The sequence below is a fragment of the Helianthus annuus genome, chromosome 5 (assembly GCF_002127325.2).
Source record: "Helianthus annuus cultivar XRQ/B chromosome 5, HanXRQr2.0-SUNRISE, whole genome shotgun sequence".
NCBI classification, from domain to species: domain Eukaryota; kingdom Viridiplantae; phylum Streptophyta; class Magnoliopsida; order Asterales; family Asteraceae; genus Helianthus; species Helianthus annuus.
The window spans coordinates 107,420,735-107,492,823 of NC_035437.2; the positions used below are offsets into that span (position 1 = coordinate 107,420,735).

Here is a 72,089-nt window from a genome sequence, read left to right on the forward strand (position 1 = left end):
CACGGAGGATATCATAGTTCAACTCATTATCAAGCTACCTCGATATGACAACAAATGTCCGTTGTCCGATTTGTCCAATATTTGGGTATAAGATATATATTTATTTTATTGTGATTTTGGTAATATTTCATATTACAATTTTTAGTATTTTGGTGTGATGTATTATTTTCAAGGTTCTTAATTTTTAGTATAACTAATACAAGCAATATACATGTAGCACATAATTTTTGTGACTTCTAAATATATATTTTCCTAAATATATACTTAGCCATTTTTATTATCAAAAATCAACCTCCAATACTTGTAATTTTTATAACAAAAATTATGGCAAATTTTTACATTAAAACCATGATCAAAAATTACTTGTAAACACTTGTTTAAAAATATTTTTCTAAGTGTTGAATTTTTACAAAAATTTTTCCATAGTTTCCCTTGAGAAGGGAGGTTTCCATGCTTATTAGTATATCATTTTCTTTTCAAAATTTCATCATCAATCATCAACAATCAACCTACAACTTACCATGAGCCATTACATACACTTCTACAAGATGGTATGAACTTGAAGCTTTGTAAAATTTTGTAGTATTTTAACATGATGTTTAACATGTTTAACTAACGCTAAAACCATGGCTTTTATTTCTTAAAACTCATTCTTACAAATTTTCATTCTTCACAACTTGTAACTCATTTTTACAAAAATTAATCTTCTTGAATTTTTCATGTTTCACATACTTTACTAGTCCCATTTAATCACCTAAAACATGGTTATTTTCTTTCAAAACCAAATCATGTTAAATCTTGATGTAAACTTTAATTTCTTGAAATTTTTATCTTTGAAATCTTACATTTTTAAGACATACAACTTGTAGGAATCATCATCCTACACAAAATCAAGTTAATCTTCAAGTTCACACTTAACATAAAGGATGCTCAACTTAGATTTTTCAAGATCCATCCTCATTCTTGCTAGATCATGTTTTAAATCATCATCTAGCAAGCTTTATGTGGTGATCTACACCATACATTCAAGAAATCAACAAACAAGTTTTTCACATACACTTAAACAACTTAGATCTTCATGATTTCAAGCTTTATGTTTATGTTCATGTTCTTGTTTTGGTGTGATTAGATTATCTTGTTACTACATACTTTAACTACTCAAATCAAGTGTAAAAACAAGATCAAGAGAGCTTACTACTAGCATAAGGGCTAGGGAAGAACAAGATGCAAGATGAAGAAGAAACTAGGTGGTTAATAGCTCTCCAAGAAGGTCCTTCAAGTCTCCTTGCTTGTAACCTTCCTATGTATGCTTGATACACCTTAGAAACACCTTAGATTGCTTGGAAATGGGCTAGAAAAATTTAGAGGAGAATGCGGTGTTTGGTCGTGAGCTTGGTAAGAGAGGAGAAGATTTTTGTGAGTTTGAATGTTGGTGAAATGTTAAGTGATAAGTCTAAGGTCTCTTGCTTCTTTATCTTCCAACAATCTTTTATCTCATGGTTAATATGTTTAATATCTACTTAACATATCAAATAAAATAATCAAGAAAATAAAGGGGTGTGGGACCCCATCTAACCGTCCATAGGGGGGGGTCTTGGTTAGTTTCCAACTACTAGGTACATGTTAGTTAAGTGTTAAGTGTTCTAGTTAGAGGTTTAAATGTGTTTAGGTGTTTTAAGTTGTAATATGATGTTTAATGTTGATAACTAGCTTCATGATGTTAAAACAATGTTTCTAGTTCAATTTTGGTGGTTTGGGTAGTGTCCGGTTGTTTGTTTGGTTACCGGTTTATTAAGGTGCTAAATTGCGCAATTTAGTGTGCTATGAGGTACCTTTTATGACTGTTTTCATTCCCGACACCTAACAAGTTATTTTGGACAATTACACCTTATTTCTGCATTATATTTTGGTGTTAAAAAGCTGATTTTTGCTGTTTTCTGCAGAATTATGCATTTAGGTTATGTTTCGGACACTTTTTAGTGCTTAAATCGTCACTCGGAAGGCAGTTTTATAGTCCCTACTTTCCTACATAGTATTCTAGTGTAAACTTTGGTTTCGGGACTCATTATGTGTCCTAACAACATGTCTGTCTGAGTACTGAACTCCCGTCAGTACTTCTAGTTTATCTGATTATTGTGCTAGTTTCGTCTTGTGCACTAATTGAACTATTCCGGGTTGCATTTAATAATGATAAGCAACATGCAACATGTAATGTAATTGTATATCTTTGAAATTAAACAGGAAATCATTCATATCATAAGTTCAGTCATGCACAGTCATAAAGTACAAATTATTGTTCATATTGTACAGAAATTACATGAAAAAGTGCCAGTTGTCACACACAATCCTTTATTTAGAAAACTCATTACGCGTTACGTCCTTTATCACTAACCAGGTTAAAATTTTCAGTTAACTCTAGTCATGTGCATTGCCATGAGGGCAATTTGGTCAATTGATTAATATATGTATATTTATAACATATCCTCTTTGTAAGTTCAACCAACACAACCGACAAATCAATTCTAGTCATCCATCTCCTCCACCACCACAGTCCCACCACTACCACCACCCCAACCCTCTGGCAACCACAAGCACAACCACCAACTTCGCAACAACCACCACCATCTTTGCAACCAAAACCGTCATAACTCACCGAAGTTTATCAAAACCCGATCACGATCCAGAAAAATCAATAAGCCTAATAACAACTTAATTCTTACCTGAATGAACCCACAAGTGAATCTTGGCTTGCAAAGCAAATCCCCCAAATCAGCTCCATCTAGGGTTTATACTTCATAGGTTTCAAACTTTGAATCGACTATTGCCCCATATCAGCTCATCTTGCAAACCAAATTCCCCAAAATTAATGCTTCAACTTTGAATCGACTATTTCCAGATCCAGAAAGCAGATACAACTTCATCTCACACGGAATCTTCATCATCTCACATCGTTTTAAGATGCAGAAATCAAATGGAGTTCATCGTTAAAGGTGATTTTATAACAGCTGTGTTCGGATCTACCGGAGACTTTAGCCAACAGATCGGTGGTGGTTGTAACACACATTTAATACATTGCACATTTCAAATCGGAATCTGAATCAGAAACCAACCCAAAGGTCGGATCTACGATTACCAGATCTAAATCAGAAATCAACGCGACGGTCGGATCTACTGCTTCCAGATTTGTGTACAGAAGCAACCAGACAGTGTGGTTGTTGTAGATCCAGACAGTGTGGTGGTCACAGGCAGTGGAGGTCGTTGTAGATCCGTCAATGATGGCAGTGTTATGAGTTTAGAGAGAGATAGTTTAAGGAAAGACACGTGTCGGTGGTTGTAGAGCCGACATGGTGGTCACCGACGATGGTGGTGGTTTTAGTTTAGACAGAGATATTTGATGGAGGAGAGACAACTGGTATATATTTATTTATTTTTAACAAAAAGTTACTATTTTTTTTAATTTCTTTTCTATTTATTTAAGTAAATGGGATAAAATGACCATGATACCCTCATGTGCAGCTCACATGACTAGATTTAACAATAGAATCTAACCTCTGTTAGTGGAAAGGGCGTAGTGTATAATGAGTTTTCCAAATAAAGGACTATGACTGTAATTATTGAAGTTAAAGGCTATCCATTGCAAACAACTAAAAATATAAAGGACGAAAAGTGTAATTTACCCTATATATATATTAAAATAATCATAATAATAGTATAAAATAATAAGAGCAATTTGGTCATTTGACAACAATGAACAGAATAGTAAGAGTGTTAAAATTTTGGATTCAAAAGGTTAGAAAATAAGAATTCTAGTACTTAAAAGTGTTAAATTTTTTTATTTTAGACTAAGTACCACTAAAACTAAAATACAGGGTCTCAAAACTAATTTACTAGTATTATTAGACTTTGTGATTAAAATCGAACGCGCCCAAGGATCCAAATCCCAACGTTTACATTCGAGTGTTTGAGGGTATAAATGGCACCCGGATTCGACCGTTGCATATTTTTTTCATATTCATCAATCAAACCTCTCTGATATCATCTGTAATCGTCTTCAATCTCTACTTTTCTGCTGTATTCTTCTTCCTATTTCTGCTGTTTATCTGTATTCTTCTTCGTATTTACCACACACAACAATCCAGAAACCCCAAAATTCACTAACCTTTGAACAGAACCAATTTATTTATCCCAAAAGTTGAGTACAACAGATATATTACAGCTTTTTTTCATAGAGGCATTTAGTCGAACACTTGGTGTGCATTGTAATGGGTAAACGGAGAGTTTCAGTTTCGGATAATCCGTCGAAAGATCGAGAAGAGTCATGGAAAAAGATCTTTAAAGGGCTCGTTGATATGATTGAAGATCAACAAAGACAACTTGAATCTCTTGTTAAAGAGCGAAAATCCCTTGAAAAAAGGTTCCAATCGCAGCATGATCGATGGGTTTTCGATGTTAAACTCTTGGAAGATCATATTTCACAGGTGAGATATCAATTTTTTATTTTCTTAGTTTTTTTTATCATTATATTTGTGATGATCTTGATGGAATTTCAGTTATTTGTTAGATAAAGTTTTGTGGTTTTTTAGGGTTTTTTCTTAATTGTGAATTGTTGCCGTTTTAGATGACAAGAGACTCCAAAATTAAGGACATGGTTCGGTTTGTGGAGAATGCGAAGGCGAATTTGATCATCTCTATGAAGCAAAAGGAAGCTACTATGAACAAACTTAAATTTGGTTAGTTGTTGTTCTTCACTTTACAAAAGTTAGTAAACTTGTTTCCTATGTATGTAAATCATTGATGTATTTAATCTGTATATCTTTGTATATAGCCTGAGATGATTTGTTGAGTTGGGCCATATTTATAACTGCTCCAGTTTTTTTATTAAACTGGATTGTTACAAATCTTACAGAGCTGGCAATACGTGTCATGCTCTGTTAAACGGATCGGTACGACACGTTTGACGTGACTACCGAACCTTGAAATGCTTGACTTCACGCACATTTCATTTTCTTAAACAGTAACACGATATACGCCCCGCTTGTGGTATGAGCATATAATGTATATATGTGTGGGCCATCGGGGGCAAAAGTGAAAGTGCACCAATTTTAACGTTATTTTACTAATTTCGTGAAAATAATGTTAAAAGCTGAGGACGGTTAATCATGCATCATGTGATGGCGTTGATGGCTGAAAGGCAAAAGGGTACATGCACTAATCAGTCTTTGTCCCGATTGCTGAGTGTTATACGTGCCTTATGTCCAAGGCTTGATGCAAAACTACTATCGAGCCGGGGGTCTCACTGGAAGCAGCCTCTCTATTCTTACGGGGTAGAGGTAAGGGTGTCTCCATCTTACAATCCTCAGACCCTACCTTTGCTTTGCTATTGGTGGGATTTACTGAGTATGATGATGAAACAGTAACACGATAAAATTAAAGTTACCAAAATTTATAATCCATTTTAATTATTTATATTATAAACAATGTTGTTTTGATAAACCGCGTCAAATTGTTGTGTCAGTCTAGTAACCTATTTAACACGAGAAGTTAACCGTGTCATAAACGATTTAATTAGGTTGAACCCGATTTGACCAGTTTACTTGAAAGGTGTGCTTTTTGGGTAGGTTAAATATACAATCTTAAATTTTCTTTTGTGAGGGTGAAATTGTCTAATTTAGTTAAACTTTACATATATTGCAGAAGAAGTAGACGATGAACGAGCTGATCTGAAACTTCTCTTTGACGAGGTCTCTCGGTTTTTAACCGAGCCAAAAGTAAGTTTAATCGAATTCCATTAATAAGTAGTTGACGCCTCTAGTCATTGAAAGTTTACTAACGTTTGATATTCTATTAGCAGCGTGTAACTCGAAGCAGCGGCAAAGATGTTGTTGAGTCATCATTAAAAGCAGAGAGGGATTTTGCATGGAACCAATATATGAAAACCGATAACAAGCTGCAAGAACTCATTAAGAGGACCAAATCTGAAGTTGAAGGTGCGAATGAAAAGTTGCAGAAACTGATATATGATTTGGAGCAATCAGAATCGTTAAACATGGAGAAAGACAGAGAGATTTCATCGTTAAAAGATGATATGGTTGTGCTAGAACTTGATTCGAGAAAAAAAAGTGAAGAAATTTCCCGACTTACTAAAGAGTTGGAGTTGTTAAGAGGCGATTCTGATCGCTCTATTACACCTGTGTTACGTCGTTGTATGGCGGCGGATTCATCAAAAAACAGTCGTTCGAGTGATATGGCTATCGTCAAGAAGGTAAATGAAATGATCCCGTTTTGTGGTTGATTCAGGCTTATGTTTTATTTCTCACGGGTCAAACCTTGTAAAATAAATGAAACGATAACAAATGCGGAAATGGGTCAAATGGGTTGGAGACCTAAAGTGTATTTTTAATGATTAAAACCTCCTAAATCGTTTTATAAATAAAAGTAAATTGTTATTCTAATTTTGTACTTTTATTTGTCTTCATATATATATGGCACATTACTTTCTTTTTCATTTTCAAAGGGGAATGGTTTTGTTGGATTATGTTTATGTCAAACAGGTCAAAAAGTTGACCAAAGGTTATATTTTGACGAAAAGTACGTTACGTGATTTTTTACTTTTTAATTAATAAATAAAAGTAGGAGGCTAAGATCCATCATTTCTTCTTCTTGGTACATAAAACGTACAACTGTGTTATAAACATGAGATATAAGGTAGTTAAACGAGTTGCATTCATGTTTAATAGTTAATACTTGTGTTATTTGCGTCGTCAGAGACGTGTAAAACACCTAATAAATCACTTTATTCAAAAAGGTATATAAGTATCAAAATTATATGATATCTGTAACCACTTGTTCCCGTCCATACAAAAATGACCCGTTACCAAACCCGCCCGGCCCGCCTCTAATATGGATAATATAAAAGCGATATGTATGTTGTAACACTTAACTTTAATATCTGCAGGGAGGAAGAAGTTCCAAGAGAAAATCAACAGAATCCAAACCAATGCTTAGAAAACGGCAAGCTACATAATTTGAGTGATTTTTGTTTTTTTTTTTTGGTGTTGATTTTTCTAGTGTTACTGTGTTAGGAAACGGCAATTAGCCTTTTGTATAGAGTGTGTTTTTTAGAACACCGACTCTTTGACTTTTCACGGTCAACTAGTCACCTTAGCAGTTGTCTAATTTGAGATTAGAATCCTAATCCGTATGTAGTTAATTATCTTAATGACTGTCTGCATATTCATCCATGAATGCAAAATTTATGTAAGAATTGTAATGCATTTTGCCTTTGTATCATTTCCAGTTTGTTCTTGGACTTCTTTGTGTTATAATTCCATTTTCGAGGTGTTCACGTCCGGTTCAGCCGATTTTGTTGAAAATTCGGGCCGGACCGCTATGTGTGGTTTCGGAGAATGACAAACCAAACCCAACTGTCTTGCTGGTTTAATAGTTCGACTTTGGATCTTAAACCAGCCAAACCGGCCAACTTGCTTCGGTTTGGACGGTTAGGTCGGTTTCAACGGTTTATTAACTTTCCCACTTTGCCTAAATTTAAGGGGCGTGTGGGTTTGTGTTGTTAAAACTACTGTTTTGCCTTTGTTATGACATTAAGTTGTTTTGCTGGTATTTGAAATTGTTTATCTTAGTACTTACGAGTCATGTTTTGAAAACCGGACCGTTGAGTAAAAAGTAGAACTGTCTGTGCCGCTAGTTCAGTTACAAACTAATGGACAAGGCACAAATGATCAAGCAGGTTGACCAATTTTGACTTAAAACCTATTTGAAAGTTGATATATTAGAGATGTATAAAGGATATTAGTTACCATGTGGGAATGCTTATTAGTTATTCAAATGATTGCATTATAGTAAGAATCAAAGTACATTAACTCCAAAAACAAACATAAGTATTTCACGTGTACAAATCAAACATAGGGTGGATCAAAACCGAACTCTTGATGAAATTACCAATCACTCCTCCTCTTCTTCATCCTCCTCTTCATGATCCTGACCATCCTCTGCCGTAGCATCTTGGTATTGCTGGTACTCCGCCACCAAATCATTCATGTTACTTTCGGCTTCCGTGAACTCCATCTCATCCATCCCTTCTCCCGTGTACCAATGCAAAAACGCCTTTCGCCTAAACATGGCTGTGAACTGTTCACTCACCCGTTTAAACATTTCTTGAATGGATGTCGAGTTTCCAACAAATGTTGAAGACATTTTAAGCCCGGTTGGTGGGATGTCACAAACGCTTGATTTGACGTTGTTGGGAATCCACTCAACAAAATACGAGGAGTTCTTGTTTTGAACGTTGATCATTTGTTCATCAACCTCTTTTGTACTCATTTTACCTCTGAACATGGCCGATGCTGTAAGGTATCGGCCATGTCTAGGGTCAGCTGCACACATCATGTTCTTAGCATCCCACATTTGCTGAGTCAGCTCTGGGACGCTAAGAGTGGCGTATTGTTGGGACCCACGAGAGGTCAGGGGTGCAAATCCCACCATAAAGAAATGGAGACGTGGGAATGGGATTAGGTTAACCGCTAGCTTACGTAAGTCGGAGTTTAGTTGACCGGGAAACCTCAAGCAACATGTCACACCACTCATGGTTACCGAGATCAAATGATTCAAATCACCAACTGCAATGTAAACCGATCAAATAATTGATTAGTTTCGAACTTTTACATTCAATAGACCATGCTTAACAAAAAAAGGCATTACTATAATGTATACTTACAACTTGGAGTGGTGAGCTTCAAAGTCCTGAAACATATGTCGTAAAGCGCCTCATTATCGAGGACCATACATTCATCGGCATTCTCGACCAGTTGGTGCACTGAGAGCGTTGCGTTATAAGGTTCAACGACTGTATCAGAGACCTTAGGTGAAGGGAAAACCGAGAATGTGAGCATCATCCTATCGGGGAATTCTTCTCGTATCTTTGAAATTAGTAGTGTCCCCATACCTGACCCCGTGCCACCTCCAAGCGAGTGACATACTTGAAAACCTGTCATCATTACAACACAAGGTTAAAACTGACCCGAACCCATTCACAAGTTAACAACATACCTTGCAAAGCATCACAATTCTCGGCTTCTTTCCTGACAACATCAAGAACAGAATCAATCAACTCAGCACCTTCAGTATAATGGCCCTTGGCCCAATTATTCCCAGCACCGGACTGGCCGAAAACAAAGTTATCGGGCCTAAATATCTGGCCATAGGGGCCGGATCGAATACTATCCATAGTACCAGGCTCCAAATCCATAAGGACAGCGCGGGGAACATAACGACCACCGGATGCTTCATTGTAGTACACATTGATCCGTTCGAGTTGCAGATCGGCTGTTGAACCTTTGTATTGTCCGGTGGGATCGATACCATGCTCATCACAGATTACTTCCCAGAACTTTGCACCGATTTGGTTGCCGCATTGGCCTCCTTGAATGTTTAATATTTCTCTCATTGTTTTTGGCTTTTGTGATGAATAACATGTAGTAAAATGGAAGCATGTTATTATGGTATTAAATAAAGGGAGATGAAGAAGGCGTTTGTATAGGAGGAGGTTGATGGTGTGGTTTTTTTCTACAGTTATTGTAACTGCCGGGTTTCCATTTCTGGTGGTTGGTCTAAACAATTTGAAGTTTTAAACTTCGTATTTTTAAATTTTAAATAATTTATAACTGAAAGTTGAGTAAGCAAAAAAAAGAGTTTGAATGACTTTAACGGAACAAATAAAAAACTCGGTTATTGTGAGGGTACTCGGGGCACCCTGATCGGTTTGTTTTGATTTTGCGACAACACCCTCGCATGCGGCTTGGGTAGGGATATCGGCTTATGGGATCGGTACCATATGCCGATTGTGATTTATTGGGAAATTGATAGAATGTGAGGGTGACGATCATTGGCGAAGCTTGAGATTTCCGACTGGGGGGTCGAAAACGTATATATATACCCAAAAAGTTCTATAAAACCAGGAGGTGAAAAACGTGTATACCCAAAAAAATTTATACAAAAACTACATACTCTTCGCTACTAAGCGAAAAGTTCGAGGGTCGGTCGCCCCCTGTTGCCCCCACTATGCTACGCCCATGGTGGCGATGAAGTGGATGTTCCTCGTTGGTTGGTGCCATTGCGACACTTTTATATGGGTGCCCTTACCAATTCGGTTACTTTTCTATGGATTTGATTAAAAATGAGATGACTATCCCTCATTGATTGGTGTCATTATGGTACTTTAGGTATGGTTGTGATCCGTACCATTATGTAAAGTTTCCCAAAATATGTGAGTAAAAATGGCTAAGGGGCTCTTTGTTTCAACTCAATGGGCTCTTAAATGGTTCAAACTATTTCTGCTTGTTTCGCAAGTAGATGTGACAGTTGACTCAATCTGAATGGTCCCAATCTGAATTGGTTAGCTAAGTAGCAATGGAACGGGTACGGGATCGGGATACGGGGACGATACGGGAACGAGGAACGGCAAAACTCAAAATTTCAAGATACGGGTACGGCAATAAAAAATATAAAAAAATAAAAATATATTAAACAAATTCCAAAAATACTACATCTTCCAAAGGTAATTAATTATCAATAATCAAATCATTTTCAAATTCCGGTTCATCTAGTGAGAGATCGGCAATCCATAGAGAATTAGAGATAATGAGACTTGAGAGTTTAGAGATTAGAGAAGCCGAATATGATAGGTCTATTTATTTAATGGCCGGTTGTGGAATTTGAAAGGGTTAAAACCCTAAAATTAAATGGAAACGGGTTGGATACTTCTACCAGATACGTCCCCGACATTGGAAACGTTTAGGAAACGTCCCCGATGAGTACCCGTGGTGTTTCCGTCCCCGACAAGTACCCGATACGGGTACGACCACATAAATGGAGTCCCCGTGCTACATAGTTGGTTAGACATTTGTCCTTGAACAACGGTTAAACATTCTTCTGGCTCTTAATGGTTCTGACCTCCTATTGGTTTAACATTTACCCATTCAGAAGTTGTCAAACAAATGTATAAAACACCAAGACGTTTTTCATATTCAAATCAAGAGATCATGTTTTTGGATAAAAAGAAGAAAAAAAAAATGAGCACTTTAATTTATAATGATATAACTTTTTTTCTTGTAACAACGCAACCAGCAAGGCGTAGAAGCAAATAATGGACCAGGACCATATATCTTAATGTTGGTTTAAATACAAGAAGATCTCAACCAAGATACATGAATTAGGTTTGCCAATCATTGCACCATTCCCGATTATGCTCTAATGTCAACAATGTCATAGAGTGACCGGGGAAGATAAAAGTATTTGGAACTAAAAGGAGAGCCCAATGAACTTGTGGTGGAGTGATAAGGGAGAGATTTGGGTTTTCAAAAGACTCAGGTTCCCCTCATTAGGGTGTACGGGGCGTCTTCGGTGAGGGTGTTCGGTGAAGGCTTTCCCCGATCGGGAACACCGCCGCCATCCCCGCGGGGTCCCGAATCGGGGTTGATTTTGGGTGGTGGTTCACCGATGTAAATTTTGCGTGGATCGAGGAGATGACCGTTGACAACGGTCGACTTTTTAATAAAAAAAAAAATCACTTTTTTTAAACTAATATAAATACCCAACTCATTCTCACCCTTTTTTTATACACAACCCATCTCATTCTCTATATTTTTTTAAACTCTCCAACCACAACCATTTCACTTTTTATTTTTTATACTCTCCAACCAAACCCCCTCCACTTTTTATTTTTTATACACCGAGCAATGGAGAACCGACCCCGCGAGGCCAAGAAAAAAACTAAGGGACGGGTCTCGAAACCGTCTCGAGATGGTTCGAGCGGTGCAAATGCTCAACCACAACCCCCTTTCGGATACACTTCACAACCCCCGTTTTTTTTCCAACAACCTCCACACCCCTCGTTTTACAACACCCAACAACCCAATTTCGGCTATTTTCAAAATTTGCTATCAATGGACGCTCCTCCTCAATCCCCCGCCTTCGACCCATATGCTTATCGTTCTCCACAAGTTCCTTCTACACGAGGAAATGTCGAACGTCCTCTACCTATTGACGAGGACGACGAGGACGATGAGGTAGTGCCCGAAACTCAAAATTTGGGCGACGACGACGAGGAAGATGAATATAATGTGGACGAAGACGCGGGCAACGAAGAAGACGAGGCTCGAGAAAAAAAAGGGAAAACGGTGAGCGAAAAATGGACAAAAGAACAAGAAGAGGCGTTGGCGAAGGCGTGGGTACATTGTTCTACCAACAAAAAAAAGGGCAATCAACAAAGTCGCGAAAGTTTTTGGGGTAAAATTTTAGAGCACTTTAACAAAACTATCGGTGGAAGTAACCGGACCGTTCATCAAGTACGGTCTAAATGGAACCCGATGCATTCGAAAATAAACTTTTTCAACGGCCTATACCAACAAGCGGTAAAAATTATATTTTATTTAACATTGCATATTTTTTATTTTTTTCTAAGTTCATACTTTTTTAACACTTTCTAATTTTTTTTATTTTATAACATGTAGGATCGCACACGAGCAAGTGGATGTCAAGATCTCGACGTGATGAAAGTCGCGTTAAAAGAATTTAAAGAAAGATTTCCAAGCGGTTTTCAACACATCGAGGCGTGGGAGGTTGTTCGAAAACACGAGAAATGGGCCCAAGTACCATTGATGGGCGAGGAAGGTGAAGGTTCGGCACATAAAAGAAAGCCCGTTGACGTAGACTTTTCGATACCGGATATGAACGAAGATCCCTCGCCACAAAGAGCACAACGGCGAGACAAGCGTCAAGCTACATCGTCCGAGGGAAGCTCGGCCGAGTTGGCGGCACAATTCAAAGTGTACACCGCCATGAAAGAAGCGAAGCAAGCGGTAGAATTGGAGGCGATCGAATTGAGGAAAAAAAGAGAGTCGGAGGCTCGCGAGCTCATATCGGCACAACTCGAGACGATGAAAAACTACAATTTCGATCGAGATATGAAAACATTCCTTAAGCCGCACGACGATGTTCCGCCAAGTATGTTGCCGATCATCCTCGCCCGAAAGCGAGAAATCGCTAACAAGTACGGGTGGCCATGCGATTTCTAAAATTTTAGTTTTCTAGTTTTAATGTAATTTTTATTTTCTACTTTGAATGTGTTTTTTTTTTCTAGTTTGAATGTGTTTTTTTTTCTAGTTTGAATGTATTTTTTTTTTTAAATTTAATGAAATGTCTTTTATATAATTTTTAAACATCCATAATTTTACCAAAAAAAAAAAATTAATTTTGAACTCACCTAATAGGGGAGTGCCGCCATCAAAAATCGGTATTAGGGGAGTGTATTAGGGGAGTTGACATGGCACCATGTGATTGGTTGTGTGTAAGAGGGGGGACTCACCTATTAGGTGAGCACCCCTTACACCCTTAGTTTTTGGTGGCACCTAGTGATGATGGAAGACTATAGGTGAGTAGGCGGCGATCGCCTTCGGGCGAGTGTTCACGGACTTCTGCCCTAGGTGAGGGTTTTCCCCGCTTCGGAGACAAGTGTATCCCGATGTGGTGAATTTCGCCAGTAACCCATTTGAAGGATTCCTTAGTCGTTAAAAAAAAGAGAGGAAAATGGAAAAACGATGACAAAAAGAGAATGAGAATGGAACTTTTTTGCTCTTTAATTACCATGTATATGCCATTCAAAACAAGATTTACTACTCCTTGGGGTGTTGTTAACGGGGTGTTAAGAGATCGAATAATTATTTTTTTCTTTTGTTAAACCAAAAATCACCATAAAATAAGGTTTGGTGGAGTTAATGGGATTAAAGGTGTAGGTGGGTCTATAACTACCCTCATGAACGGACTTTAATGGTGGGAAAGGCCGCGGTGGGCTGCTTAGATGGAACTAGGGGTGTTCAGAATTCGGTTCGGATCGAAAAATTCGAAATTCGACTAATCCGAATTCGATTATCAAGGTTCAAATTCGAGTTGATTCGTATTCAAGTCTAGTAATCGAATACGAATTTATGATTTTCAATTCAATTCGATTAGAAATTTGAATTCAATTTATGATTTTGGATAGTTCAATTCACTATGCGAACATATATCCAAAATTTCGAATACGGGTTTAGAAATTGAAATGGATATCTGATAATCTAAGAAAGAATGATTTAATGCATTTTATTAATTTATAAAGATATTTTAGACACCCCGAATATCTGAATTTTTAAAAAGTCTATCTGAAATTTGTAATTAATATTTATCATTTAATAATTTTTTAAAAAGTATTTTGTGTTATGAATGTATCCATTATGTGGTGACTATCCACATCTATAACTCTTATCCCTTTAGTGCATCCATTATGTAGTGACTATCCACCTCTATAACTCATATCTCTTTATGTACTATTGTACTAATGTAAGGGCCTATATATAATGGCATTTGTATATGATGTTAAAATCAATAAGAAATCCATCTCCCATTCTCCAATTCTTTTCTATACATTGCTAATAGGTTCTAGTTATTACATAACACGTCATCAGCACGAATTGCTTTTGAAGTTGGACGCCATATTGTATCAACGTTGGCGAAAGAGATTTTTGCTTCATCAAGTGAGTCCTTGTTTTCTTGTCCATCAAAACCTCAGGATTAACTTTTGTAGGAGGTGGCTCATGCTTATTAGTCAGGTAAATTTCATTTTGAATATGAACTTAACCAGCAAGTAATAGCGACTGGTTTTATTACTTCACTAAACAAGCACTGTGTTCATACGTGACTGCTACATGATTTTAGTATGTTATATTATGATTATTATATAAATTCAGATCTGAATACATATACATGTTGTATATGTTATTGAATTGAATATAACTGGAACTCCCCATGAGTATCCTAAAGCATTTGAGTGCTTAAGAGGTCAATTGAAACATCTTATGGATGTAATTATTGTGCACCAATACTCCAATAAACATATATAGAAAATGTGTACCTGGTTATTATGGCATCTCAATGTACAAGTGTACAAACATGGTACAATATGGATTTTGGAGATAAAAGCAAGTGTTCTTGATATTTTTGCATATGATATAGATATCTATGTGTTAAAAGGACAAATTTATTTAGCAAAACTTCTAAAGAGTGAAATCACATGCATATTTGGATAAGATGGAAAGAATTCCCTCATGGATTGATAATGCTAGAAGCATTAATGATGTCTAAACCACAAGAATGTATTATATGAAGTTGACAAAATACGTATGGACTAATATAGTTGGGTCGAGTATTGTATAACTCGAGATATTCGCATAAAGAGGGATATAAGTTTGATTAAATTAGCCATGTTCTATGAGCATTCTACTTTTAAAAGTTCACTATAATCGCAATTTACAGTAATGATGTCTAGGCATCATTGAGAGAAATTGTCGAGTTTTTAAAGGGAGAATTTTTTGAATGACCTTGGCACGGTTTAATTATTACTCGAACTGCAGTTCGAGTATATATGTAATTATATTTTACTAATCCCTCAAGTACGTCTAGAAGATGATGTTTGGATATTTTAGTATGGACATAGTTGAACCTTAAAGTATGTTAAAGGTTGTTAAGTCATTTGTTATAAGAAATGCCTATTATCATCTCTTACCAAAGTAGAGATTCTCATTCTAGAAGGACCATCGTTAAATGCATAAGTGCGTTAATATGTTTTGCTAGCTATGCATGGTTATAATCTTTCACTTGAGCTTATTGTCATGATATAACCTTTGTCATGCGAAGAGACATTGGAATAAGTTCAAAGAAATATTTCAGGTATAAACGACATTTGGTTATATTTTACTAACCCATCAAAACAAGTTTGGTTAGTCTTGTAGATGCAGGAATGTAACGAAACAAAGTCGTGGATATGATAATTTTTAGAAGGAGGCACCTAAAGTCTCGTTAGAAGATTATACAACATTGCTCAACATAAAGGATTGCATATTAAGGGATCAAGAGACAAATCATTCGCTACAAAAGCTTTATTCGACTTTCAAGGATGATGGACACACGTCACTTAAAGGATACATATTAAAATGAGGGGGAGGCTTATTCAAGTTGCATTTTTTTTACCTTAACTAAGTTTTGTCCCATTGGGTTTTCTTAGTAAAGGTTTTTAATGAGGCAACATATCTGATCCAAAAGTATCAGGGGGAGAAAATGTGTGCTGCACTCTTTTTCCCTTAGCTGAGGTTTTGTCCTACTGGGTTTTCCTAGCAAGGTTTTTAACGAGGCAGCATCACCAAGCGTATTAAAGAATAGTATATCATGTGGATAGTCAAGGGGGAGTGTTATGAATGTATCCATTATGTGGTGACTATCCACATCTATAACTCCTATCCCTTTAGTGCATCCATTATGTAGTGACTATCCACCTCTATAACTCCTATCTCTTTATTTAATATTGTACTAATGTAAGGACCTATATATAATGGCATTTGTATATGATGTTGAAATCAATAAGAAATCCATCTCCCATTCTCCCATTCTTTTCTATACATTGCTAATAGGTTCTAGTTATTACATAACATTTTGGATATTTCAGATATCCGAAATATCCAATTTTTTAGAAGCCAACCTAAATCTGAATATTTTGGATTTTCGAGATTGGAATTTCAGATAGTTCGGGTTCCATTTTGGATTCATTTTTTTTTCAAACCTCGTAGCTTGAAAATAGTTCTTTGTCAGTTTCAATATCTTAACAAGAATATATATTTTTAAATATATAATGATAAAACAAGTGTGATCGTCTTAATACAAAAGAATCACTACAAAAAGGATTTACACAAATATTATATGAAGCCTTGATGGATTTGATGCTCTTTTTCATCGCACATTGTATAAACCGTGACATAATTTTGTACTATGTGAACACCATCAGTCCACAACAGTGACATATGTTTTATTGTTAGCGACTTCATTTTGTTCTCCCTAACAGTCAATACAAAATTCATATTTTGCTTCATTTTCGTGAATTGCAAAGTGTTGGGCTCCTCGCTCACATGAAACTTTAAGGGGTCGCCTATATATGCAACATACGTTGAACTAGCTTGACCAACATTCGTCATGATTCTAAGGAAAGGCACCACAAATGCAACCCCCACTTATACTTGAACTACCATTGAAGGGTAATTATTCTAAGAAAATTTCATAAGGCAATTAGCATTTGTGGTGATCACATTTTCTAGGGTTCGAGGTATGTTGAGGTATGGTGCTGATGTCGGGGTTATGTCTCAAATTTAGGTTGCGCCTGAATTTATGAAATTTATCTGAAATTTTAGACACAAATTCGGATAGTGAAAAGGGTATTCGAAAATCTAAAAATATATTTATAACGTAATAGTTTTCAATAATTTCATAAAAGAAATATATTAACATATCTGAATTATCCGAAATATCCAATTTTTTAAACACTTATCCGAAAATCTAAAAATATATGCAATATGCTTTGAATTGCTTAACCAACATTCGTGACAACTCTAAGAAAAGACACCACAAATGCAACCCCCACTTCTACTCTAATTGCCATAGATGGGTAATTGATTTCTTTAGGAGACAAATTCATAAGACAATTAGCAGATCACAATTCCTAGGGTTCGAGGTATGTTGAGGTATGGCATCGATGTGAAGGTTATGTCTTATATTAATGTTTGTAAAGTATATCCAAATTATCCAATACATATTCGGATATCCAAAAATAAAAAATAATATTTATTTTTATAAACTTTAAATTTAAAAAAGTCAAATATTTGAATTATCCGAAATATTTGATTTTTTTTTTGTAAAATGTATATCCTAAATTCCAAAATTTCTAAAAAATAGTTAAAGGTTAATAATTTTTAAAAAAACTTCGTATAATTCGGAGGTAGAGGATCCTGTAAAAAGTGCTCAAAGTGTGAGAAGTGTATTATAACACTATATATAATACTATATAACACCATATAAACACCGTATAACAATATGTAACACCATATAATACCATATAACACTATGTAACACTATATATCATTATATAACAAATATAACACTATAGGTTGTCTGATAGCATGTCTATGATAGATGTATAGTGTTATATTTGTTATATAATGTTATATAGTGTTACATAGTGTTATATGGTGTTACATATTGTTATACGGTGTTTATATGGTGTTATATAGTATTATATATAGTGTTATAATACACTTCTCACACTTCTCACACTTTAGGCCCTTTTTACACTATCCTTACCCATAATTCGGATATCCGAATTTTTGGATATTTTGAGTTAGAAATTTTGGATAATTCGGGTTTGGCTTCAAATTCGAATCTTTGTCACACCCCATTGTTGGTGTAAACAATGCCTAAACACTTATTAGCTTTTCCATTGGGTTTTGGGTTTAAGTTCATGTGCAAAATGATAAAAAGATAATAGAAAAAGGAAAATGAATATAAGGGTGTTAAAGACTAAGGGGTTGTTTGGTAGCCTCTGAATGGTCATTAAGAGGCTACTTCTTAATAGAACCATTAAGAATTTTACCAATGAGAAGGTAGAAGAATGTGACATGTGATGATTTACCATTCAGAGGTTACCTCTTAACCATTCAGACTTGAGGTTATCTCTTATTCATTCAGAGGTTTTAAACCATTAAGAGGTAGCATCTGAATGGTCATTAACGGGCTACCAAACAGCCCCTAAGTTTTTGTTAACTTAAAATTTGCTTATGAAATTCTTTGTTAGTTTCAATATTTTAAGAAGAATGTATACTTTTTCTAATATGTAACGAAAAAAATATGGTTTTCTTAATACGAAGGAACCAATATCAAAACGATTAACACGAATATTATGTGAAGTCTTGATGGATTTGATGTTGTTTATCCATTGAACATTGTATAAACCACGATAGACTACGTACTATGTGAACATGTTAGTCCACAAATAGTGAAATATGTGTTACTATTAAGGGCTTCATTTTGTTCCCCTTAACACTTAACGTAAAATTTACCAATAGATTCATGTTAGTAAACTTCAAAGTGTTTGACTCCACACTGACATGCAACTTTGACGACTTGCCTATATATGCAACATACTTTCAATTACTTGGCCATCATTCGTTACAACTCTAAGAAAGACACTGCAGATGCAACCTTGACTTCTATTTTAATTTCCATAGATGGGTAATTGATTTCTTTAGGAGACAACTTCATAAGGCAATTAACATTTATGGGATCACACTTCCGAGGGTTTGAGGTATGTTGAGGTACGACACCGATGTGAAGGTTATGTCTTATATTAATGTTTGTAAAGTATATCCAAATTATTGGATACAGATTTGGATATCCAAAAATCAAAAAAAAATATTTGTTTTTTATAAACTTTAGATTTAAAAAAGTCGAATATCTGGATTATCCGAAATATTTGATTTTTTTCTTTGTATAATGTATATCCGAAATTCCAAAATTTCTAAAAAATATTTAAAGTTTAATATATTTTTTAAAAACCACGGATAATTTAGATATCCGATTTTTGGATATTTCGGGTTAGAAATTTCAGATAATTCAGGTTAGGTTTCAGATATGGATGTTTTTGCACACACCATTTTTTGGTGTAAACAATGCATAAACATATATTTAAGTTTTCATAAGATTTTGGGTTTAAGTTCATGTGCAAAATGATAGAAAGAAATATAACAAAAAAAAATATGAAAATGAATATAAGGGTTTCAAGAATAAGTTTTTTTTGGTTAACTTAACATTTACTTGATTAGAATTCTTTGTTAGTTTCAATATCTTAACAAGAATACATATTTTTCAAATATATACTACTAAAAAAACAGTTGTGATGGTCAAAATACAAAAGAATCAGTATCAAAAGGATTAACATAAATATTATGTGAAGCCTTGATGGATTTGATGCTCTTTCTCCATTGGATATTGTATAAACCACAATAGAATTTCGTACTATGTGAAGCTATTAGTCCACAACAGTGACATGGGTGTTATTGTTAAGGGTTTCATTATGTTCCCCCTAACATGCAACTTTGAGGGGTTGCCTATATATATAACATACTTTGAATTACTTTATATAGGGTATGGATATGGTAAAAAGTGTTTAAAATGTGAGAAGGGTAAGAAGTGTTTTAAACCATTGGATATTTGATCTAATGGTTGAGATCAATAGGGTATAAAAATGTAAATTGTGTTTTAATTAGAAGGACCTTATGTAAAATTGAAGGGCAATAGTGTCTTTTCGGATGTTTCAAATATGGTAATCGTATCCTACGCAACCAAAACCCCCATTATTCTCCTAAAAACTAGCGACTTCCCTTTAAAAGTTGATTATCCGATTTCCTTGACTATTGTAAGACACTATACAGTTTCATTAACAATAATCTGTTGATTTAAATCAGTTAATAATCATAAAACACTATGAACCAGAAAATTAAGATGTCTGTACAAAATATAACACTATTGATTGGGGATAAAACACTATGAAAGGAAATTAAGATGTCTGTACATAATATAACACTATTGATTGGGGATAAAACACTATACATATAAATATAAAAAAAATAACATTGTTAATGATAAAACACTAAAACAAAAACTTACCCTAAACAATTCAATGTATAAAACACTATTGATTGGGGATAAAACACTATGAAAGGAAATTAAGATGTCTGTAAAGAATATAACACTATTGATTGGAGATAAAACACTATGAAAGGAAATTAAGATGTCTGTACAGTATATAACACTATTGATTGGGGATAAAACACTATACATATAATACTGTTAATGATAAAACACTAAAACAATTATAATCGATGAAGAATTGATGAAGAATGATGCGTACATGAAGTTAATTGATAAAACACTAAAATTCGAAAGAATCCCTAAAATATCTCATCGCCAGTTTTTTTGGCAGTTATCTTGGAATCAATTAATTGATAAGAATGGAAAATTACTAATACGCCCTTTTAAATTAATTAAGATAAAGTACACTTGTCATTCCCAAATTATTTCTCACACTTCTCACAAAAGTTGAACTTTGTACAGAATCCTCTACCTTACTTTACCAACATCTGTCATAACTCTAAGAAAGACACTATATATGCAACCCCACTTCTACTTGAATTGCCACTTATGGGTATTTGATATCTATAGGAGACAATTTCATAAGGCAATTAGCATTTGTGAGATCACATTTCTAGGATTCAAGGTATGTTGAGGTATGACGCTGAGTGAAGGTTATGTCTTTTATTAATGTTTGTAAAGTATATCCAAATTATCAAACGCAGATTCAGATATCCAAAAATAAAAAATAATGTTCATTTTTTATAACTTTTAATTTAGAAAGTCGAATATCTGAATTATCTGAAATATTTGATTTTTTTTTTTTGTAAAATGCATTTTCGAAATTCAAAAATTTATAAATAATATTTAAATTTTAAAAATTTTAAAAAATACGAATAATTTGGATATTCGAATTTCTGGATTTTTCGGGTTGGAAATTTCAGATAACTTGGGTTCGGTTTCAAATATGGATCTTTTTGCACACACCATTGTTTGGTGGAAACAATGCATAAACATTTATTTTAGTTTTTCCATAAGATTTTGGGTTTAAGTTCAGTTCATGTGTAAAAATACAATGGTTTCAAGACTAAGTTTTTTTTTTGTTAATTTAATATTTTCTTGATTAAAACTCTTTGTTAGTTTCAATATATTTCTTTTTAAATATGTATTGAAAAAAAAAAAATAATTATGATTGTCAAAATATAAAAGAACCAGTCTCAAAAGGATCAACACAAATATTACCTGAAGCTTTGATGGATTTGATTCTCTCTCTATTAGACATTGTATACACCATGATAGAACTCTACACTATGTGAACAGTATAGGTCACAAGAGTCACTTAGGTTCTATTATTAAGGGCTTCATTTTTCCCCTAACAGTTAACCTCAATTTTTTTCTTTTCTTTTTTTTTTTTGAGTAAATTGCTATTTTAGTCTATGAGTTTTGTCTAAATTTACCATTTTAGTCCAAATATTTTTTTTGTCTCTAGGTCCCTGACTTTTCCCTTTTGTTGCCATTTTGATCACATACACTAACTCTATCCAAAAACTTCATCTTTAACCAGGGGTATTTTAGGGATTTTCATTTTAAATGTTTTCAATTGCCATTTTGATCCAATTCCAAAAAATCAAAAAAATTCCAAAAAATTCTAAAAAATAATAAAAATTCTAAAAAATCAAAAAAATTCCAAAAAATTCTAAAAAATAATAAAAATTCTAAACAATAATAAAAATTCTAAAAAATCATAAAAATTCTAAAAAAAATACAAAAAATCCGTTTCGGCGCGAACCGTTTCGAACCCGAACCGTTTCGAGCTGAACCGTTTCGACGTGAACCGTTTCGACCCGTACCGTTTCGTCCCGAACCGTTTCGAGCTGAGCCGTATCGACGCGAACCGTTTCGACCCGTACCGTTTCGACCCGTACCGTTTCGACCCGAACCGTTTCGAGCCGAACCGTTTCGACGCGAACCGTTTCGAGCTGAACCGTTTCGACGCGAACCGTTTCGAGCCGAACCGTTTCGAGCCGAACCGTTTCGAACTGAACCGTTTCGAGCCGAACCGTTTCGAGCCGAACCGTTTCGAACCGAACCGTTTCTAGCTTAACCGTTTCGACCCGTACCGTTTCGAACCGAACCGTTTCGAGCTGAACCATTTCGACCCGTTCCGTTTCGAGCTGAACCGTTTCGACCCGTACCGTTTCGAGGCACGATTCGCGTCGAAACGATTCAGCTCGAAAAGGTTCGGGTCGAAACGGTACGGGTCGAAACGGTTCGCGTCGAAACGGTTCGGCTCGAAACGGTACGAGTCGAAACGGTTCGTGTCGAAACGGTTCAGCTCGAAACGGTTCGGGTCGAAACGGTACGGGTCGAAACGGTTCGCGTCGAAACGGTTCAGCTCGAAACGGTTCGGGTTCGAAACGGTTCGCGCCGAAACGGATTTTTTGGATTTTTTAGAATTCTTATGATTTTTTAGAATTTTTTGGAATTTTTTTTGATTTTTTGGAATTGGATCAAAATGGCAATTGAAAACATTTAAAATGAAAATCTCAAAAATACCCCTGGTTAAAGATGGAGTTAGTGTATGTGATCAAAATGGCAACAAAATAGAAAAGTCAGGGACGCAGAGGCAAAAAAAAACTATTTAGACTAAAATGACAAATTTAGACAAAACTCAAGGACTAAAATGACAATTTACTTTTTTTTTTTTTTGGATTGTAGAGTGTTGGGCTCCAGACTAACATGCAACTTTGAGGGGTCACATATATATGCAACATACGTTGATTCGCTCGACAAACATTTGTCACAGTTATAGGAAAAGACATTAATCCTAACTTCTAACTGTCATGAAAGGTTAATTGATATCCTTAGGAGACAACTTCATAGGAAAATTAGCATGTGGGCAGTGGCGGATCTTGCCCGTTGAACCTGTCAGGGCCAAAAGACACGGACACTAAAATTAGCACTACGGCCGAAAAACTTGCCAGGGCCGAACATAGTATATATACAAAATTTCGATCGAAATGCGGAAAATTAGCACTACGGCCGAAAAACTTGCCAGGGCCGTGGCCCTGCCACGGCTCCACTAAGATCCGCCCATGCATGTGGGGATCCCACTCCCTAGGGCCGGAGGTTTATTAAGATATGGTGTTGATGTACGGGTTACGTCCTAAACTTATGTTTGTTGAGTCAAAATTTGTATAGTTCTTGTTAGCTCGTTGAGTTAGTGAGTGTGTGTATATATGTGTGTTTATGTATATGTAAAATTGGCTTAAGTATGTAGAACAAGTGAAATATACATGTGTGTTACAACAGTTTGGTTTTGAATAAATTTATATTGTTGTTTAATAAATTTATATCAAAACGTAATATTCAACATTTTTATAAAATATTGTATTTATAAGGAAACAATTTTTTTACGTTGATCATAACCATGAAAAGTGTGAAAACAAAGTTGGGAATATAACATATACATTTTAAATCGACCGACCTACTCTAGTTTGAAACATATTTGATGGATTTCAATGGTTTGTTACCACCTCTAGTGACATTTTTTTATGTTATTTCTCGATGGCTTTCTAGGTTTCCAACCCTTATTAGGGTTTCTCTATAAGGTAGAAAAAAGAACGTAAACAATCATGGACTAGCAAGTAAAACAATTCTCTAACGATAAATCACTCTACGAGTACATCCATGATCCACAAGAGTCTTCTAAAAAAATGATGTTACGTAATTGATAGATTGTGTGCCTCTCATCCTTCCGATACCACATTAGCATCCGTGAGGTGAAGGAGTTTCGCCAAGGAGTTATGTTGGTATTTGATACAAAATGTAAAAGTTATAAACAACGTTTATTTTACTAGTATTAAAATCATCTTCTATTGAATTTTTAGTGTTCTCTAACGTATCACGATTTGTATAATGATGGATCATTCACTTTTTTTCCTATCCCAATATAGTTGACAATTTGTCCTCAAGGTACATGTTCTTGGTCTTGGTCTGATGGTAGGGTACATGGTGTGGTGGTAAGGTGTCTCATCTTTATCCAAAAAGTTGAGAGTTCAAAACCTGCAATGTGCATTATGTATTTAACGCTGTGTTCCCGAGTTTACTAATGGAAAAAAGTGAAAAACATTTGTGTTTTAAAGTTCCATTAACGGAAGGAAGCGGAAATAAGTGGAAGGAAAATCTTTCTTCATACCTTGCTTTCCAAAATGGAAGGAAGTGAAAAGAAGGGGAACGATGAAAAATACCTATTATTAAAAACCCAAAGAGAGTATAACTGTAAAATTATACCTTTCTTTTATTTTCATTTCAATTTAAAAAACACATAAAATCTTTACTTTCTTTCGAACCCGAGAACACAAAATGAAATTATATTCAACATAGCATAAAAGTAAGTTTGTCGTTATTACAAGTTCAACAAAAATGACACAAAATGGGCCTGGTTATGGGCTTCATGTCTTCCATTGGGCTTTAGTACCAACACACCACAGTGAGCATAATCCTGTGTTATTCTCCACTTTCACCACCGGCAAAATGGCTCAGCTGCTCAGGCCGTTAATCCTCTCGCCGGCGTCTAAACATCCTTTCCGGCAATGCATAAACCATGTTTTCCACTCAAAACCGACGCATATTCTCACTGGAAGTTTCACTCACCGTCAAATCATTACAACAACAAGTTCAACAACTCTTCTTCACCGGAGAAATCTTCATGTATCCCGAGCTCGCGGTCTCCGTCCGGCTGACGCTCCGCTGACGTCAGATCTCAGTCAGAGTGATAGCGAATCGGATTCATCAGACGGAGAACGGAAGAGCCGGAACGAGAAGAAACGAGAAGCTCGTCGCGCTTTTCGTTGGGGCATGGAGCTTGCTGAGTTTAATGATATCCAGATTAAACGTATCCTCAGGTGAAATTAAACATAAATGTATAACAATTCAATCGTCAATTTTGAATTTGGTTAGCTTACAAATTAGCTGCAAACTAACCTAACGTTAAGTGAATAATTCGTGAAGTGTTCGGTGGGAAGTTAGTCTTTGTTCGTTCTATGTTAGATAGTTCATATGTTATAAATACTAGTGTATTTACCTTTTAACAACTTAGAGTTCACAACCTCCGCACATCGCAGCCTAAAGGTTTCTATTAATAAACGCTTGTTTATGTTCATGAACATTTGTTTGCGTTCGTTTGTGTTTGTTACTGAAAATCAACAAACGAACAACATGTCATATCCTTAACGAACGAACACAAACATAAAATATTGTTCACTAAGTGTTCATGAACAGTTGGTGAACACATTTATTTTCTTAAGAACGAACGCAAACAATTCATACGGTTCGTTTGCAGCCCTACTTATAAACTTTGCTTTGATTGTGATTTTTGTTTGTATACACTGTTGAATTCGTTGTGACTTTTTTCACTAACTGTGAATATATGTGGTTGAATAATAGAGTTGTTGAGCTTGAAGAAGAGGTGTTTAGTGCTCTCATGTTGGTGAAGGTGAGGCTCAGTGATAGAATTGTATAACAGTTGATTTATGGTTTGTCATAATCATAAATTGTGTTTTAACTTTGCTACAGAGATTAGGTCGTGATGTCCGGGAAGGAAAGCGAAGGCAGTTCAGTTATATAGGTATGGAATATTGGAATTTGAGTTGTTAATAAATCCCTTTTATGTCATCTTTAGGTAGTATAAACGCATTGCGATAAGGCTTTACGGAGTGGTTCACGAGAAAGAAACGATGTGGCATTAATAAATTCAAGTTGTTAATAAATCCTTTTGAATTTGGAGTCTTTTAAATAAATAAAAATGATGTGGTATTCAATGGTTTTTGGTCCACTCTCTCAAATTTGGGGAATTTTTGGAGAGTTGGGGAAAATTTGATGTGGCACTTAGGTGGCATCTGATGTAGCATTTGTTTTTTGTATAGGAAGATTATTACGTGATGTGGAACCTGAATTAATGGATGGACTGATAAGAGCAACAAAAGATGGGGATCAGCAGACGTTTCAGCAATTATCTAGTTCAGCTAATCCGGATCTTGGAGACACCAGTGAAGAGGAAGAAGAAATTGATTATGAGGATGAAGACGAGGTATGCTTAATAAATCCTTCTTTGGCAGCAGGTCTTATTCAAAATGATTTTTTTTGTGTTTGTTATTTGTTTATTTATTATCTTATAAAACTCTGTTTACTTACAACTTTACATTTTGTATCAGGGGTTTGGTGATCACCGTGATATAGCAACCAAATGGTTTGATGGTTTGGTTAACAAAGATGTAGATATCACTAATGAGATTTACTCTCTTAGTACTGTAGACTTTGACCGCCAAGTAAGTTCTTTTCCATTTTTCTCATTTGCATATTACATGACTTATGTTACCCTTTGTCAGAAATCTGTTGGTGTATCGAAACATCAGTGATCGGTGTGAATGTTTAGTTCCATATCATTCTGAGTGATAGAATTATATGGTGTTCTAATTGTTTGTCAAAAATTGTTTAGAAGGATGTATAATTACTCTTTAGATTTGCCCCTTTTGTGTGTTGACTAATTGACTATTAGAAAGGGAAGCTCTGTATTAAGAACACACAAACCCTGAGTTTTTTAAGATCGGCTAATTTTGACCCGTTTATAGGTAAGTGAGTCAATAGGGTTTTTTTGACATTTTTCTGGTGTTATGTAAAGCAGTAGAAAACGCATTCTACTTCGATCTTTTAATTTGATGACATTAGAAAAAGAACAGTTTAGAGTGATCTTTACAGTTTATTAACTTGCATTCTAGGATCTACACTAATAACTGTTCAGGTTCTTTCTTTTGTCATTTATCACTACGAAAAGATAAACTTAATATATAAAGTTATAATGTTTGGAGATTGGAATTTCAAGTCATTTAGTTCAATATTTTCTTAATAACTATTCAAACGGGTCAAATATTAGTCTCCATTTTGAACCGTACTTGAAAATTATCCGTTTTAAACTGTACTTAAGTGTTACCCACTTTGACCCGTTTCTTATCTCACACCACATTCCTTTTCAGGAGTTACGTAAACTTGTCCGAACTTTTTGCTCACTGCAAGTCCGTAATGCCACATCAGCAGAAAACGAAGGAGAACCAGATAAAAAACTATTAAAAGCCAAAAAGCTATTAACCCGTTTTCTGGTCGCCGTTGCTAAGCAGCTACCTACTGAAGAACACTACATACTTTAGTCTTCATATTCCCAAACATATAAAACAACTATATAGGACATGTGACGGGTTTACAGTGGCTTCCGAGTCAAAGAAAGCCAACTTGGTATGAATTCTTATTCCAATTTTCGTAAATTGATTAAACATATAGGTGGCAAGATGGATGGGTTTAACAGGTCAAAACAGATTTGGGTTAAAGCGGGTTATTTTCTAATATGGGTTGGGTCAGGTTGATCTGTAAACAGTTTTGTTGTTCATTATCTTATAGATAAGTAATGTGTTAATACTTATCTTATGAAAAAATCTTATTACAAATTATATGTACTAAAATTAGACTTTGGGCAACTTTCAACATTCCAAATCAAATTGGCATCTCTGATTATAAGAAGACTAATTGCAGTTAACGGTATGTTGATATTTTCATGCTGTAGGTTCACCCACAGTTCGGTTTTTTATGCTGTTAAGATATAAACTGTCGGAAGACCTCGAAAGTTTTCGAGTGGTGTTTGTATATTTTTGTACTGCAATTTGTTAGATGTTTTAGATTATGGTAATTTATATTTTATACATATATAATTACTTAGCTCATATGGGTTCCACTCTAAAACCAATCAGAAAAGAGGGAGTAACCCATAGAATAGACTTGGGCATTTATGATGTGGGATTGGGTGTTTGCAATTTTGCATCCAACATCGTACCCTCAAACTATATGTCCAGTGGGCCTCCCCTCCAACAATAATTCATTTTGAACCAACCGCCTTCTGTAAGCGTGACTAGCTGTCAGATCTCAAGTGACCCGAATCAAGAAGACTTGATGGATCAACCTTCTGTCATTGAACTGGGAACTCGGGTTGCACATGTGACACCCACCGTCAAAACATCTATGAGACCACTCTATACTTTATAGGCCCGAATGTCCAATTACCATATATACACATTTTTCTTTTTAAATCTTATGATGTATCTATGAGGCTATGTGGTATGGGGTTCGTCCTCCTTGCGTCGAGGTCCGGCGCCGGCCTCAACACCATGCCGGGTGGACCGTCCCCGTCCTCAGCGTCCTCTCCTGGACGTTTGAGACGGGCATGTGAAGACAAAAATGCACGCTTTCCCAGACGAAAAGTTACCGTTTAAAAAATAATAATAATAATAATTTCCAATTTAAATTGGTGGGGCAGGATCATCTAGGACCATCCTCCATACCCTCTACTTTTGTGGGATGAACCATCCTTGGGAGGACTATGACGTGGTGCCTACGTGGCGGATCATCATCCCTTGGAGGACCATCACCATACCCTCTAGCCTGAGTGAGTTTGCGAGTGCATACACTGATATGTACACACTTTTACTTCTTTTTCTGATGTGGTAGTATAGAACCAAATCGGAGATAGTTTATGGTTTGGTCTGTGCCCCAAACCTGCCCTCTAATGGATCTTTCGAGCTCAGAAAAATGACATCAAGAAGTCTAATTTCTAAAACAAGAAGTAATTACACGACATCAAGAAGTTCAACTTCATAGTTTCTTAGTTTTATGTCTTTTGGTTCATTCGTATAACTACAACGGATCATTACTCGTTATAATCTTCTAGACAAATATATACAAACGTGATTTAAAACAAGTGGAGATCAACTTCTAGAGTTAAGTGAGACTAATCTCAAGTTATTTACAGCCTATATCAAAGCATGCTTCAAAACATGTAAACATAATTCTAGGGGATGCAAAAATAGCCCTCAAAAACTAATCTTCTTCCAAAATAAGAAGCACCCGAAGTGAACGAATACAAAATATAATGATGATTATTATTATTATTATTCAGAACGGCTAGATGAATCGCCCATCTGTTTGACTCTCAGTGTCAGGTATATGAGTATAATCGTTCCCAAACTTGACCTGGAAACAAGTAAACAGAAACACGAGCACATTGATGTTAAAAAGACAAGGTATAGGTGACTGTTTTCTTAATCGGTCGATATGAGTCATGTCTTGTCTCAAACGGGTTAAATAGGTCATGAACTTACAATACTGAGAACATAAGAGCAACTTTTCTTGAATTAAAAGAGGCAGTACGCTTGTACTTTCTTATTCTTGGAGCCTCGGCAACTTTCTCACCTGCAAATTTATTTGTCCAATAACAGCAAGTGCTTTGTCAATACACATACACATGTGAATTGCTGACACGATACGAAAACATGACACTAATGACTAACCTAACATGGACTTCATGGGTTTGGGCTTAGTCTAAATGGGTCTGGATTAGTTTCAAGGTCGACCTACGGACATGTTTAGCTGAAGGGGCTGTGCTCGGGTTACTTGCAGGTTCATGGGTTGACCCGTTTAACCCATTTAATTTTGTACTTATTTTTTTTAGAGTAAATTACAAAAATCGTCCTTTATGTATGTCACTTATTGCAAACCGTGTCCTTTGTCTTCAATAATTACAGGAAACGTACTCGATGTTTGCAAACCCTTGCATGTTATGTCCTTTAGCCCTAACTCAGTTAATTGTTTGTGGTTAAATCTGACCAAATGGACCCTACATGAGGGTATTTTGGTCATTTTACTCTCATGTGAGGTCCATTTGTTCATATTTAACCACAAAAATACCCTCATGTGGGATCCATTTGGTCATATTTAACCACAAAAATTAACTTCGTTATGGCTAAAGGACATAACTTGCAAGAGTTTGCAAACATCGAGTACGTTTTTTGTAATTATTGAAGACAAAGGACACAGTTTGCAACAAATGACATACATAAAGGACGATTTTTGTAATTTACTCTTTTTTTTATTTGTTTTGTATCATGACACAAACCAGTTTGGTTTTAATGCCAACTTAAAAAAAAAATACAAAAAGAGAACAGAAAATCAAGTTTTATAGTTTAAATGTAATTACTTTATATACATTTGCACTTTTTGTTGTAAATTTGTACTTATACATTATTAATATGAAAAAAATAAATTAAATTTTTGGGTTGAATGGCTTGTGTTCGTGTCATGTTCGAGTTCATCTGTTTGACGTGAATTATTGAGTTCCGGTTTGTGTTGGGTTCGGCCCATTTAACACTCTTGCATACACATATACAAACACACGCACGTACACATACACATACGTATGTGTATAGCATAGAATCTGGTCAAGTACCTCGAGTAGAGAACTTGGGTAAGATGAGGCTGTGATTCATCAAAAACTGCATATATTTTCCTCCCATTTCACAGCTAGTCTGTTTCTGCAAAATGGTTGAAAGCCCAAATTGAATAAAATACAAACAAAAATGCCTTAAAAACTTTATTATTAACTCACCATCTGCCCTCCTTCATTCTTTAGGCTACCAACAGTTTCTTCATTGATTCCAGGCGTTCCCGACTTCCCCTTCTCAATATCCACATCTTTTTCACTGCATTTAGAATAACCAGCTGCACTTTCCACCATCTTGTTGATGCAACTTTGACTATTCATTTGCTCATCCATTGAAAGTTGACTTTCAAGGGCCACATAAACTTCCACTGATTTAGAAAGAGCTACAGGCAGTTCACAATGAGGTACATCGTTGTCGTCTTCATCAACCAAATCGACAGCTCTAAAAGAATCACAACCCTGCAAAAATTTAACTTCATTGTTACTATTTATCATGCATTCACACCCCAGCTTAAGTAGGACGGGAGGGGGCGGCCGACCCCCCGAACTTTTCATTCAGTAGTGGAGAGTGTGTAATTTTCGTATAGAAATTTTTGAGTATATACGTTTTCGACCCCCCGTCGGAAATCTCAAGCTTCGCCACTGCACCTAGATCAATTAATATACAACTCCAACTTAAAACATGCATAATTTTGTAATTTATACACGGAAATATTACAGTTTATATTCGTGAACCATCGTAACGTCTAACAAACATGACCCACTTTTTATAGAATTTTCATATTTTTACAAAAATGTGTACTCAGAATTAAAAAAATATATATATATATATATAGTAACAAGTAAATTTGAAGAAAATATGAGAAATGGTGGAAATAAAGTGTTACCCGATTCTTGTTGTTGGCATATCTCATGACTGTATGAAAAATAATGAAGATGATATTTGTGATTTTTAATGTAAAGTATATTCTGATTTGATAAAGGAAGAGACATAATGTCACATTCAAATACAGAACGGTTCCAGCTGACCTAATATGGAACTACCTTCCCCGTCACAATCATAATTATTACTGTTTATTCACGTACCCTCCCCAATGGGACCCACACTCATTTTTTAACATCCGGTCTCTCATACCACCAATATTAATATTTAGCTTTCCTCACGAGGTCCTTTTAAGATTTTCCGCCTTACCCACAAGGAGCTCACAAAATTTTCACCTTACTATGTTTAACTGTGAAGTTCTTCCTTTATTTTGTCCACTAACAAGTACCAATAATATTGATTAATATTGTTCGCTTTGCGACAACTTCGTACCACCAATATTAATATTTTTTGATTTGACCACTAGGAGCTCATTGGTACTAAATCTATCTAAGCCCGCTTAACTATGGAGTTCTCATCTTATCCACTAACATTAGTTAGTTCAAAACGCGTTGGTGATATTTGAGGCGAGTCGGTCCACGTGGGCCTAAAAATCTAAAATACATTGAATCCAACCCCAAATTATCAAAATCATTAACCAAAACAATACTAAGACCACCCGTAGTTGGGGGTTTTGGGCTTTTTTTCCCAAAAAAAAACGCCCCAAAACGCCTTCCAACCGCCCCCTAGGCGTTATTTTCAAAAAAATTATGTTTGGCGTTCTTTTTTCACGCCGTGTTCAATTTGATTTGGCAATGACTAGTTGGATGGTTTTTATTTGCCCAATAATATTTTTTGGATGGTTTTTTTTAATTTAATTGTTTAACACCTCTTTTAACATAATACTCCACAATACATACATCCCCACTACACCCATTTAAAAAAAAAACGGCTCATAATGCCCCATTACTGACTGGACTACCACATGGTGCAAAACGTCAAAGGGTTGGAGCATTATTTGTGTCTTCCACTACATATGTTATAATTACTAAATCAAAATGACAAAAAGTATTGAGGCGCAATTTTCAACACAAAATTTAGAAGAAAAAAAAAACTGAAGATGAAATTGAGAAGATAAAACTATCGAGTCGCATTTTTGAATGACATGCAGTTTGAGAATCCGATTAACAAGTGGAAACTTTGATATAAAGTTGAAGAAATTGTTTTTTTTAACGGCCATCAATCCCAACCACTCTCGGGCACCCACTAGACCAAACGGAGTATTCCAAGAGTAACCCGAGTCCACCGGGGAAAACCCGGTAATTCACCCGCCTGTAGGCACTACGGTGAAATTACCGGTAAAACCCGTTTGGTTCAAGGATCGAACCCAGATTTGCCTGCCAACCAGTGGCTCTGCACCAAGAGAAATGCAAGCCTTCCACCATTGATAAAAATTAAAGAAATTGTAAAGTGAAAATGCAGAGTACCTGTTGTGTAGAGTTAAGGGCCGCCATGGGAGGAGAGAGAAGGTAGTGGCTAGAGAAGAGTGTGAAGAAGAAAATGAAAGATTCGAAGGCGGAGAAGATGATGATGTGTTTGTTGTGGAGTGTGCATTTTCATGAGAGAGAGAAACCGTCTCGTGGGGTGACAGTAACGCTTACACACATGTGTAATATATGCATTTACACTTTCAAACTCCAAGAACGCTTTTAATCTTTTATTATTTATTTATTATATTTATATTATGATTATTAAAACCTATATAAATTAACAAACTTTTTTTTCATAAGACTTGTAATTTGTGCTTTGGGTGTTTTTAAAAAAAAAACTTGGTTTTTTTGTTTTAACCTAAAGGTTTGTTCATTTTCCAATTTTAACCCTACATAATTTGTTTTTTTAACTTTAATCTAAAACTTTTTATTATTTGCAATTTAACTTCACAACTTTTATCACTTATACTTTTCATCTTTCGCAAATTTTCGTTTTACGTATAGTTCTAAAATTTTCGAGTTAATACGACGCAACGTGCATGTGTGGTTCAACGTTTTTACTTCTATTTTTCCATGTTTGACAGGTTCATCGCAATACGCATATTATAGGTCGAGTCAGTGTTGGTTGTCGATGACGGTTGTGTGACATTAGTACTATTTGACACCGTTTTACGCCCCGCCGCAACGCGGGGTGTGCTTTGGGGATTTTTCAAAGAAAAAATTGTTATGCATATGGTTGTCGTAACGTTGGCTTTGGGGGTTTTCCAAAAAAAAATACTTTTGGATGCTCTTAATTTGTACAATTTAAAGGACCAAAGTTGAAAGTAAAAAAAAATAGTTTTTGGTTAAAAGTAAAAAAAAGTTATGAGGATAGATTGTAATATAAAAAGTTTTGGGTTAAAAGTAAAAAACAAATAGTTTTTGGTTAAAAGTAATTTATGAAATACTTTTGGGTGAAACTATTTGGAGGGAAAAATCAAATAGGAAGTTAATTTTCTCTAGGAAGGATAGGAAGCCATAGGATTATGACATGTGACAAATTTTAAAATAAAGCGAAAGGGTATTTTAGTCAATCCAACTCCTTCTTCTTCCTTTTCAAAACCTAGTCAATCCAACTCCTTCTTCTTCCTTTTTTCAAAACCCAGTAAATTCAAAAACCCACCATTTTCAAAACCAACCATCTTCAACTATTTCTTCACTTTCTATCTCAATAATCACTACATTATAGTGCGATTTTCATCACCAATCAATGATTCCGAACCCGATCAACGTGTTCTTCAGCTTTTTTTGAAGAAAACCCAGTTTCATTTCATAAAAAAATCTCGTTTTTCCGGTGATTTTGGAGATAATCACTCGATTCGTTTGATTCGAGCGTTGTTAAGTGTTTCTATCATTCAAATTTTGTCAATTGACGAAGAAATCGGCTTCGATCCATGTAAGAAATTCTTTAATTTCATTTTCATGATCTGGGTTTTTGATTTAGTCATTGCGTTTTACGATCTTTGCGGGGGTCCGGGGGCGGCAGCCCCCGGTAGCGGGGTCCCAGGGGTGGCAGCCCCTGGCGGGGTCCAAGGGGCAGAGCCCCTGGCTGGGGTTGAGCTTCCAGGTCAGCTCGGAAATTGCTGTACTAAAAACGCATCAGAAAAATTAATTTTCCATAAATTGGCTCATTTAGGTAAAACACATTTTTTAGGTGTTTTCAGTCCATTGCGTTTTAGAATGAGTCATTTTTAAGTGTTTTCTGGCCATTGCGTTTTACATATAAGACATTTCTTTGTGTTTTTGGTGCATTGCGTTTTAGGTAAAACACTTTTTTATGTGTTTTCAGTCCATTGCGTTTTAGAAAACAGACATTTTAAGTGTATTCTGGCCATTGCGTTTTACAAATAAGTCATTTCTTTTTGTTTTTGGTGCATTGCGTTTTAGGTAAAACACATTTTTATGTGTTTTCTGGCCATTGCGTTTTACAAATAAGACATTTCTGTGTGTTTTCTGGCCATTGCGTTTTACAAATAAGTCATTTCTTTGTGTTTTTGGTGCGTTGCGTTTTAGAAAAATGTCATTTTTAGGTTTTTTTTTTCATTGCGTTTTACGTAACTGGTGGTTTTTCTATTGCGTTTTACGCAACTGGGTTTTAAATTTTTTTTAAAAAATATAGCAATAGTATACTCGTTTTAAAGATAAAAAAACGCTTGTTTTTTTGGTGCAATTTTTATAAAAAAATAATGTCGTATGAAAGAGTTATTAACGTTTAAAAAATGGGGGGGGGGGGAATTGGAGGAGAGAGAAACTGTTGGCTTGGATTGACTAGAATGCCCTTGAACAAACTCACGCGCCTCTTTTCTTCCTTTCAATTTCCTTGATTTAATCTTAGCCCTTGATTAACTTAATGGATGGTCAAGATCACTTCCTATCCTTCCTAGCAAAATAAACTTCCTATTGTATCTCCACCCACTATTTGGATGCTCTTAATTTGTACAATTTAATCATTGTATGTTTGTAATCTACACTAGGCCTTTAAAATATAGTTCAAATTGTACGCTTGCAATTCTTGCCATTTAATTTAGTGAGATTTAGAGAACTATGTGCACCGAGGCTCAGTTTAGAAGATCGTCATCAAGGGCTACTAAAATGTTTTTTGATTGTCATCGAAAACAACTGATAGCTCTGTTATGTGTGGGAATCTAGCTACGTTTGTTTGTAATCCCAAACCACCGTTTCTAGCCCTCTTCCAGGTAGTTAATGCGCTTTATAATTACCGTAAAGACACGGATGAGTGAATCAACAAAACATGAAGAAATGATAGAGTAAAGTTCACTTTCAATATAAAAAACTATTTATTAAGGTCATTAATAAAACCCAAATAAAAAGTAGCCAAAGCTTGGAAATCAAAAGTAATACATAAGAGATTTGTCTTCACCAAGTGATGTAAGAGATTAGCCAAGCATGGCCTTTATTTGACAAGAACTCTTACGATCAATCTTGGATCCTGAGACTACTACACATACTCTAAAGGTGGATGATAGAGGAATGTGGTGGATGATGGTGTTGTAGTGGTGGTGGAATGGTGGCAAATGGGAGAGAAGTGGTTTGCCAAGGGATGAGTTGGAAATGAACTAAGCACCTCCTTTTATAGTTGGAAACAGACCCTTCACACGACCCCATGCCCAGGGTGCACGACCTCGTGTCCTTCCTTCTCTGTCTTCATTAATTGATCTGTGCCAGAACGTATACACACACGGTCCCGTGTGTTAGAAGGCACGACCTCGTGGTTAGTACTGTGGGGTCCTTTGGGAGATTATGCATATCTAAGAGTTGACCACGGCCCCGTGTCTCTTGTCTGCTCTGTTTGTCTTCTTCTGTATGTACTCTGGAGTGGGACACGACCCCATGCTTGTCTTCTGGTTTGTTGTTTTGGTCTTGGGGTGTAGCTTGGAGGGCATGCATGGTATGTCAACTCTTCTTTCTTATATTTATGTTGGTTTTTGCTGTTAATTTATTCTTTTTGTACATTTAAGCTCATTTAGTCTCGAAAATCAAAAGTATACAAAGAAACGTACTTTTCTCAACCTTAGTACATAGAAAGGGTTGATTTTATGCCTTGTTTGATATAATTTATATGTTGCATTTTGTGCATATCAGGAGACAAAGTGGATATTCTCCCACGATGACAGCTGTATCAAGGCCCATCAGCCCACAATCCTCCTCTCCAAACCTTTGGCTATAAATACCGGACTCCTCCAAAGGTTTAAGGATCGACTCCCTTACTCTCTCGGTCTTAACACACACACACACACATTTACTCTTCTTAAACGATACTTATTCTCACGCCGGATGGTGGTATAAGGAGAACCCCCACCTTTCCTCCTTGTAACGAGCTTCACGGTGTTTTTGTTTTGTAGATCGATTCTCATAGAAAGCTCTATCACGGATAATGAAGAGACTGAAGATTAACCATCTTGTCGAGACCACATCACCCATAAGCATATACCCTTCGTTTTAGACTTAGTGTTTCTTCTAATAGGTAAACGAGTAACAAACTGCGTTATAACCTTCTTTTGAATAGCAAAATCAATCCTACTAAAGAAAAAATAATGGGTCTTAGAGGTTGAGAAATTACTCTGCACGACTCGCTGGACTCTGTTCAAGAGTTTCACAGCCTCTGTGGCTAGGGAATCAAATATATCAAAAGAAAAGAGGATAACGCGTTTTGATTATCTAACCAAGCTTTCTCGTGTTTAGCGACTTAAGCTAATTATGCCTTTAACGCTACTTGGCCAACAACAAACTCATTGTCTCTAAGCACAACAAGAAGGGACACTCTTGTAAGGTCTACACAATTGTACATAACATTTTTTAAAGGTGTAATGTCACTTACACGGTGTGGCTATCCTATATCGGATTTCATGTCTTAAAATGAGTTATACAAATTACACGTTTTGGTTATAGCATTGGGTTATGTGTTAGAAACTTACTTATAAGACGGAGAAAGCCTCTATGTACGTAAATGCTATAGGGTGTGGTCATGACCCTCATGACCACCATGACCCTCCACATAGGTGTCATCATCCATCTCTAATTCACCATTCAAAATCACTACCCTAAGGGTGTGATCATGACCCAAATCAATATCCTCTTTATTTTTTTAATTTATTTTTGTGTAAAATAATCAAATGGGAGGGTCAAGGTTGCCGTGGTTTAATCCACGCAAACCACCATGATTTAATAAGAAAGACGGTGTAGCGCATAAATAATGGTCCTATGTGACAGATTATAACCCAACCATGACCCTATATCACTCAGCCTAAACTAGTACTAAAATCAAACATCCCATCAGCCTAAAGTAGTACTAACATCAAACATTATATAAGGCCCGGGCTATTCACACACCCCCTTCGTCTATTCACACACCCAAACGCCCCGCTTTGGCCAAAGCGGGGCACTTTAGGTTAAAGTCAACACACAAAGGCTGAGCATGTCAGTTCTTGTCTGGTGACCTCGTACCAAAGCGCCCCGTTTTGACCAAAGCGGGGCGTTTTGGTCTGGAAGTTTATTTTTGGGGCAAAAAATAGGGTTTTGGTGAATTTGGTTGTGTTATTTTGTTGAAAGGTTGTAGATTTTTGTTTTATTTTTTAAAAAAACATATATAATTTAAAGTTGATTTAAAGTTATTTTATTTTTACAAAACATATATATATTAGTGTTAGTAATTTATCAAGTAATAAGTTATTAACTTATCCAGATTGTCTAGAGAAGCGCTTTTATCATGTGTCATATGTTGGACGGAATATACGGATGGAAAGCCCACATAGATGGATAACGCAAACAAGTTCTCCACAGTTTGTGCAAATGAAATCCTAAAATCCACTTCATCAATAATCGAGAGAAACTTCTTCGAGCTAACTGCCGATATCTCATCCTTCTTATCTATTTCACAATCAAATCAACTCATAAACAACCAAAACACTACCATAGGTGAACCCTCCAGAAGAAATCGCAGGCTGATACATAAATGTGCATAATAGAAAAGAGCTCAGTGTGTGTAAAGGCATGATTGAGACAAAAAAAACATGCAAATCTCTCTCGTCGTCCTCGTGCTCACACCCTAGCAATTTACATCCACTAATCGTACTGTTATTACACCCGAGACGATTCAAGTGAGTCATATGAAGCAAGTTTCTGTCTATTCAATTGAGAGGAATCATTGCATTATATCACTGTTGAAAACAAGCTTGAAAAGGTTTAGCACCAGCAGGGATCATGTTAAAGGAAGGCTGGTGAAGGTTGGCTGACACTTGCCATTCTCTTGCACCTTTTGCAGACATGCATCTCTGAGCAGTCACCGAGAGTGAAAAGACGCTCGTGAAGGTTAGCTGACGCTCCATGGGCTATGAGGCAGTCGCGATCCAAATTGATCGTTGTTAAGCAAACAAATAAGAAAAAACAGGAAATGATCGATTTGGTGAGATAACAACAGATAATGAGACAACAACAGATAATGAACGATTTAAGCGGTGTGTTCCGATCAACGTTTGTCGACATTGTTACAGGCGATGAAGAACCCCTAAAACGGAACATAATTCTAGATTGTCTAGAGAAGCGCTTTTATCATGTGTCATATGAAACAAGTGTCTGTCTATTCAATTAAGAGGAATCATTGCATTACATCCCCGTTGAAAAACAGAATCACAGTCCTTTTCCTTCAATTTCCAGAACAGCTACCAGCAGTACCAGTTTATTACCAGTGCGGTTGCTGTGAGCCTGAGAAACTTTTAATAAGCTGTCACAGTTGTCAAATTCATTGCATGCATTCATATTGGTCAATGACATGATAGATAATCCCAGTTTGTCTAGAGAATCAATGAGTTCTTCTTTGAATCAATGGCATCTCCCAAATTTACAACATCTATTGTTATCAGATTGTGAATATTCCTTTTCTCAAAATTGTGCTGAAACATCATCAAATTCTCTACTAAAAGAAGCATCAACAAATTCAGATCAAAAGTATGCTGAGTTGGACAACGGTATCTCAAAGAAAGGAATTCTAAAAAGGAAAAGAGACACAACTCGTGTAGTTGCAAAAAAACAGAATCACAGTCCTTTTCCTTCAATTTCTAGAACATTCGCTGTGATAACTCGTACTTCGGAAGCTTTTCCCTTGTGTTTTGATGTAACTTACATGTACGCTAATTGAATAGTTGATGTGTTAATTTTAAATTGAACTTGTGCGAATTTGCTATGTATAGGAAGTATGTATGTTATACGAAAGTCATGTTAATCCAATCGCACAAACACACTTCGAATCGCACACTTGACCATTGATCGCACCCTTTATCTTGTGAACTTTAGTCCACGGCCCAAACTTGCATGGTGGCCTACGGCCCAAAGTAAGGCCCGGCTCACCTACCTTGAACGCATACACATGAGGGGTTGTATATGGTTTTTCATAATTTGCAAAATCACACAAACATTTAACCCTAAACCTCTCAAGAACCGGCGACGACTAAACCCCCTTCGAAGCCTTTGCGGATCATGGCACCAGTTCTTTCCTGTTCGATCATTCAGTCACACTTTACACACTTTCTTGGTTAGTAAGTTTATTTATTGTTTGATTTAGATTCAAGTGTGTTTTTCCTATGTGTTTGCGGCCATGTGCATCGTATGATATAATGTTAGGATGCTTGATTTCTATTGTTGATGAAGGTTCATACCTAAATCTAAATAGTGATAAATAACATGCTAATGGTCGGTGTGAATCGAGGCTTACACGAAACGATCTCATGAGCTAGCAAACATGTGCCCTAACTTATCACGACCACCACCTCGAAGAATCGGATTATACATCAAAGGCTTAGCACCACAAGTTAAGAGTTTGGTCACTGCTGCAAATCTCAACAACTTGCCTCAGATCATCCGTTTAGCAGACAAGATTACAGACCAAGAGGTCGAGCGCGGTTCGCTACCGCCTCGTGTTTCTGCTACTCCTACTGCTACTACTACCCCTGCTGGCGATAACAAGCGCAAGTGGAATGATACGGACAAGGTGTCCAACTCGAACCAGACGCAGAAAAAGCCAGACAACAGCAACAATTGTAGCTTCAGTCAATCCTCCTTTGTTAAGTGTTAACCAAGGTCAGAGTAGCAATCCGAACCAAGGCTCCTACGCTGGTAGGTAGCCAAAGTGCAACAAGTGTGGTTATCATCATCGTGGACCGTGTGTCCGAGTGTGCCATAGGTGTGATAAGGTGAGCCATATGGCAAAGGACTGTAGAGCTCCGTTCCCAAAGCAGCAGCAGCAGAATCAGCAGCAACAATAGCAGCATCAGCAACAGCAGAGACAACAGCGCCATCAGAACCAAGGCAATAGGAAGGGGTGTTTCCACTGTGGGGACGAAGGTCACATTAAACGGGATTGCCCTCAGCAGAATCAAAATGCCAATGATAACAATAACCGTCAGAATAACAATAACAATGCTGGGAACAACAATAACGACAACAATGGGGGAAATGGTGCTCGTGGAAGGGTATTTACATTTGGTGCTGGTGATGCTAGGAACGACGACAATGTCGTGACTGGTACGTTTTCTGTGAACAATCTCTTTGCTTCTGTGTTATTTGATTCCGGTGCCGATTGTTGTTATGTGTCCTTAGAGTTCAGTCGGCGATTAGGGTTAACTCCAACACCTCTAGAAGCTAAGCATGTAGTAGAATTAGCTGATTGTAAGACGACTGAAGCCTCACACGTTCTTATGGGATGCAAACTCGATCTTATGGGTCAAGTGTTGACATTGACCTTCTTCTTGTTACTCTCGGTAGTTTCGACGTAGTGATTGGCATGGACTGGTTGTCCAAGCACCATGCTGATATACTTTGTAAGGAGAAAATCATGCGTATACCGCTCCCTAGTGGAGAATCACGGTCTGTCCAGGGCCATCGAAATGGTGCAATAGTTGGCATCATTTTTGCTATGAAGGCCCAGAAGTGTCTACGAAAGGGGTATCCTGCCAATTTAGCACTTGTTACTGATACTCCGCTTGAAGAAAGGAGGATCGAAGATTTACTTGTGGTTCGTGATTTTCCCGACGTGTTTCCCGAAGAACTTCCAGGCTTACCTCCATATCGTCAGGTGGAATTTCAGATTGATCTTACGCCAGGAGCAGCCCCGATTGCTCGTGCTCCTTATCGTCTTGCACCAGGGGAGTTGCAAGAACTGTCTAATCAACTTCAAGAACTGTTGGATAGGGGCTTTATCCGACCTAGTTCTTCGCCTTGGGGAGCCCCAGTTCTGTTTGTGAAGAAGAAAGACGGGTCTTTTCGTATGTGCATAGATTATCGAGAGCTCAATAAAGTGACAGTCAAGAACCGTTATCCTTTGCACGCATCGGCGATCTGTTTAACCAGTTGCAAGGTTCAAGTTTTTACTCGAAGATCGATTTACTCGTTCAACGCATGCTTGTTTTTGCGATTTACAGAAATAAGGATGAAGCTCTGTATTTTGATGCCGTTGGGAAACATGAAAGAAGACCACCTCACGAAACGAGGTTTCATAATCACAGGAAATGAAGAAATTTGATCTTGGAAGATATCGAAGATTTAGATACAATTTCAAGTGTCACACCCCAACCAATGGCGGAAACATCGGGAAGAGACGAAGTGTGAAGATTGCAAGAGACATCATAACTCTATGTGACAATATAATTTATATCCAATTTCATAAATGACTAAAATTTGAATTACATGGTTTCAAATAAGACAAATTGCAACAACAATGTTTATTATTGAGTGAGTATCTAAGTCCATCCTAACTTGATTTCTTCATCGTCTTGTCTAACAACCTGCAACATGTATTAAAATAGAGTTTCAATGCAAAAGCAAAGAGCGAGTATACAAGTTTGGTTACATAGCATAATAGAATAAAAGACTCAATCCAACATGAACATAATAAAATAGTTTCAACGTGCTAGTTTACGTAGTCCAAGTGATAGCCCAAGTTTCCCAATGCGTTTAAGTACCTAACCCAAAGTTTCACGGGAGGTTGATATGTCTCCTCCTAACAATACCCCAAAGACTAACGGGGAGGTGCATTACTCCTATAGCGCTACTATTGTTAAGGCGGAACTACACACAAGAATTAAACGTTCACATAGCACAAAATAGTCTCAAGATTCACAAGTTTCATGTTTCATGTTTAAATGGATAGAGTAAGTTTCAAATAAGTTTCAAGTGTCATGTGCGTTTAATATAGAATACATGTTGCACCCAAAGTGTTAAAAGTAAAAATGGGTTCGAGTATACTCACATAATTGCTAAGCCTTCCGATTATCCAAGCGTTGACGAGTGTAAAAGATTAGGAGGTTGGAACAACAAGGTCACCCTATATGGCAAACGATGGCGCATGAGTAAACGAAATTTCAAGAGAATGAACGAGAGTGCTTAGCCTAGATAATTAAAATATCACGAACTTATCATTATTTAATAGTTACATAAGTTAATTTATTTAGGTAATTTATCTTAATATTAACCTTTAATGTTATAAAAGAGATTATAATGAATTGTTTATTATTCTAGGAGTTTATCATAAAATAGAGAAGAATATTTGTTTTATAACTTTACAGTTTATAAAGATTCTCACGAGAGAAGAATTTTAGATAAAAACTCGATTAATTAATAATGAATTTAAGGATTAAAAAGGTTTTTTAAAAAAGAATAGAATTTATAAAAGTTTTATTTTGGAACTAAAGGAAAAGAAATGGATTTCTAAAAAATTAAATTACGAGGCGTTACAGTCTCCCCTCCTTTAGAAAATTTCGTCCCGAAATTTATTTAAGGGGAAGACTCGAAAGGGTATTTGGCAACCCTAAGAGGATTGTCTAAAATTGAGGCTTTGGAGTTTGAGACAACAAAGAATAATTGAGGTATAAGGGTGAACGATTGATCTACTTACGATAATGAGTATAAGAATAGCATAAGTGTTGAATAGACGAAAGCAGTGTGTTAAGAATGAGGTCTCGTCGTGGATAATCGGATATAATGTGTTTGTGAGTTGTTTAAAGTTGTATTAGGTCTAAATAGGTCTGTAAAACACTGAATTTCTCGTGACACGTTTTACGAAAGTTTGGTAACGTGGTGAAAACACTTATATATAGGAAGTACCAGCGGCGTATCCGTCATGTTTTGACCACATTACGTCCGTTCCGTATCCGATGCCATGTTACATTCCGTGCCTTACCATACACTGTAGTACACTCTATGGTTCTCATACGCCGATCACTATAATCCCGTGTGCACCCGCGATTATATTTACCGTCGCATGATTCGCATAGCTTGTACTAGTTACGTATGACTCAAGGTATACATAAATTTTAAAAACAAGGATGCGTGAGTATAGAAATGTAGCATATAAACATGTTTACGTTCCAAATAGTATAAGTCCAACGTAAGCGAATCCTTCGGGTTTCGCCCGTGTACATGTGCGAATGTATAATTTTTTGAGTAAAAAGCATGAGCATAGTATAAGTTTAAATTTGAACACGCACGTGAGCATAAACACAAAACGCATGCCAGGAGTATCGAGTAAAAGTATAAGCGTAACGTGTATTAAAAATGAGCATAAATGTGAGCACAATTTGAGCACAAACGAATGACGTGAGTATAGACACAATTCGTATAAATGAGAGTACAAACAAAAGTACGAGTATAACAGAAATCTTATAAACGTGGGTATAAATGCGAGTACGAATATAACGTAAATCGTATAAACGGGAGTATAATTGCGAGTACGAGTATAAAATAAATCGTATAAATGAAAGTATAAATGAGAGTACGAGTATAACATAAATCGTATAAATGAGAGTATAAACACGAGTACGAGTATAACATAAATCGTATAAATGAGAGTATAAATGCGAGTACGAGTGTGAATACGAGTATAAATATGAGTATAAACACAAGATGCATGAGTATGGATGTAAATGTGAAAATTAAGTGTAAAACATGAATGTTTAAGTATGGATAAAATACATGTGTATGAGTATAAGTGTAACAAAGTTGTAAAAGTGCAAATGAAAACATAACTCGTATGAATATGAGTACGAATGTAGTATAGACATGAATGTAAGGACAACGTAAATGTATAATTGTGAGTGTGTGTATAAACGTAAAACGTATGAACTTTGAATCATGAGTATAACATAAATGTGTCAGTGAGAACATAGTAAAGGCATAGAATGTATAAGTATGGATGTAGGAAATAATGATTTTATTTACAGTATAAATCGAAATGCACGAGTTTATGCGCGTAAAAGATTAAAAGTTTTGAGTATGAAAGAAAAAGGGGACAAGTGACGCACGTGAGATTGTTGAGAGATATTGACTAAAACGTGTAAAATGATATGCATATATAGTTGTTTGAGCAAAACGTGAAGTTAAAATAGATTGAGTTGTCATGGAGCGTAAAATCTAGCTTGTAAATGTAAAAGGGGGTATAAATCATCCATTGACTATGTAAATTTTACTTTGTAGATGAATGGGAATGCTACTATGGTTTTAGAAGAATTTATATAGTCGAAATTATTGGTTCCTACGAAGTTTCCTTACCCACGTGTTTTGAGTTTAATTGACGTATCGAGTGAGATTTGAAAAGTTCTAGGGTTTAATAAGCTTGCATCGTTTTAAGTAACTTTTATATTAGAAAGTTTTGAAGTTTATAGATTCTTGAGGAAAAGTTGATCCTTAGAAAAGGAGTTTGGTATACGAGCTTAGTGATTGTTGAAAAATGTTTTATTGGTTTTGAAAAGGAGTTTCAGTAAATGCCTAAATAATACTGGTAATATTTTATAGGTGTGTGCGAAAAAGTTGATTTGATTCTCAATTAAAATTAGAAAATCTCTAGTTTAATGATATGTGATGAGCTTGTCTTATTAGTTATGTTGAATACAAAATTCGTGGGCAACGGATTTGTTAGACCGACTAAGTTGACGGGTAATATTTCGTAAAATTCTGAATGTCGAGAAACAAGTGTCTACGGAAAAGTTGAAAATTTCACGTGTGTAAGCTATATGAAAATATAGATTGTAGGATAAGAAGTTCATTCATATAAACAATGCATTTTGAATTAATTAGAGATTTGACTAACGATAATCGATTTAGATGTATAAATGATCGTGTTTACATAACATAGTCTATTAAAAGAAAGTATCGGTAACGATCACCTAGATAAGGGAATCACCCCAAATCCGTTGATGATGTCGTTGTAAGATGAGAAAAGAAGCGGAGTTAATCATCAAGTTAAGGAAATCACTCCTATCTCGATGATATGTCTCTGTTCGTTGTTATAAAAGGGTAAATAAAATTACGTGAAATCATGCATGCTAATAATGTATAATCGTATGAAAAGTAAGAGTATGATGTTGCGCAAAGATGAAATCTCGAAAAATTGTTCAAAAGTGACAAAAGATCGAAAATAATAAAGCGTAAGTTCGAATAAAACTTGGATGGTTCCAAACGGAACATTGACTAACCAAAGTGATCGAAAGATCTTTTGGAATTAAGAAACATGCTTTGGCCTAATAGGTGGAATACTCTCGTCGATATCTCGGTTAACGGTATTCACCCTTCCAGTTACTACATGTTCCCAATCCATCGAAAATTTCGAGACTTGGTGGGATTTTTGAAAATCAAGGAGTGGGACTAGTCGACGAGGTGCGGGTTTCACCCCTAGCTTGACGACTTCGTACCCTAAGTGTGGTTGGTACTCGTTGGGTCAAAATTTAATTTCGACACGTTAACGAGGGTCCACTAGAAATTGAATTTGAAATTTGAAATTTGAAATTTGAAATTTCCATTAAGATGTGGATTTCACTCCTAACTTAATGGTGTAATTTCGTGCAACAAAATGAAATCAAGCGGGATGAGAGTTGTTTACCAAATTGTGGGTTTCACGCCTATTTTGGTAAACTCGTCTCTTTTGAACAATACGAGTTGTCGGATTTAGATTAATCGAGTAAAATGCATGAGGGAAAGAGTATGTTAAAAGTATAAACAAACAAATATAAACGCACAATGAAGCATATCAAGAATAGCACATAATGAGTGGGACAATAAAACATGTATTAGCACATAATAAAGCAAGTATAGCATGTCAAGTGTTAACACATAAGCGACATATATGCTTAAAAGATCAAAAGAGAATAAATAAGAGCAAATAAGGTAGCATGCAAGTAGTTTCAAGTAAAACATAAGAATAAAGCTCTAAAACTATAGACTAGGCTAAAACATTCCTACTTTTCCCAATTCCTTATAGTTATGGCTCTGATACCAATCTGTCACACCCCAACCAATGGCGGAAACATCGGGATGAGACGAAGTGTGAAGATTGCAAGAGACATCATAACACTATGTGACAATATAATTTAAATCCAATTTCATAAATGACTAAAATTTGAATTACATGGTTTCAAATAAGACAAATTGCAACAACAGTGTTTATTATTGAGTGAGTATCTAAGTCCATCCTAACTTGATTTCTTCATCGTCTTGTCTAACAACCTGCAACATGTATTAAAATAGAGTTTCAATGCAAAAGCAAAGAGCGAGTATACAAGTTTGGTTACATAGCATAATAGAATAAAAGACTCAATCCAACATGAACATAATAAAATAGTTTCAACGTGCTAGTTTACGTAGTCCAAGTGATAGCCCAAGTTTCCCAATGCGTTTAAGTACCTAACCCAAAGTTTCACGGGAGGTTGATATGTCTCCTCCTAACAATACCCCAAAGACTAACGGGGAGGTGCATTACTCCTATAGCGCTACTATTGTTAAGGCGGAACTACACACAAGAATTAAACGTTCACATAGCACAAAATAGTCTCAAGATTCACAAGTTTCATGTTTCATGTTTAAATGGATAGAGTAAGTTTCAAATAAGTTTCAAGTGTCATGTGCGTTTAATATAGAATACATGTTGCACCCAAAGTGTTAAAAGTAAAAATGGGTTCGAGTATACTCACATAATTGCTAAGCCTTCCGATTATCCAAGCGTTGACGAATGTAAAAGATTAGGAGGTTGGAACAACAAGGTCACCCTATATGGCAAACGATGGCGCATGAGTAAACGAAATTTCAAGAGAATGAACGAGAGTGCTTAGCCTAGATAATTAAAATATCACGAACTTATCATTATTTAATAGTTACATAAGTTAATTTATTTAGGTAATTTATCTTAATATTAACCTTTAATGTTATAAAAGAGATTATAATGAATTGTTTATTATTCTAGGAGTTTATCATAAAATAGAGAAGAATATTTGTTTTATAACTTTACAGTTTATAAAGATTCTTACGAGAGAAGAATTTTAGATAAAAACTCGATTAATTAATAATGAATTTAAGGATTAAAAAGGTTTTTTAAAAAAGAATAGAATTTATAAAAGTTTTATTGGAACTAAAGGAAAAGAAATGGATTTCTAAAAAATTAAATTACGAGGCGTTACATCAAGTCACGATAACGACTCTGCAGTAGTTGATTATGACGACTGTAATAAAATGAAAGGGATTTCGAGCAGTTGGTCGATGACATGATAGATAAAGATCTTGCAATGAAAGCCAGTGAAAAAAATGCGAAAACATGGCATAATTCATTTAGTTTCTGTTTGGCACCTTCAATCTCCGTTGCTTCATTAAAATTAACAATATTTTCTGTTTGGCACCTTCAATCTCCGTTGCTTCATCAAAATTACGAAGCGGTTTCTGTATCGTTATTCAGATCTCTATTCGGTCATCTTTCCAAACTGCAACACACAAATGTATGGTTTCAACGAATTGGTGTGATTTGGTAGTTATATAACGATAAGTTTAAACTTTATATTGAATACAGGCCCGCAAAGCCCATCAACGACTGCGTGTTGTAGGCATTGAGACAGCAACAGATAATGAACGAATTGTTGGACTTCTTGTTCCAAATACAGCTGCAGGATCCGTAATTAAAGGTCTCTCTCTAAAAGATGCAACTTTACGACACGCTTACCTTAATCACATTTTCCATGGAGTCAGAGATTCGACAATAGGGCCCACGGATCTTATGCCCACCAAGAAGACCACCACACTTGTATAAGGTAGGTCTATTTGGATTCTCTAAAATCTATGATTCTCTTGATGTGCCATCTTTGGATTTAGTAGGATTTCCAAATGCAGCTTTAGGATCCGTACTTAAAGGTCTCTCTCTAAAAGATGTAACTTTACGTTTTGTATACCCGGTTTGCTTTCTCTAGAATATCTACAATCCAATCAATGCACATTATGCGTTTCAAATCAAGGGTCCCATCATTACAACCACCAATATCTTTTGGTGGGCAAGGAACGCTACCATCTATGCAGGCTTTCCATCCATATATTCCGTCCAACATATGACACATGATAAAAGCGCTTCTCTAGAAAATCTAGGATTATATTCCATTTTATTAAAGTCGTCACGATCAACTACTACAGAGTGATCTTCATGACTTGAAGTTGTACCCAAATATCCGATCTCTTCCAAGATCAAATTTCTTCGCTTCCTATGATTATGTAACCTCGTTTCGTGAGGTGGTCAAACCTTTCTAAAAGTATAAAAAAATAAAACGTTAACAACTAACTAAGATCGAAGAACAAAAGAAGAAAGTGTTCCTCTTTGTTACCAAGCATGTCATCTGAAACAATTAACAGGAAATTGTTGTTCAACAGGATTTGCTTCCGGTGATCTCTGTTAAACTTCTTCGGGATTTTCTGTTCATTCCTGTGTTATTCAACATGATTTTCTCCCGGTGATATCTGTTTAACTTTATAGTGTGTGATTTGACCAGGAAAGGATTGGAGGTGATTTCCGACCATCTTTCACCAAGAAGGATAATGCAAACAAGTTCTCCACAGTTTGTGCAAATGAAATCCTAAAATCCACTTCATCAATAATCGAGAGAAACTTCTTCGAGCTAACTGCCGATATCTCATCCTTCATATCTATTTCACAATCAAATCAACTCATCCTACGATTTAAGCGGCGTTTTCTGATCAACGTTTATCGACATTGTTCCGATCAACGTTTATTATGATCCATTAGTATGGTAAAAGATGATACCTTGTGCCCTTTGATGTATTACTTTTTTGTTACATGATGTCTACATGTGTTTTGAAATAGGCTTTGTTCTTGGTTTAATGAAGCTACACTTTCATCTTATAGGCCTATACGATGCGAAAGAAAACTTGTGTTGCCCATAGCCACCATTCCCATAGTCACAAACAATTGCGGTTTGTATTTCCCATAGCCACCGTTTCCGTAGTCAAAATTTATCGATTCTGTTTTTCAACGGGGATGTAATGCAATGTTTCCTCTCAATTGAATAGACAGACACTTGTTTCATAGGACTCACTTGAATCGTCTCGGATGTAATAACAGTACGTTTAGTATCCATGCCTGGTTGAATTTGCAGAAAGCAAAGGATAACGGAGATGAACATTGTATTTATCAAGAAAGTACTGAACAACGTGTCATAAAGTTGCATCTTTTAAGAAGTCCAACAATCCGTTCATTATCTTTTGTTGTCTCAACAGTATGAATGCAAGTCACGAATTTGACAACTGTGACAACTTATTAAAAGTTCCTCAGGCTCACGGCAACCACACTGGTTTTTCAATCAATTCAACTATGTTGGTTCGGTTTAGTTTTTTTCCAACTGTTTCAGTTATGTTTCAATAAATAATATCTGATTAAGAAGCATTAAAATAACAACGGTTCTCCAATTCCAGATCAGTAATGACTAGATAGTTTTCTTCAGACTGTTTCAGCTATGTTTCAGTTATCATCTTGGACTATCTAGTCTAATACTTGAAAATGGATATGATCGTGTCAAGATCTTTATCTATCATGTCATGACCAACTGCTTGAAATCCCTTTCGTTTCTCTCACTGACAGGGGTGCTGGTGTTTTCTCCCACTGTGCAAACTTGAAAAATCTCACCATAACACATTGTAGACTGGTGGGCTTGAATGGTTTTAATATATTTCATCTTGGACTATCTAGTCTAATACTTGAAAATGGATATGATCGTGTCAAGATTTTTATCTTTCATGTCATCGACCAACTGCTCGAAATCTCTTTCGTTTCTCGGGTTCGCATTCGACAGAAACACCAAAAAAATAAACTTCAAAAAATCAGTCTGTCATGTCTTTTACTTTATTTCAATACGCATCGTATAGACCTATACGATGCGTATTGAATTGGAAAAGTGTGCGGATAGACAGGGGGTGTGCTATTAGAAAACCCCTTGGAAAAGTGTGCGGATAGATGGGTTGGGTGTGCCAATAGATTCTCCGATGCATGAAATGAGGATCGAAGCGCCCCGCTTTGGCCGTTCAAATGTTCCACTTTTGCGCGACACCGTACAGAATATAACATCCCATCAAGTCTCATCACCCTTTGTTTGCAGAAAGAACCCTAAACGCCCCGCTTTAGCCAAAGCGGGGCGCTTCAACTGACATCGTACACCATCACATCATAAGTTGTGTGGAAAGCAGGCCAAAACTCCTCGCTTTGGCCAAAGCGGGGCGCTTTAAGGTGTGTAAGTAAATAGCATGATCCTTATATAATTCATGTGTGTCGGTGGGGGACAAACATTTCTGTTACTTCCGATCCCTTTTTATTCGAAAAATCAGATCAGACTCTCGTGAGATTCCTTTATGGAAAACACAAAACACTAAATTCCAAAATAAAATCTAAACGGTTGTAATGTTTTCACATATGTAGTTGATTTTGAGGTAGGTAGTGGTGGATTTTCTTACCATGGTTATAATAAATAAAAAGAAGATCATACTTTTTAACTAGTTTTATTTTATCGAAGTAATTTAGAAGAGGATAAGCCGTTATAAGAATTTGGTTCAGTGGTAAAAAGGTCTGTCCTTTCTAGTAGAGACGTTAGTTCTTTTCCTGCTTGCGTTATTTTCGAGGGACATCTTGGTGAAGTAACGAATCTGAGCTTTAATCCTAGGCTCGAACCTGACGGGGCCTTTACGGATTTCTTTCGGTTCCCGCGCATAGGGGGGGTATGGTCTCACGACGGTCGATAAGTCGACCTTGGACATAGCCCCAAGCAGGGTAGGTTTACACGTGAGTTTCTTTGCCATTAACAAAAAAGAAGAGGATAAGGCGAAGAAAAAAAATCAAATGTTTAGTAATGCGAATCTCATAAACACTAAGGGAGCATCTGGTATGCAGGAATGCAAGACAGAATGGAATGACCTCTTACGAGGGAATGAAAAAAATGTGTTTAATTGGTTAAGGTAATGAAATCACTTATTACATTAGAATTTCATTTCCTTTAAAAACTTCAAATTTCATCAACCCCTTTTGTTTTTTTATATCATTCCCTTTATCACCCTTTATCACCACCACCGACCATCACCACCCGACACCACCACCGCCACCTGCCGCCGCCACCGCTCCATCACTTGACGCCGTCACCACCATCACCCACCATCGCCGACCATCACCACCCACCACCACCGCCGTTATCAACCACCGCCCATTGCCACCTTCCACCACCACCATCTGCGACCGCTGCCGCCACCCTTTGCCACCAACCACCGGTGCCATTGCCGCCCACCGCCACTGCTACTGCCACCGACCACCTCCGCAAATCCACCACCGCCCGCCACCAACCACCATCGCAATCCACCGTGGATTTTATTCCTTCATCTTTTCCTACCTACCAAACAATACAAAATAATGATTAATTCTATTCTTACATAGTAACCAAACGTGACCACAAAATGATAATGATCCATTTCATTCTTTTGTCCATTCCATTGCCTCATACCATACCAGACAAACCCTAACATAATTTTTTAACCGACTCTTTTCTTTTTATCTTTCATACATTTCTAAGAGTCCTTAACACAAATTTGGCTTTGTATTGAATGCGTTTCGATATTTTATTTGTAACGAAGAGTCCTTAACACAAATTTGGCTTTGTATTGAAATGTGTTTCAATGTTTTTATTAGTAAAAAAATAGCTATGCCTTTAAGACCATCCGTAGTGGGGCGTTATTTTTTAAAAAAATTGAAAAAAAAAACGCCCCCAACACCATTACACTAGGCGTTTTGGGGGGTTATTTTTGAAAAAAATTTGCTTTGGCGTTTTAAAAACCCCCTTAAAGGTGGTAAAGTTGTGTGGTTCAGTTTAGGACTCGGCCAATAAGAAAATAGTTAGGTTTTTTTTTTAAACGCCTAAAAGGGATTATTGGGCATTATTCCCACTACGCCACTTTTGCTATAATGCCCCAACGCTGACTAGGATACCACGTGTCGGATAATGCCCCATGGTGGGGGCATTATACCAACTTACCACTACACATGGTCTAATAATTACTAACATTGAGGGCAATTTGGTACAAAAGTATCATTTTGGACGAAAATGGCAAACCTGTTCAAACCTCAGGGATGATTTTGGCAATTAACTCTAGTTTTTTATAATAGTTTTGTTTTGAATGAGATTGAATTTGATGGTATTGAATAAGTTGAAGATGATTGACCCGAAGCCGGAAAGAAATTGGAAAATGGCGGAATTGTAGTAGAAGGGTTAAAGGTTAGGGCAGGTTCAACGAGTTAGGGGTGATTCCCTTACGTAGGTGATCGTTACCAAGACTTACTTTTAATAAACCTTATTACGTACACACTATCACGTTTATACCCAAATTGATTATTATTAGTCAAATTCTTATTCGTCTCAACATGCATTGTCTATTTAAACCTACTCCTTATCCTACAATCTAATTTCACATTCTCTCACATCACCAAAGTCTCGACGGACTCCAACGACCTGAAGTCATGCTGTAACTGGAGGATGCGTGCCGTTCGCCTAAATCGCGGCGAGAGCATAGTCCCGAAAGCCAAAGTGTGTACCAAAGGTCTTTGTGAATAGTCGAATCACTTTGGGTAGTCAATGTCTATCTTGCCTTAGACAATCTACTTTCAATTTATGGATTCGGCATGCTAATTACCGAGCGTATGTTGGAAACTCGGTAGGCAAATGTGCACTTCGACCACCATGAGAGGTAAATCATGTATGATTGTTGTAGAGTTTGCATTTTAGCCCCTTGACTTTGTAATTTTTAAAGTTTTATAAAATGGCAAATTTAGTCCCTAAAACTTCTACTTTGAATTTTCAAAACCACAACCTTATCTTTCAAACTTTGCCAGCAGCAACCCTTTACTTTGGTTTTCCACCATCACCCCCCTTAGCTCTTACATGGTTACGCACCAACCCTCTTCTTTTACATTTCCACCAACACCCCCTCATCTTTTACACATTTTTGCCACCACCCATATGCTTTTACACTTTGTCTTTTTTAGAATTTGTTTTTTTACCCCATGTACAGATGACCAGGTAACTCGTCTGGGTTACGCCACGAAAGCAACTGATAACCCAAATGACCAGGTAACCCGTCGGGGTCAAATAAATGCACAGATCTCACCGGCCACAGCCAACTAAAAAACCGTTGACTTTCTGGTAGCAAGTCCTCTGAAGAGTCCAGGACTGATGCTCCTAAAGCTACTTTTAGCTTCAAGCTGTTTAAAGCCCAGAAGTTTCCATAACAATTACATTTACCAAATATTTTAAGTAACACGTCCCATACCATGTCATATAAGATAAAATAATTATTACAGTACAAATCTAGGCAAATTGTTCTGTTCCGACAACTCAGGTTTCATTAGTACAGACAACTATTTGTTGGTCTCTAAGACTCTTTCCTAGTCTTGATTTCCAAGCAAATAGACACCTTAAGCACCTGTCACATACGTTAAAATAACAGTCAATACACATAGTGTAAAGGCGAGCATACAAGTTTGATAAAACATATATACAGAGATTTTCCAAATCTCAAGCTCCGGTTCTTCTATCTTTGTCTGTGTCAGATAAATGACTAAGGCTGTAAACGAACCGAACGAACACGAACAAGGCCTTGTTCGTGTTCGTTCGTTAAGGAAATAAATGTGTTCACGAACGGTTCATGAACGCTTACCGAACGAGATTTTATGTTCGTGTTCGTTCATTAAGGAAATGAGCGTGTTCGCGAACGGTTTACGACTCGTGCATGTCCAGTAGGGATTATGTATGAGCTCACAACTATTCCACGCTATTCTCGCCTACGCTACACTATCACTGCACTCGAATTTTCAATTGTGAATAAGCGATTAAGTCGAGATTATAATCTGAACCTTAATAAATATACGTTTAGCTTATGGTAAAAGTAAATTCTAAGATTACAGTCCTTGAATTTGTTTAGTTTTTTAAGTTTGTGATGTGGTAAAAGTAAATTCTAAGATTACACTACTTGAATATGTTTAGTTTTTAAGTTTGTGATGATTTATTTTTTACCTTTGTTATTCAACACTTTCTTTTCTTTACAGGATTTGAACCCTTCGTCTTTAACTATCTTAGACTACTCGGTACGGGGTCGTCCCCGGGACGTCGTGGGGCGGCGCCGGCCCCCCTCTCCATTTTCCCTGCTTCGTCGGCGTCGAGATCGTCCTGGCCAAGACGATGAGGACGTGCCTCCCCCTCTCACACACACATATACATACAACACACACACACACACATATATGTATATATATATATATATATAGAGAGAGAGAGAGAGAAATGGGATCAGGAGAAAACGCCCAAAAGTGTGAGAACGGTGAGAACGCATCCTGGCCCAACACGTGTCACGCGACATAGATAAGGGCAGAGGGGCTTTTTTGTCATTTTATCTTCCGTTTTTCCAATTCCGCTTTACACAATATTGATTTATTTTGGGGTTTAAGATTTTTGACGTTAACCAAATGTAATAATTATATGGCGTTTTAATGGTTTCATTGTATTAACATTTTGGCGTTTATGCGGTTTATGGCGTTTTTTCAAATCTCTCTTAATGGCGTTTTTCAAGGCGTTTTAGACAATATGGCCCATCGTTCTATCATTTTTATATACATTTTGGCGGTTGTGGTATCTTGGCGTTTTACAATTCTAAAATTATATTACAACCACAGGGAAAAAAATAGAAGCGAAAAAAATAAATTAAAAATCCTAATTGGATCTCTCTTCACAATCTTCACTGTCATCAGTCTCTGTCTTGTTTAATACTACATGAAGTGTCACAAAATATATGGCGTTTTATGTAAAACTTAACAAACCCATCGGTTTGAGTTTTTTGCCTGCTCGTCTGTTGAATTGGCTTTTTGTGGATGTTTCGGGACATAGATGTATGACGTGTGGGTGGGTTTTTTCACGTTATTCTTCAACTTGATCTTCATCTTTATAATCATCTGACTCTTCAGTGTCATTGATCTCTTCTGCTCATCCAAGTCTTCTTCAAGAACAAAGAACACAAAATGATATATGACTGTCATCAGTATTTTTTCTTGAATATTTGTCCATCTCATACATCAAAATCTTACTGAGTTACTCCCCTCAGCTAACAATCCATTCAGTGAAACTTCACGAAGAACAATACTGAATATCCAAGAAAGCATATTAGCCATCTTTGATTTTTTTTTAATATTTTGGCTTTTTACAGTGAGTGGTATTTAGTAGTATAGGCGTTTGTTTTTTTGGTTTGATCAAATGGAAGTTGCTGAGACGTATCATTTTATAAGGATGTCTTTTTTGCTCGTAGGTTTTGGCGGTGCATTATTAGAATAAAGTATTCGTCGTTTTAGTTACTGTTTTGTAATTATAGTTTTTGATAAGCTTTTTATCTCTGAAGTCTGTAACACGTCCCATCTTTCAAGTTTGGCGTTTTAGATTCTAATATAATAAATTTTCCGTCTCTTCAGTTTTACTGTTTTGTAGTTACTGTTTCTAGTTACATTTTCAAGTTTGGTTTTTATTTTTATTATTTTATTTTTTGGGTTTTTTATAATACTTGTCCAAAGTAATTTTATTATGGTTTGGTAGTTTTTGGGGCGTTTTATGGCATGTTGCCGTTTTGACAAGCATTTGGTTGTGTGGCGTTTTTATTACATATGGCGTTGTTATTATACAACAATCAACTGAAAAAGAAAATTAATATATATATATATATATATATATATAAACAATTGATCTTCCAAATCATCACTGTCACCAGTCTCTTTCTTCTTTTAAAGCATCTTCACTGGCTGTTTCGACTTTCGTATGATTTTTTTTATTTTTGTTTTTTGAAGTAGTTTTTTTGTCACCGTGTTGAAGCACAAAGTTTGAAATTAGCCTTTTTTTCTTGAATATTTGTCCATCTCATGCAGCAAAATGTTATTGAGTTTTAACCCTTCAGCAAACAATCTTTGAAGTTCCAATGAACGATGTTTGATCTTTTAACTTTTTGGCGTTTTACCGAGAAAAAGAACGCCACTAAATAAAAGCACCTTAAAACTCTAAATTTTGATCATGCTAAATCAATAATGTTTTGTTGTATGGTGATGGACAACATTGTTAATCCTCAGTGAAGAAAGATGTCTGACAATGTTGTCCATCCCATACAGCTAAACTTTATTGACAACAAACCTCAATAATGTTTTTGTATATTTTGGCGTTATAAATTGGATGGAAGTTGAGGATAAAGTCAATAAGATTTTACTCAATGAAATGGAGAATATCCTCACTTAAGGATTTTGTCCATTACATTGAGCGATACCTTACCGTTAACTAAATTGAATTTCAAATAAAAGTTTTGGTTTGGAGGATATTTGATGTTTGGGTTTTTTGGCGTTTCTAAGACGAATGGTATATATATTAAATATGGTGTTTGGGTTTTTGTGTGTTTTAATGGAAGGTCTGAGATGTTGTATATATAGGATGTTTTTTGACGGATTTTTTAGGCGGGATTTTATTATAATTAATTTTGGCGTTTTATATCTAATGGCGTTTTTAGATTATGATGGTTTGTGCTATTGTAGGTTAAGGTGGTAATTATAATGGCGTTTTATTTCATGCGATGGCGTTTTATGTAGAGAAGTCAAAAGACCTTTTTACCCTTAATGAAGCGCGCCACAGCAATAAAAGTTATGTTATTTACGAAAACGTCACCGCGTCATCTAGTCCATAGATTGTTTTGATCGGACGATCCATAAGCGTTCTCACCGTTCTCACTCTTTTCACCGTTTTTCTCTAAATCCTGACCCTATATATATAGGGAGCCGCTAAAATAGAAACCAACCCCAGTTGTAAGAACTGTGAGAACCACTCTCCACCAATCATATTATGCCAACCAAAAGGGTATTTAGGTAATTTACTCTATATATCACTTCAATGTCAGTCGGTCTTCTTCTTTCTCTTTTATAAGAGTTATTTCCATATCACTCTCTCTCTCTCTCTGTCTCTTCATTCTTCATTTCAATTTTTTGAAACTATCAGAGCATTTTCTCTCCTTCATCTCTGATGAAGATGGAAGAGATCATAATCTTCATCATCTTCAGCCCATGAACACAACCGTCGTCATCTTCATCTTATGAACACCACCGACACCACACCCACACCGGCGACCCCCAAACACCACTGTTTCAGTCGTTAGAGTTTCAGACGCCGGAGACGACGGTGGTGAAGGGCGGGTTGTGGTGGTGGGTTTGACAGTGACAGAGTATCAATCGCCGGCTGATTTGGATCCAGTTGCTTGCTATGCTCCTTCTCTTTATCCTCCTCTATTGCTTCGCTGCCACGTCTTCCGATCTCGACGCCTCCATCGCCACCGATACACCGTCGTTTGTTCTGACCTCGACGCCTCAGCCTCCACCATCACCGATACACCGCCACCAATACATCGTCAGAAGTTAAAGGTATGCTATCTGTTGGAAACTTGATTTAGCTGAGTTAATGATTTGTGTATGATTTGTTTGATAGATATTTGATGTTGTTGTGGTTGAGAAATTGTTGATTTTTGGGGTTGAAAACTTGATTTTTGTGTATGATTTACAGAAGGTCAATCTGAATGTTAATTTTTGATTTCGAACGAAAAGGATTTTGAATGTCAATTTTGATTTCAAATAGATAGTGTGCAACTTGATTAGCTAAATTAACGACTCCTGTATGACTGATACATATTTATGCTGTTGAGGTTGAGAGAGTGTTGTTTTGGATCTTGCAGCGACAGTGTTTGGCGGTGGTGGTGTTGGAGGTGGTTGCAGTGTGAGCGGCGGCGGCGGTGAACGATGGTGAGGGGGTGGGTGAAGGGGGTGGTCGATTTATTTGCAAAGCGGTGCCGATGGTGCCCGGTGGTGCCCCGTGGTGCCCACGCGGTGTCGGTGGTGCCCCGTGGTGTCGGTGGTCGATTGAATTGTGGTTTTTTGGATTTGGGGCGGTGATGATGCATAAAAAACGCATATTTTGATGACGATGGCGCGGCAAGGATGGTGGAGGGTAGGTTTTTGAACGTGCAACCCCACTTTGCAGCCTCTGATTATCGGAAAATCTGAGCCCAACCCCGTTTTTTCAGGAATCCACTCATTGTTTTGATTTTTGTTTGTTGGTTTTTTTCCAGTCGATGATGATAACAATCTATCTGAGACACCTACCGAGTTGCGATTTCTGGGTGCGTTCGTTTTACGTAAAAAAAATTTTGTAAAAAAAAAGTTAAAACCATAAACTTTTTAACGTAAACCGTAAACTTTTTAACGTAAAACGTAAAGTTTTTAACGTAAAACCTAAACTTTTTAACGTAAGACGTAAAAAGTTTAACGTAAAACGTAAAAACGTAAAAAGTTTAACGTAAAACGTAAAACGTAAATAGTTTAACATAAAAGGTAAAAATGTAAAACGTAAAAAGTTTAACGTAAAACGTAAAAAATTTAACGTAAAACGTAAAACGTAAAAAGTTTAACGTAAAACGTAAAAAGTTTAACGTAAAACGTAAAACGTAGAAAGTTTAACGTAAAACGTAAATAGTTTAACGTAAAACGTAAAAAGTAAAAAGTTTAACGTAAAACGTAAAACGTAAAAAGTTTAACGTAAAACGTAAAAATGTAAAACGTAAAAATGTAAAACGTAAAAAGTTTACCGTAAAACGTAAATAGTTTAACATAAAACGTAAAACGTAAAAAGTTTAACGTAAAACGTAGAACGTAAAAAGTTTAACGTAAAAACGTAAAACGTAAAAAGTTTAACGTAAAACGTAAAAAGTTTAACGTAAAACGTAAAAAGTTTAACGTAAAAACGTAAAACGTAAAAAGTTTAACATAAAACGTAAGAACGTAAACCTAAAAAGTTTAACGTAAAACGTAAAAAGTTTTACGTAAAACGTAAAACGTAAAAAGTTTTACGTAAAACGTAAAACGTAAAAAGTTTTACGTAAAACGTAAAACGTAAAAAGTTTAAAAAGTTTAACGTAAAACGTAAACTTTTTAACGTAAAACGTAAAACGTAAACTTTTATGTAAAAACTATTTAACGTAAAACGTAAAACTTTTTCTACGTAAATTGTAAAGCGTAAAAAACCGTGTGATAAAACGGCGCCTAAACAAGGGGCGTGAATACGGGGCATAAAAACGCCGTGAAAAAAACGGGACGTAAAAAACGGCGCGTTAAAAAAATGACGCTTGAAAAAGCCGAGCGTAAAAAACGGCGTGCAAAAACGACGCGTTAAAAAACGATGCGTGTCACGGCCCTCGGCCCCGGTTTGACCCGGTTCAAGAGCTGTGAGACAGGAAACCCGTGGTATTTAATTTAGGTGACAGCGGAAGTCTTTTAACACAGGATCTTTTAATACTAAAAATGCCCGTTTAATATATTACATAAAGTTTTAGGGATAAAATCCCATAATTTACAATAAGATGATTTCACAAGGAAATCTTTATTTCTCAAAACATGTTTCTTTATTTATTCACATTGAGCCACTTCTCTGAGCTTGTAGTGCTTCACGGCACTTTCCTTGGATCACAACAGATCACCTGAAACATGTTTGGAAAAGGTTTTGTCAGCGGGGAAATACTAAGTGAATCATTCAGTTTACTAAAAACACTACGTTTGTTATAATTCACAGTATTAAGAACGATTACAATGTTTCTGATATCAAACCAACTACCCACAGTATTTGTCACTCGACCATCCATTGGCTAGCCCATTTGTCCAATGGTGTCTGTGACTATGGTCAGATCACCCCTTGGCCACCCGTTTGTCCAAGTGTGACGGGAAACAAGTAATGTATACAAAACCCCACATACCGGCTGTAACTTGGTGATTACAAAGACTTAATCCCTGTAATTATAACTTTGAAAATAACTTGGAGTTTTGTAAAACAGTTGATAAAAAGAGAATGACTCACATTGCTGAATTAACGAGCAAAGTACAAGCCTACTGATTTGCCTTGATTAACCTAATTTAACAATAATGCACACACACAAACGGGTCAGTAACTAATACAGCAGTTACGACAATTCACGAGATTAAACCCTCACAATGATTTACAAGTGCAATACTTAATAATTCAGCGGATTCACGACGAATAACAGAGCATAGTCCGAATTCGAACAGCACTCAAATATTCAAGTCGAAATCACGACGAATAATCAAAGTACAAGCTCAATTTGAGCAGCACTCGGACAATCGTTGGATAGTTATAATCGATCGGACGTTGTATCGTAATAGCGATCGAGTTATTACCCTGATTGCGGCAGCACTTCGTGAATCGTGTGTGTTTTGGAACTGATTTTGCTATAACTCGATGTTCACAGTGAGTTTCTACGTCGTTTCAACTTCCAGTTTCAAGTCCCAAGGTCGGCTATTTATAGTAATTTTTGGGACATGCTTACGGACCGTAAGCCATTTCCCTTACGGTCCGTAAGGGAAGCAGTCTAAATATAGGCTAGCCAGGTTCGGGACTAGCTATGCTGAATTGACACTTTCTTCAAACGAATTTTAGACAGCAAGTATTATAGATAATCGTCAACTAGGGTTTACCCCCCTTGAGTTTTAGGGGCCCTGATCCTGATTCCGATTGTTCTGAAAATTTTAGGGTTAATGCAGAATCACTTGGGTGTCTCAATTAGGGTTTCCTTAATAGATAATTATTATTCTAAGTATTATTTTTAGTGAGCGTTGTTACATCCTCCCCACCTTAAGAAAAATATCGTCCTCGAGATTTATTGGAATAAATGAGGATATTTGCGCTTCATTTCTGATTCCAGCTCCCAAGTGTATTCTGGTCCTCTCTTTGAATTCCATTTGACTTTGACCAGTACTAGTCGTTTGTGCTTGAGAAACTTGACTTTTCTGTCTTCGATCTGAAGTGGTCTTTCTATGAAATTCAGTTTTTCGTTTACCTCTACATCTTGAAGAGGTACTACCAGGGATTCGTCTGATAAACATTTCTTGAGATTGGATACATGAAATACATCACGTACTTCAGCTAGTTCTTCTAGTAGTTGTAAGCGATAAGCAACTGATCCTATTCGTTGTATCACTGGGAATGGTCCGACATACCTTGGACTCAGTTTTCCTTTCTTACCAAATCGTACTACTCCTTTCCAAGGAGAAACTTTCAGTAGTACTTTGTCTCCGACTTGAAATTCTAATGGTTTGCGACGATTGTCTGCATAGCTCTTCTGACGATCTCGAGCCGTTTTCAGTCTTTCCTTGATCTGAGTTATCTTGTCAGTAGTTTCTTGTACGATTTCTGGACCTGATAGTTGATTTTCTCTTATTTCTGCCCAACATACTGGAGTTCTGCACTTGCGTCCATACAGTGCCTCGAATGGAGCAGTTTCAATGCTTGAATGATAACTATTGTTATAGGAGAATTCAATTAAAGGTAAATGGTTATCCCAATTACCACCAAAATCTATTACACATGCTCGGAGCATGTCTTCCAAAGTTTGTATCGTCCTTTCACTTTGTCCGTCGGTTTGTGGATGATATGCAGTACTCAGATTTAGTCGGGTTCCCATTGCTTTCTGGAAACTAGTCCAGAAATGGGAAGTGAAACGACTATCCCTATCTGATACAATGGAGAGCGGAACTCCATGTAAAGATACGACTTCATCTACATACAACTTTGCTAACCTTTCCATGCTAAAGGTTTCTTTCATTGGTAGGAAGTGAGCTGATTTGGTTAATCGGTCCACAATTACCCAAATCGCATCATTACCTTTTCTGGTTTAGGGTAACTTAGTAACAAAATCCATTGTTATGAGTTCCCATTTCCATACAGGCATTTCCAATTGTTGTAGTAGTCCTGAAGGTTTCTGATGTTCGGCTTTATCTTGGGACCAAGTTAAACACTTAGATACGTATTCGGCTATATCCTTTTTCATACCTATCCACCAGAAATTCTTCCTTAAATCTTGGTACATCTTATTATTTCCTGGATGTATAGTATACCTAGATTTATGAGCTTCTTCTAAAATCTTATTTCTTAATTCTCCTTGCTTAGGTACCCAAATTCGTTTCTTATGGAATTTCCAAATTCCATCATTTCCTTGTTCTAGTTCTTTAATGTAACCTTTCATTCCTTCTGCTTCGTCCTTGATTGATGTTTCCTGAATTTCCTTTAATTGCTCCATTAAATCTATTTGTAGATTTAATCTAAGAGCATGAACTCGCTTTTGCTTCTCATGATACTTACGACTTAAGGCATCCGCGACTACGTTTGCCTTTCCTTCGTGATATTGAATATCACAGTCGTAATCATTTAGGATTTCCATCCATCTTCTTTGTCTCATATTTAACTCTTTTTGCCCAAATATGTATCTTAAGCTTTTATGATCTGTATAAACAGTAAACTTACTTCCATACAGATAATGTCTCCAGATCTTAAGGGCAAAAATTATGGCTCCTAATTCTAAGTCATGAGTCGTATAATTCTCTTCATGCTTTTTCAATTGCCTAGAGGCATACGCAATTACCTTCTTGCGTTGCATCAACACACATCCAAATCCTAACTTTGAGGCATCACAATATACTTCGAAATCTTCTATTCCTTCGGGTAAGGCTAAAATTGGAGCATTTGTCAGGCGGTGTTTTAAAATCCTGAAAGCTTCTTCTTGTCTAGGTCCCCATTCAAACTTAACGACTTTACAGGTCAAATTAGTCAAGGGTACAACTATCTTAGAGAAATCCTTAATAAATCTTCTGTAGTATCCAGCTAAGCCTAGAAAACTTCTAATTTCCATAGCTGTTTGTGGGACCTTCCATTTAGTGATTGCTTCTATTTTAGCAGGATCTACATGAATTCCTTCGTGATTTACCACATGACCTAAGAATTGCACTTCTTGCAGCCAAAATTCACATTTCGAGAATTTGGCATAGAGCTTTTCTTTTCTTAATAAAGTTAAGAGTACATGTAGGTGCTCGCAATGTTCCTTCTAGCTTTTGGAATAAATAAGTATATCGTCGATGAAAACGATCACAAATTTATCCAAGTATGGTTTACAGATCCTATTCATCATGTCCATGAATGCTGCTGGGGCATTCGTTAGTCCAAAGGGCATGACTGTAAACTCATAATGACCATACCTAGTTCTGAAAGCAGTTTTAGGTATGTCTTCTTCTTGTACCTTCAGCTGGTGATATCCGGATCTTAAGTCAATCTTAGAAAAATACCTAGCGCCTTGAAGTTGATCAAAGAGATCATCGATCCTAGGTAATGGGTATCGATTTTTAATTGTAACTTTATTCAGCTCTCTATAATCAATACACATCCTCATCGATCCATCTTTCTTTTTCACAAACAACACTGGTGCTCCCCAAGGGGATGAACTAGGTTGTATAAATCCTTTGCTTAGTAATTCATCTAATTGCTTTTTCAATTCTAGCATTTCGGTGGGTGCTAATCGATAAGGTGCCTTGGCTATTGGTGTAGTACCCGGAATTAAATGAATTCTAAATTCTACTTCTCTATCAGGTGGTAACCCAGGTAATTCTTCCGGAAAGACATCTGGGTATTCTAAGACTACATGGATGTCCTGCAGTTCCTTACTTTTAGTGTTTAATGATTACAGAAATCATATACACCATTTCTTGTTTTCTCGAATAACTAGCCAATTTCATTACTGATATGAATTTCAGTGGCTTTCGAGGTCTATCTCCTGTAATCAAAATCACCTCTCCTGTGGGGGTACGAATTTCTACGGAATTCTTATCACATAGGATTCGAGCATGGTTGGCTACTAACCAATCCATTCCTAATACCACATTGAATCCGGCTAATTTCATAGGCAACAGATTTGCAGAAAACTTATGGCCTAATAGTTCTATTTTTCCTTTTTGCAAAACTTTGTCTATGTTAACAGAATTCCCTTCTGCGGTTTCGACCGTAAAAATCTGCCTAAGGGTAGTTAATGGTAAATTAAGAGCTTGGCAGAATGAAGTATTAATAAAACTTTGGTTTGCACCAGAGTCAAATAATACTTTTGCAAACACGTCGTGAACTAGGAACGTACCAGCTATCACATCTGGGATGAGTTCAGCTTCTTGAGTGGTCAACTGGAATGCTCGTGCATTTTTCTTAGTAGCTCCGTCGGCTTGTTTGGCTTTGTTGTCTGCTGGTTTGGCTAACTTAGGACATTCAGATTGGAAATGTCCCATTTCTCTGCAGTTATAACAAATTCTTGTTTTCCTTCTGCAGTCTTCTTCACGATGGCCTTTTGCCTTGCAAAAGTTGCAGATTATATTGCATTGTCCATAGTGTCTCTTCTTGCAATTTCTGCAGAAAGGAGGTGATGAGGATTGCCCCGTTCCTCTTTTCTTAGTATTACCCACACGAAATCCTTGGGTAATCTTCTGAGCCAATTCCTTCTTTCGATCTTCTTCTCTTGTGCGTACCAGTTCATCAGTTAAGGTATTAGCTAATTCCACAACATCGTCAATAGTGCGTGGTCTCGCAGCCTTAACGATGTTACGGATTTCTCCGATTAATCCCCAAATATAACGGGAAATGAGTACTGGTTCTGGCGAAGCCAGGGTAGGTACCACTCTCGCATATTCAAAGAATGTCGAAGTATATCTCCGACAATCTACGCCTATCATACGATGATTTAGGAATTTGTTGGCCATTTGTTCCTTTTCGTATTCGGGGCAGAATTTTCTTTCTACAAGACTTTTAAATTCTTCCCAGTTCATTGCATAGGCCACCCTTTTTCCTTTTGCTTGCAATACAGTGTTCCACCACTCTAACGCCCCTTCTTTGAACAAATTCGATGCATACATAACTTGATCTTCTTCGGCACATTTACTTATTGTAATTACTGCTTCGGTTTTCTCCAACCAACGTAGTACTGCAGTTGCTCCTTCGTTACCAGCAAATTCAGCAGGTTTGCAAGCAAGAAATTCCTTGTAAGTGCAACCAGGCGTTGCAGCTTTCATTTTCTTAGGAGGTGGAGCCTGTCGTGGATTATTATTGTCATGATTGCCGCCTCCATTTACACTATGGCTAAAATTGTCTTCCTGGGTACGTTTACTAGGAATGATTTGTTGTGGTTTAACAGGTTTCTGAGCAGCAGCCAAGATTGCAGGAATAGCATTAGCTATCCCTTGAGTGATGATATTTTCAATATCTTGTCTAGTCATGTATTGGTTTTCCTGATTTTGCTCAGATTGATTCTCTTCATTAACTGGTTCATTACTAGCGTTTTCCATCTGATAATTGGTATAAGTGTAATTTATTAGTGTCAAATAATTGCTAGTTAAATATAACAAAGCAATTCCACATAAATACATAAAACCTTACAACATATATCTATAACCAAAATTGTCGAGTTTCTCGACTTCTACTTTGTTTGATAGATTATATAGGCGTTAATACACACTATCTTTCTTACAATGTTTTATTTCCCATTTTACAGAGTTAGATTTCACTATTACTATTATTATACAAACAGACTTTCCAACCCCACTTTTCTTTGATCAATTGGCAGTTCAGTAGTGACGCTCCCTCTCGTCATACTTCTAAGAGATCTGTTCCCCTATTTCCCGGATCCTATTCCCTATACCTATCAGTTCTTCACCAAACTGATGAAGTTCGGCCAGGTTTTCATAGCTCATTGGCGGGTTGGGGATAGGTTCTGGATCAAATTGAGGAAGTAAAGTATAGGGACTATTGATCATATTTTGGAATTGCCAATCATTTGTCCACCACTCTTCCATTTGGCCTAAAGGTCGGGTGTGGATTAGTGGGTCTGGAATAGATGGTTCTAAGTTTATTGGGAATTGGGCTGTGGCAGGGTAAGAGTAGAGATTATTGTTGATAGGTTCTATGACATCACAATTCGTCAGTAGACGATCTATTTCATCTTGGAATGTGATCTCCTCAGGTTGTTTAGAGCTCTCTCCGATCTCTATTCCCTTTTGCTTAATATCTTCCCTTATTTCTATTTCTGCTTGTTTGGAACTCTCTCCAGTTTCTATTTCTTTTCCTTTGCTCACAGGATTTTCTATTTTAGGAAGTCTCCTAGTGGCTGGCTTCCTCCTGCGTACTTTTCTCTATCCTACATATCTTCTTCTCTTTTTAGGTTTGGCTTTTTCCAGCGGTGGAGCTTGGAATTCCAGGGGTTCCTCTATGTCAGCAATGTAACCAGTAAAGTCGTGGGAGACTTCAATTGGTACTGGGTAGAGGTTGAGATTCTGGAATGCTTCCGATATCTCATTCATGCTGGATAGCATATATGTAAAATGCACAAAAATGTTAAGGTAAAACTTTTAGAACAAAGTTTAACAAATAAACATTGAAGTTTTATTGCATACCAATTTATACAAAGGATAACCAGGAAAAAGAACACACTAGGTTTTGATTTATTTATTTACGGAGTAGTGATTTTCTACTAGATTAGGCCTATTGGTATTTTAGAGGTTTGCATTTTCTGCTACAGTGGCTAGCATATAGAGATTTGCCCATTTTTCATCTAATTCGTCCTCCTAAGGTGGACTAGTAACAAATTCCTGGATTTCTGGATTAAACCTCACTTTCTTAGCTTGGGGTTTCTTTATTTTCTCCTGACCCTTCCTAAGAATTGAATTTCTTTTCTCTGGGGTAAGAGGATTTTCATAATTTGAAAAAAATTCCTTCTTTTAGATCTGCTGGGGGTTTGGAGGAAGAGGTTCCTTTTTCTGTGGTTGTAGTGTCTAATTTGTGGTAGATAGCAGAAAGCTTTTGTTTACCCATACTGTAGCTAACAAATAACCAGTTAATAATCACAAAATAGCAATTAAGTATTTTGTTAAATACTTAATTTATAGGCTTAAATCAGTGGCTCGATCAGTGGCTCTGATACCACCTTTTCCTGTCACGGCCCTCGACCCCGGTTTGACTCGGTTCAAGAGCTGTGAGACAGGAAACCCGTGGTATTTAATTTAGGTGACAGCGGAAGTCTTTTAACACAGGATCTTTTAATACTAAAAATGCCCGTTTAATATATTACATAAAGTTTTAGGGATAAAATCCCATAATTTACAATAAGATGATTTCACAAGGAAATCTTTATTTCTCAAAACATGTTTCTTTATTTATTCACATTGAGCCACTTCTCTGAGCTTGTAGTGCTTCACGGCACTTTCCTTGGATCACAACAGATCACCTGAAACATGTTTGGAAAAGGTTTTGTCAGCGGGGAAATACTGAGTGAATCATTCAGTTTACTGAAAACATTACGTTTGTTATAATTCACAGTATTAAGAGCGATTACAATGTTTCTGATATCAAACCAACTACCCACAGTATTTGTCACTCGACCATCCATTGGCTAGCCCATTTGTCCAATGGTGTCTGTGACTGTGGTCAGATCACCCCTTGGCCACCCGTTTGTCCAAGTGTGACGGGAAACAAGTAATGTATACAAAACCCCACATACCGGCTGTAACTTGGTGATTACAAAGACTTAATCCCTGTAATTATAACTTTGAAAATAACTTGGAGTTTTGTAAAACAGTTGATAAAAAGAGAATGACTCACATTGCAGAATTAACGAGCAAAGTACAAGCCTATTGATTTGCCTTGATTAACCTAATTTAACAATAATGCACACACACAAACGGGTCAGTAACTAATACAACAGTTACGACAATTCACGAGATTAAACCCTCACAATGATTTACAAGTGCAATACTTAATAATTCAACTGATTCACGACGAATAACAGAGCATAGTCCGAATTCGAACAGCACTCAAATATTCAAGTCGAAATCACGACGAATAATCAAAGTACAAGCTCAATTTGAGCAGCACTCGGACAATCGTTGGATAGTTATAATCGATCGGACGTTGTATCGTAATAGCGATCGAGTTATTACCCTGATTGCGGCAGCACTTCGTGAATCGTGTGTGTTTTGGAACTGATTTTGCTATAACTCGACGTTCACAGTGAGTTTCTACGTCGTTTCAACATCCAGTTTCAAGTCCCAAGGTCGGCTATTTATAGTAATTTTTGGGACATGCTTACGGACCGTAAGCCATTTCCCTTACGGTCCATAAGGGAAGCAGTCTAAATATAGGCTATCCAGGTTCAGGAATAGCTATGCTGAATTGACACTTTCTTCAAACGAATTTTAGACAGCAAGTATTATAGATAATCGTCAACTAGGGTTTACCCCCCTTGAGTTTCAGGGGCCCTGATCCTGATTCCGATTGTTCTGAAAATTTTAGGGTTAATGCAGAATCACTTGGGTGTCTCAATTAGGGTTTCCTTAATAGATAATTATTATTCTAAGAATTATTTTTAGTGAGAGTTGTTACATCGCGTGAAAAAGCCGGGCATAAAAACGGCGTGCAAGGACCACACAGGGATAAGTAAATGGTACCAGTATCGGTACCAAATTTACCAAACCGGGTACATTTTCATACCGATTTGGTACCGACTTTTGACATTTTCGGTACCGGTTTTTACCCTCAAATATTGGTACCATACCGGTGCCGTACCAGGTATATTCGATACTGGTACCCACTTTCGGGGGTTTTCGGTACCAAGCTCATCCCTAACATCACCTTTAAGCTCATGTCACGTAGCAACGCAAATAATTGCACCGCTTAGATTGCTTTTCATACACGTGGTAAGTAAATTGTATTTCGTTTTAATGGGGTTTTATATATACAATTTCTTTTGTTTTCTTTTTTTGTCTTTTTCTGTAATGGATGAATTGTTACATGTAAAAAAAATGTAACCAAATGAATAATAACACCACATAGGGATAAGTAAATGGTACCGGTACCAAATTTACCAAACCGTGTACATTTTCGTACCGATTTGGTACCGACTTTTGACATTTTCGGTACCGGTTTTTACCCTCAAATACTGGTACCGTACCGGTGCCGTATCACGTATATTCGGTATCGGTACCCACTTTTGGGGGTTTTCGGTACCGAGCTCATCCCTAACATCACCTTTGAGCTCATGCCACGTAGCAACGCAAGTAATTGCACCGTTTAGATTGCTTTTCATACACGTGGTAAGTAAATTGTATTTCGTTTGAATGAGGTTTTATATACACAACTTCTTTTGTTTTCTTTTTTCTCTTTTTCTGTAATCAGTGAATTGTGACATGTAAAATTAACTTGGATATTTAAATTATTGATGAGCAAATGGTATCAAATCCTATAATCAAACCGGTATCGTATCGGTACCAAATTTACTATACCAAATCACTTTCAGTACTAATTTGGTACCCACATTTTGACGTTTTCAGAATCGTTACTTTCGGTTCGACACCGTTCTAGCTCCATACCTGTATTTACTTATTTTTACCTTCCAATACCATACCGTATAGTACCGAGCATTTTCGGTGTCGGTTGTAGGATCGGAATCTGACCCGAACGAGTCAATCAGAGGAGTTTGATCAGATACAGGTGCAGAAAACAAGTACCTGACGTAGAAACAGCTAGATATCTCTTTAATTCTCTTTACTGATTGATTTAACACTTTTTACATACAGTTCTCACACCGGCAGCACCTCGGTATGGAAATCTAGAAGTTACAAATGTGGACCTCTCATATGGTATTTATAGGTGAGGTGGACCTCTTATTCAGCATGTCCGTAAAAGGGGTCCAGGTAGGTGTGAGGTGGACCTCTTATTCGGCATGTCCGTATAAGCGGTCCAAGACTCTAAAACGCCTAAACTCTCCAGTTTTCTTGTAAAACGCGCCCTAATCTATACAATACAATGAAAGACTCGATCTAAGACGAAATCAACAGATGTAGTGCATCAACAGACTCCCCCTCAGATGTTGATGGAGTCGACTATCGAGTCACAACAATGCTGTGTCTTCACATCTTCAGTCTTGATCAGTCTCTGGGCTTTCTTTCTCTCTATCTTCAGACTCCCCTTCTCGATTTACTGGCATTCCTTTGTTCTTCAGTAATATCTTCAGGATCGTTGTCTGTCTTTTCATCTAACAGCTTCTCATCTTATCCTGCAAATTCTCTACCCAAAACATAAGTTTTACAATTTTAGAATAAAGATGTATGCACTAAAACCAAACTCTTCTTTAAATCAAACTGAAACGTTATTAGTGACAATCTTGATGAACCCCTGAAAGGTTAAATTATGAAAACATTTGATTTCAAACAAACACCCCCCCTCAAATATTGCTCATCATGTTTAGCACTCGGAATTTTGAAAATCAGCTTTCCAATATCAGTTGTCGGAAATCTTTTTGACTTTTTCAAAATTTTATGCTAAAACACACTGAAAATCTTTTTGAATTTTGGAATAGAGAAACATGTAATGCAGTAAAGAAATATTTACAGACAATATTTTTGTGAGTTCGTGTAAGAGGATCATATCAGTTTATGAGACATGTCACCAACACCGTTAAGCTTCATTTCATTTTAAGTTCTAAACAATTCACCTAGATTGTCAGTATGTTTGTCCACTTAATTTTTCACACAAAGTTCAACTGATCCGAGATACAATATTAATGTCTTAAGAACTTAAACTTATCCGTGTGTCCCACTACTTGAATATACTCCCGTATCCAGATCCCAATATTCAGTCTTACAGGTGAGTATACCACAGCTGATATCTGTAAGGGGTTAGGTGCGAAACCGTGAGAGCTCAGGTCAGAACTTCCGTTCAGCAGAGAGATGACAGCTCGACTTTTGGTGGGTCCCCTTTAGAGGATCTTTTTTACAACAGCAATGACTATCAATTTTATTGTTTCATCGATTTGCTGTGGGCGGCGCTTTTTCAAGCATTTGCAGAAAGTATTATCCGGGGACTAGGTCAGTACTTCCATACAGCAGAAGTCCCGGGATAATACCCCAGATATCACTGAGCATAAAGACCTAGTATCTCAGAATAAGGGACCTTTCAAACAAGATTTCAGGGGTTACCTATATATCCAAGCAGTTTTGTTAACCCACAGAATAAGCAAGTTTGAATTTTAGGTTTATATCTCG

At 36.5% G+C, this 72,089-nt stretch overlaps 4 protein-coding genes across 6 annotated transcripts; 2 read left to right on the plus strand and 2 right to left on the minus strand.

Annotated features, from left to right (window-relative positions):
- The first annotated feature begins 3,924 nt into the window (after positions 1-3,924).
- Positions 3,925-7,219, plus strand: LOC110940905 (polyamine-modulated factor 1-binding protein 1). The gene is made up of 5 exons (XM_022182470.2): positions 3,925-4,478; positions 4,619-4,730; positions 5,695-5,768; positions 5,852-6,262; positions 6,956-7,219. The coding sequence occupies exons 1-5, from the start codon at positions 4,263-4,265 to the stop codon at positions 7,022-7,024; spliced, it is 882 nt and encodes a 293-aa protein (XP_022038162.1). The 5' UTR covers positions 3,925-4,262; the 3' UTR covers positions 7,025-7,219.
- Positions 7,220-7,888: 669 nt separating this feature from the next.
- On the minus strand, positions 7,889-9,569 carry LOC110940904 (tubulin beta chain). Its single transcript, XM_022182469.2, has 3 exons — positions 9,067-9,569; positions 8,735-9,004; positions 7,889-8,636 (listed from the first exon to the last, which is right to left on the minus strand). The coding sequence occupies exons 1-3, from the start codon at positions 9,461-9,463 to the stop codon at positions 7,963-7,965; spliced, it is 1,341 nt and encodes a 446-aa protein (XP_022038161.1). The 5' UTR covers positions 9,464-9,569; the 3' UTR covers positions 7,889-7,962.
- Positions 9,570-24,965: 15,396 nt separating this feature from the next.
- Positions 24,966-28,328, plus strand: LOC110940906. Its single transcript, XM_022182472.2, has 7 exons — positions 24,966-25,463; positions 26,005-26,053; positions 26,134-26,185; positions 26,484-26,647; positions 26,772-26,885; positions 27,591-27,846; positions 28,172-28,328. The coding sequence occupies exons 1-6, from the start codon at positions 24,982-24,984 to the stop codon at positions 27,759-27,761; spliced, it is 1,032 nt and encodes a 343-aa protein (XP_022038164.1). The 5' UTR covers positions 24,966-24,981; the 3' UTR covers positions 27,762-27,846; positions 28,172-28,328.
- Positions 28,329-29,292: 964 nt separating this feature from the next.
- On the minus strand, positions 29,293-33,405 carry LOC110940907. 3 transcript variants are annotated; one of them, XM_022182473.2, is made up of 5 exons: positions 33,227-33,403; positions 31,043-31,336; positions 30,884-30,968; positions 29,760-29,850; positions 29,293-29,631 (listed from the first exon to the last, which is right to left on the minus strand). In XM_022182473.2, exons 1-5 carry the CDS (start codon positions 33,251-33,253, stop codon positions 29,550-29,552), a joined length of 579 nt encoding a protein of 192 aa, XP_022038165.1. In that variant the 5' UTR covers positions 33,254-33,403; the 3' UTR covers positions 29,293-29,549. The 3 variants fall into 3 exon arrangements, with proteins under 3 accessions (XP_022038165.1, XP_022038166.1, XP_022038167.1); XM_022182474.2 differs by lacking the exon at positions 33,227-33,403 and adding an exon at positions 31,765-32,638; XM_022182475.2 differs by having other exon boundaries at positions 29,337-29,631; positions 30,884-30,962; positions 33,227-33,405.
- Between the last annotated feature and the right edge of the window lie 38,684 nt (positions 33,406-72,089).

Bases quoted from the DNA above. Each gene is read 5' to 3' on its own strand.
- LOC110940905 (XM_022182470.2), top strand. From the start codon at position 4,263: ATGGGTAAACGGAGAGTTTCAGTTTCGGATAATCCGTCGAAAGATCGA. The intron at 5,769-5,851 runs GTAAGTTTAATC...TTCTATTAGCAG, and splicing joins GGTTTTTAACCGAGCCAAAA to CGTGTAACTCGAAGCAGCGG. The intron at 6,263-6,955 runs GTAAATGAAATG...TAATATCTGCAG, and splicing joins ATATGGCTATCGTCAAGAAG to GGAGGAAGAAGTTCCAAGAG.
- LOC110940904 (XM_022182469.2), bottom strand. From the start codon at position 9,463: ATGAGAGAAATATTAAACATTCAAGGAGGCCAATGCGGCAACCAAATC. The intron at 9,005-9,066 runs GTATGTTGTTAA...TAATGATGACAG, and splicing joins GAATTGTGATGCTTTGCAAG to GTTTTCAAGTATGTCACTCG. The intron at 8,637-8,734 runs GTAAGTATACAT...TTTACATTGCAG, and splicing joins GAAGCTCACCACTCCAAGTT to TTGGTGATTTGAATCATTTG.
- LOC110940906 (XM_022182472.2), top strand. From the start codon at position 24,982: ATGACACAAAATGGGCCTGGTTATGGGCTTCATGTCTTCCATTGGGCT. The intron at 25,464-26,004 runs GTGAAATTAAAC...GTTGAATAATAG, and splicing joins CAGATTAAACGTATCCTCAG to AGTTGTTGAGCTTGAAGAAG. The intron at 26,186-26,483 runs GTATGGAATATT...TTTTTTGTATAG, and splicing joins AAGGCAGTTCAGTTATATAG to GAAGATTATTACGTGATGTG.
- LOC110940907 (XM_022182473.2), bottom strand. From the start codon at position 33,253: ATGGCGGCCCTTAACTCTACACAACAG. The intron at 31,337-33,226 runs GTACTCTGCATT...AAATTTTTGCAG, and splicing joins CCCTTAACTCTACACAACAG to GGTTGTGATTCTTTTAGAGC. The intron at 29,851-30,883 runs GTACTTGACCAG...ATAAATTTGCAG, and splicing joins ACCCAAGTTCTCTACTCGAG to GTGAGAAAGTTGCCGAGGCT.